At 57.4% G+C, this 67,987-nt stretch overlaps 3 protein-coding genes and 2 long non-coding RNA genes across 6 annotated transcripts; 2 read left to right on the forward strand and 3 right to left on the reverse strand.

The window, feature by feature from the left end:
- Positions 1–780: 780 nt before the first annotated feature.
- REXO1 (RNA exonuclease 1 homolog) lies at positions 781–19,957 on the reverse strand. Of its 2 annotated transcripts, XM_027970237.3 has the most exons (16): positions 19,715–19,957; positions 9,051–10,774; positions 8,183–8,287; positions 7,138–7,348; positions 5,303–5,466; positions 5,056–5,187; positions 4,855–4,978; positions 4,259–4,372; positions 4,012–4,149; positions 3,744–3,857; positions 3,105–3,178; positions 2,799–2,909; positions 2,274–2,389; positions 2,019–2,157; positions 1,756–1,876; positions 781–1,669 (listed from the first exon to the last, which is right to left on the reverse strand). In XM_027970237.3, the coding sequence occupies exons 1-16, from the start codon at positions 19,869–19,871 to the stop codon at positions 1,581–1,583; spliced, it is 3,633 nt and encodes a 1,210-aa protein (XP_027826038.1). In that variant the 5' UTR covers positions 19,872–19,957; the 3' UTR covers positions 781–1,580. The 2 variants fall into 2 exon arrangements, with proteins under 2 accessions (XP_027826038.1, XP_042106444.1); XM_042250510.2 differs by lacking the exons at positions 781–1,669; positions 1,756–1,876; positions 2,019–2,157; positions 2,274–2,389 and adding an exon at positions 2,407–2,534.
- LOC132659885 (uncharacterized) lies at positions 19,938–27,592 on the forward strand. Its single transcript, XR_009600856.1, has 2 exons — positions 19,938–20,559; positions 25,946–27,592. It is a non-coding gene; the product is annotated as an uncharacterized LOC132659885 (long non-coding RNA).
- On the reverse strand, positions 23,387–34,267 carry KLF16 (KLF transcription factor 16). The gene is made up of 2 exons (XM_027970238.2): positions 33,725–34,267; positions 23,387–25,677 (listed from the first exon to the last, which is right to left on the reverse strand). Exons 1-2 carry the CDS (start codon positions 34,176–34,178, stop codon positions 25,376–25,378), a joined length of 756 nt encoding a protein of 251 aa, XP_027826039.1. The 5' UTR covers positions 34,179–34,267; the 3' UTR covers positions 23,387–25,375.
- A 7,326-nt stretch (positions 34,268–41,593) lies between these two features.
- On the forward strand, positions 41,594–42,385 carry LOC105615257 (uncharacterized). The gene is made up of 2 exons (XR_001040474.3): positions 41,594–42,038; positions 42,217–42,385. It is a non-coding gene; the product is annotated as an uncharacterized LOC105615257 (long non-coding RNA).
- On the reverse strand, positions 42,366–50,639 carry ABHD17A (abhydrolase domain containing 17A, depalmitoylase). The gene is made up of 5 exons (XM_027970239.2): positions 50,511–50,639; positions 46,522–47,058; positions 45,342–45,536; positions 42,945–43,124; positions 42,366–42,842 (listed from the first exon to the last, which is right to left on the reverse strand). The coding sequence occupies exons 2-5, from the start codon at positions 46,851–46,853 to the stop codon at positions 42,617–42,619; spliced, it is 933 nt and encodes a 310-aa protein (XP_027826040.1). The 5' UTR covers positions 46,854–47,058; positions 50,511–50,639; the 3' UTR covers positions 42,366–42,616.
- Between the last annotated feature and the right edge of the window lie 17,348 nt (positions 50,640–67,987).

Consider the following 67,987-nt stretch of genomic DNA (forward strand, 5'->3'; position numbering starts at 1 on the left):
TGGGTGAATGAATGATGGAGTGGAGACAGCACACAGAAGCTGACCGCCCCATGAGAGCAGCAGCCTCCACCATTTCTTGGGGAGCCCTGCACATCGAGAAGAGTCCAGCTCTTCCAGCTTTATCCAGAGCTTACTGAGAAACACCCTGGGGAGGGGCTTGGACAAATTGCTCCAACAGCCTCCAGGAGACACCACCAACAAGCGCGGGCCTATGCAGAGGGCATTTGATATTCAGCACTCCCCCTCCCCACATAGTGACAAAAGGGAGAGCAGTTTCCCAAGCAGGCAGAATCTGGTTTGCAAAGGCTCTTCAGCCTCTGGGAACCAGCAGTTTTGGCAAGCTGAAAGCTTTTGTCCCACTCCCAACCTGACCCCCTCCCCTGCATCCGAAAGCCCAAGGCTTCCCTGGGGTACTCATGCTCTGGGGAGGGGGAGAGGGATGGAACCCACACAGCAATGTCCTTTGGAGACATGCTTACATCCTGTATTTAGAAAACCACTCCTTGTTCAAAAAAAGGGGGGGAAAGTCAATAGGTCACTAGAATATGGGTCATAATGGGTCCCAGAGGGTCAGGATGGTCAGTGGCTGGTGGCAGGGGCCTGATTCTTGGCTGCTGGCTGTAATCACCAACACTGGGAAGGGTCTGGAAGCATGGGGCCCTGGGTCCACGAGGGAGAGCAAGGTCCTGACACCTGCCCCCGACTAGGGGTGACAGTGACCTCCACTGTGCATGGAGGGCCACACCTGGCACCAAGACCACCACCAGATGTCACAAGCACTAAAATCCATACAAACATTTATTCTGCCCCTGCCTGGGGGTTGGGGACGGGGTCTTGGAAGGTGGGGCTGTGGGGCTTTACAGAGAGCCCCCAGGGGAGGGCGGGGCTCTGGCGGGAAGACAGTGTCCAGAGGCCAGTAGGCCCTAGGGTTTCCAGAAGGTGAGGCCTGGGGGGCTGATGGAGGGGCTGGATTGGTTCCCAGAAGCCCCAGGGTCCAGGTAGGCTGAGGAGGCCAGATCCCACTGTCCAGGCCCAGGCTAGGTGGAACTCCTAGGTTCTGGTGGCCTTTGGGGTGCCGGCTGCACTCCCAGCTCCACCCCCACCCCCCAGGAGGGAAGGCAGCACCGGGGTCTTGCTCCTCTGGGTGGGAAGACAACTGTCAAGTCATCAGGTTTAAATTCAAAATAATAAAAATAACAATACAAAATAAAAAGACAAACCCCTGTCACAAACAAACCCTTGACAAGCCTGCCACCCCCGCACCCTCCACCCACAAGAAGGGGCACCAGCAGGGCCTGTGGGGGTGGCAGGCCAGCCCCGCCCGTGGAGTCAGCAGCAGTCTCAGAGGACAGAGGTCAGGGGCAGAGGTGGGGATGGGCAGGGGCGGAGGGGCTCAGGGCTCCAGGGTCGGTCTCGGCGCTGGGCTCTCTGCCGCCAGCTCATCTGGTTCTCTTGGTTTTCTGTGTCTCGGCGACGTGGACAGGGTTAGCTCTCGAGATTTATTGCACTGTTTTGGAAGAGGCCTGGGGTAGAGGATGGGCCGGGGCTGTGGGAGAGGCGAGTGGGCGGGCAGGCGGCGGTCACCGCTTGGTCTTGGCGTCTTCTCGGATCTTCCAGATCACCAGGTGCATGCAGGCACTGGCATCCTCGCTGGAGCTGTGCCCGTCCACTGCAGGCAAACGGAGGTGTCAGGGCCAGGAGCCTGCAGCCCCCATAGCCCCCAAGGCCCCCATGTGCCCGTGCCCCAGCACTCACCATTGTCCTGGATGATCTGTCTGAGGTAGTCGGCCATGAGATTCCGCAGGGAGCGCTTGTAGGGGAGGCCCAGGCGATGCGGGAATAACACAGACGTGTCCACCACGGTGCTGTGAATGACCTGCAGGTGGGTGGACAGACGGTCAGAGAGGGTCCCAGAGGGCACGCCGGGGCCTGGCCTCAGATTCCACAGCTCCCTTCCTGGATTGAGAACAATGGACCCCAGCTGCCTTCCGGGAACCAGGACGGAGGGGACAGGGTACCTTCAAGGCCAGCAGGTCACTCTCCAGACTGTGACCGATGAGGACGGTGTCTGAGCTGAACATGCTAAGCAACACAGCCTGGACATCCCGGAGTGAGATGCTCGTGTCTGCAAGGTCAGCCTCGGTCACTCCTGAAAACCTGGGCGGGAGGAAGGAGGCGTTATGGAGCTGGGAGGCCCCAACCTGGGGCCAGACAGGGACTGGGCTGCAGGCAGAGGGTTGGGCCGTGGTGGGGAATGGGCAGAGGGCACGCACCTAGTGTTATAGTCGACAATCTCGTTGTCTGGCCTGACAAAGGTGTCGTACACAACCTGGAGATCCGTGTCCACCACTGTGACGCGCGTCAGCTCCAGGCCGTACGTGGTATAGGACTGCGGGGCCAGGGGACATGCCTCAGACGGAGGATCCTGACAGCACTTCCCGCTCCACAGCCCAGGGTCCCTGAGCCCCATAGGCGGCAACTCAGGCCCCACTTTTAGATACGGAACCCATGCCAGAGGCCTTCCAGGGGCTTCTCTGTGGGGTCAGAGGGAGATAAGAACATGGGTCCCCTCCCTGCGCCAAAGCTGAGCCAGGGGCTGTGTTGTGCACCAGGCCCTCAGGCTTAGGTGCTGGCCAGGCTGCAATATGAGCTCGGCAGGGAGATGGACTCACTGCCAGACACCCTCTTCTTCTGACGCCAGCACAGGCCCAAGGTTCTGCAAGAGGGACTGGGAAGCCCCTCCCGGGCAGCAAGCCCCCAGAGGGCTGAGGAAGTCCAGGGTAGCTGGGCTCACTCACCATCTCACAGTCGAGGGCGTAGACTCCTGGATGCGCATCTCCTGAAAGCTCTTTCTCAAAAGTCTTCACGAACCCTTCCAAGTTTTCCTTCCGGCCATCCTGCACATGTTGCTTGGGGTGGGAGGAAGGGAAGATCAGGTGGTAGGCTCGGAAGGGCAAGGCTGGGCTCAGGGGCTGGGCTGTGCTGGCAGTAGTCACGGACTGTCCTTTACCCATGGTCTCCACACCAGGCGGGAAAATCAAGGATGGGAAAGAGAGGCTTGGGGCCAGTGCTCCCCAGGACAAGGAATGACACAGGACACTTACCTTGGCGACCTGACAGCCGGTAGAGCCTATGGCAGCTGAGCAGCACGTGTACTGAGTCTCCCAGCCACCGGCCACTACAAACAGATGCAGTCAAGCAGGTCCAGCCAACACCCCGGCCCAGTCCACCACACCCAGTCTGCCTGGTGGGCAGGGGCTTCCCAAGCCTCTTCCCTAGAGGGGCACCAGGCCCAAGCAGGGCGTGAGGGGCTGAGACACCTGGCAGACCCCATATCCCACCCTCACCCAGCACCAGTTCTCCTCACTAGGCAGTGATGACGAGCTTGGTGTAGCCGCAGGGAGGCTTGCTCACCCAGAGAGGGTCTAGGGCAACCATCGGGCAGAACTTAAGGAGCCCTGTATGTGCCCGTGAGTGGGAAATGGCCACACTGGCGACAAAAGGAAGCAAGCAGCCACAAGACAGGATGAAGCCTTGGTTCCCTTGGGCCAAACTGCCCCTGTTCTTCAAAGGCAACAGGGGTGGAAAGGGTACCCGGTGGGTGGGGCTGGAGACCTTCCTTTTATGAATGCTGTCACAGAAAGGCCTTTGTATCATTTTTTCCATAAAAACCCACAGTGGAAAACAAGTTACAAACAATCAGAGCAGGTGACCAGCCCAGCCCAGCCCGGCAGGGGTCTCACCTCGGTTCCGACGGAGCCGCCCCCAGTGGTAGTAACACTCCTCCTCACGCACACAGCGGCCAGAGGAAGACACGAGGTACTCGGCGCCGCAGCGGCAGCAGATCCTGCAGGAGGCTACCGGGTGGGGGGGTGGGGTGGGGGGTGCATCAGGCCAGCCTGCCTGGCCCTGAACTCTGTGTCCACACCCGTTGGCTGTAACACTCCCTGTCCACAGACGGCCCCCTCCCCAGCACCCCAACCCCAGGGCGGTGGTGCAGGAGGTACTCACAGTCCTTGGGTTTCTTCTCCTCGGCTGTGAAGATGACGGCACCACCAGGCTTCTCGGGGTGCGGGAAGGGGTAGCCATTCTCCTTGAGCTGGCCCTCCGTGAGCAGGTACTCCTTGAGGCGGCTGTACAGGGCGGCCCCTGGGGACATGGGAGAGGCGGTCAGCCCGTGGCCACACTGGGGCCACACCAGGGCCCTGGGAAAGGGGGCTGAGAGCTGCCGGGGCAGCTCTGCAGGAGCCAGGCTCACCTTTCAGATCCTCCACACGGGGGCTGCTAGGGCGGCTGAGTGAAAAGCTGGTCCTGGCAGCCAACTTGCCCCCCAGCACCACTTCATGGGACACCACCCTCCGGCCGCTGGTTTCTGGAAGAGGGTAGTGAAAACAGTTCAGCATGAGTCCTTCCAAATGCCCCGCTCCCCAAAGAAGGGAACAGCTTGACCTCCTGTGACCCTAACTCTTTGGGGACCAGTAGGCTGCCTGGAAGCCCCTCCCCCTCCCTGGGGTCTTCGCTGCTCAGAAGGGAAGGGCAAGACCTCCATATGGGAGGAGGAGGGGGCTGGCCTGCGGCAGACGGAAGTACAGAAGGCGCTAATGCATCCTTTAAGAAGCTTAGGAAGCATTCTCCTGCCTCAAGCTTTTGAAGAGGCCCCCCCATTAGCAGCGGCCCCACAGCTCACTGAGGCGGACGGTTAACAGTGAGAAGAGGCTCTTTTGAGGGCGCAGGGCCAACATCACCCTCCCCAGGAGCCAGATAACCAGGGACGGCAGAGCCTCTGTCTGACAGCCTCCTGACGGGAGGGGGGCTGCTGAAGGCCGAGGCCTGGGTCTTCCGGACACGACTTACTGTTGAGACCAGCTCCAGCACCCGGGCCCAGGCCGCGCAGCTTCTTGAGGGTGTTCACAGCCACGTTCAGGTAGATGTTCTTGCTGGGGCTGCGGTCGTAGGCTACCTTCTCCTCGTTGAGCGCCTGTGGGAGGACATGGACTCAGCCCCACCCGGCCCCGCCTCCCAACATGCCCCCACTCTCCCACCCTCACCACGCACCTTCTCTATGGCTTCCTGGTTAGAAGAGCAAAATTTGAGGCACTCTTCAATAAACAGGTTGAGATACCGCTGGCGGATGACAGTGGGGACTTTGCCCCCAAACTCTTTTGGGATAATGGGCTTCTTTAAACTCTAGAGAAACAGAGACCAGCAGAGGGTGGCACGCTTGTTCCCACCTGACCCTGGCCTGACCCAGCTCAGGGTCGACTCAGTTAAAGGGAGCCAGCAGGCAGTACAGAGGGCTCACCTGTAAGGACGGGCTGTGCGCCACACGCTTGGGGGCCACGGTGGTGGTGGTTTTGGATGCCATGCCCGACAATGTGCGTGTCTTCAGGGGCTGGCTGCCTGGCTCGGGGCCGTTGGGGTGCTGGCTGCTGCTGGCCGAGAGGGTCCTCTTGGCGCCTGTGGGGGCTGTGGGGGGACAGGGGCCGTGAGAGCAGGAGGACAGCACGCCCATCACCGAGCTGCAAAGCACCAGGCGGCCGCGGCCGTGGAGCGCCAGCAGGACATGCATCTGGGAGCACAGAGGAAGGGGCCGGGGTCGGGCCCGAGGGCTGTGAAATGACATCAGGCTCTATCGGCTTTCAGGTAAGTCCATCGAGGGGGCGGGGGCGAAAATGGGGCTTCAGAGGCCGGCTCAGGCAAGGTCACCGCCAGGGTGGTGCGGCGAGTGGTGGGGGGTGCAGGGAGCCTCTGCCACATGTTCCGGCCCCCGACTCCAAGGCATGGAAGTGTGAGGGACAAAAGGCCCTGGCTCCCGGGCTGAGCACCAGAGCATGCGGGTCGCCCCCAGCCCGCTCATTGTGACCAGCCGGCTGCCTGCAGCTGCCCCAGTGTTCTGCCGCTCCCTTTGATGAGGTCACAAACCAGACAGAGGAGGGGGCCACCAGCAGGGCTGTCTCCAAGGGCCCCAGGCGGAGCAGCAGCTGGCAGTGAGGCTGGGGAAGGGGCATGGGGACAGAGTGAGACCACCAAGGCGCGGACAGAGCAGCGACCCAAGCCTGCCCACACCAGGCTCAGCCATGAGGGAGGGGAGCTCCCCACCAGCCTCGTCTCTAAGGATGCACACTTCTCAGTGACAGGAGCGCTTTCAGAGTCACGTAGAGTAGGAGGCATCAGCAGGTGAGTCCCCCTGAGGCTTGGGGGAACCGCCCTGCCACCAGAGTGCAGGCAGTGACACCGCCACAGAACTGTACTAAGTCATCGGAGATAACCAGACAGCCGAGAGCAAGGTTAGGCTTCTGAATGTGCACCTCAGGGCCACGGTTCAGTGCTCTCTCCCTTCCGGTCCCCTCGTGCCCTGCTGGAGATGGACTACATGACTGCTGGGAGCTCCACCTCAGGCACCCTGTGGGGAGGGCCAGGAACACTGAGGGCTTTTCCTATGGGAGGCTCTAGCACCAGGAAACCTAAGGAGCCTTCAGACACTTGGAACCGTCTCCTCAGGGCTGGCTCTTGGAGAGGTTTGGAAGCAGCAGCAAGGACACCCAGGGAGTTGGTCAGACAGCAGGGTCTCCCACCCAGGGAAGCCGAATTCTCTCCATCTGGATAAGCCTTCAAAGGCTGCACAGCCCTGCTCTTTCTGCATGCCTAAGCCCCATGCTTATCAGACCACTGGGGTGTAACAGCTTTAAAACAAGCCCAAGTCAGAGAGCAGTAGCCTCAGGGTGGGAGAGGAGGAAACCCAGCCCCAACCCCTCCCCCAGATCCACTGGTTTGACTGGAGGGTTGAGGGCCTCCAGAGCCACTCCCTCATTAACACCTTGTGAGGTGCCACACCTGGGTGGGAGCCTCCTAGACCAGGCCAGCAGGGGAGGCGTGAAGAGTCACTCTCAGTCTGAGGACACACAGTGAAGGGAGGAAGCCACCCTCGGACTCCCCAGGGTAGCCCCGCCAGGGACCTCCCACTAGCAACAGGGCTGCTTCACAGATAAGCAGAGACATCCAGCCAGCACCGCTCAAGGCCACAACCGCCTCCAACCCCCACCCCCCCCACCCCCCCACCTCCCTGCCCCGGCAGAGCAGGAGCCAGGCCGGGGCTCTCCCTGCTGGTGGCAGCATTTCCCAGCCTCTGGGACCCACCTGCAGCCAGGAGGGGGTTGGGGACATGGGCAATCCTCCGCTTCTCTCCTGGGGCCGAGATGTGGACAGAGCTGGGCTTCTCACCCAGCTGCTGGGCGGCCTGGAGCCAGCCGGCTGACTCCCTCTGCGCCTGCTGGGCCCGTCGGTAGCACACCTCCTGGGCGGTCGGGGGCCGGGCAGGGGGCGCAGGGCCTCTCCTCATGGGCTCCGCCTGGGTGAAGAATTTCAAGCCCAGGACGCTCTGGGTCAGAGGCCAGAGCAGGCCTTCCAGGGTATCAGAGGCAGCACTGCAGGATGGGGCAGGCCAGCCCAGGGACCTTCTCCTGGGCGGGCAGGTGCCCTGGAGAGAAGCAGCTGGCCTTCATCTGAGTCTGCTGACCACGTGGAGAGAACCAGCCGGGTTTCCTCCCAAGTGTGCTCATACCCAGGCAGGAACCACCTTGGCGCTTCAGCACTCAAATTCACCATGATGCTCCACTCTCCCCGGCCCCACCCAGCCCTGCCCTGCTGGCTTCTGCGTGCCCAGTCCCCTCAGCCCTTCTGTAGACACAGGCTGTGTGTTCCCACCCACCCGTTAGATTATATACTGCTCGATCCAATCTTCTCTAAACGGTATTTTCAGAATGCCCAGCAGGGTGCAGAGGGACTGGTGAGCGGATCACCTCCATTTCTCTCTTCTGCCCCAGTCTTCCAAGTGCTAGCTCACTGACCAGCCCCACGGTGACTGACAACTGATCCTGTCTGTACACGACAAGGGAAGAACCCTAGGCTCAGAGATGTGGCAGCACTTGCCCAGGAAAACAGACCACCTCCGAACTGGGGCTGGGCAGTGTGACCCTGCTGGAGGGCTGCCCTCATCTGGCTTACCACGCTCCGTGCTCTGCCCCCCAGCACTAAGCACACCTTGATAACCGGATGTGGGTCCCAAGAACTTCTCTGCAGGGCACGAGCAGAGCCAGAGGCCTCCAGCAGCAAGGGAGCGTGAGGAGGCCCTACCTCTGTAGATGGGTGCCCATTCCCTCAAGACCCAGAGGCAGACACTTACCTCCTTGCCTTGCTTGGAGAGGTGAGAAATCCTCCTCTTCTGCCCGGGAAACAGCGTGGTCAGGCCTGAATGCCCCTTGTCCTCAGTCTTCTCCTCCTTGGGGGGCTGAGACACAGATCTGTCCCTCAGTGAGCACCCCCCACATCAGCCACAGCTCCTCTCACTCGTCCTGGCCTGGGGTAAACCCAGGCCTGAGACAGGAGCAGGTGAGAAGACACTAACTGGCTGCCTAGCTGGAGAAGGGGTTTCAGGGTTCTCACCTCCCCCTAGAATGTGCACAGGCCCTGCCTCCAGGTGAGGACATAGACTTGGCACTTGCGCCCATCTCTCAAGGCCCCCAGAGGGTGAGTTCTGCAGACCACCCAGCCCACACTTCCACCCACCCACCACAGGGACCGGTGCAGGTTCACAATTGTGGGAATGAAGGAAGAAATGAGAAAGGCACAGGGCCAGGAACAGGGAGGGGCACTAAGGAGGGGGGAGCAGGGGGTGGGGCAAGGGTCCCACTAGGGATCCCCCCGCAGCTGCAGGTTGCCTGTGGGACTGGCTGTGCCAGCTTCGTTCAGAGCAAAGCTCCCTCTGGTGGTGAGATGGGGACACTGCAGCAGGAAACCAGAAAGGTGGAGGCTGGCTGAGTTTGGGGGTCTGAGGAGGAGGAGAGGGAAAAGGAGGGGAAGGGGGACAGCAAGGAATATGGAAGCGGTGAGGGAGGCAGGGGAGAAGCAGGATCAGGAGCGGGCAAGTGGTAGCCAGCCAGGGGTCTGAATTATGAATGAGTTGAGAGGCTGACGCTGAGAAAGCCGTCTCCATTGGGTGCCGGGACTCTGGTCACAGGAGTCAGGGAGGTGCCTGGCTTGCCTGCCCTCACCTGCCGGGCCAGGCGGCCCTTGTCCTCAGTCTTGACGGCCGTTGACTCGTTGAAGATGCGCAGGCACTCTTCCATGGGGTCGGAGTCAAAGTCAACTTCCTTCTCCAGGGCCGAGTAGTCCACGTCAGAGCCCGCCCCCGAGGAGGAGGAGGAGGACGAGGAGGAAGGGGGTGGGGAGGCCTTGAGGCGCTTGGGCGGCCCCCGCGCAGCCGACAGACCCAGGCTGGAGTCTGAGTCTGAGTCCGAGTCTGAGCTAGAGCTGAGGCTGGGGGGAGCGGGAGGCCGGGTGGCCAGCGCCTGGGGCCGCGGGTCCTCGTCCTCACTCTCATCCCCGAAGAGCTCGGCGTGGCTCAGGGTCCGCCTGGGCAGCTTGGGGGCGTCCCGGGGGGCGCCCTCGTCCAGCGAGCGGGCCTTCCTCTCTGCCAGCTTCCCTGACAGGGTCTTCCCAGCTATCCTATCTGACGGTTGGCGGGCTGCCCCCTGTGTGGGGCTCGGCAGCGGTCCTGGCCGTTCAGGTTGGCCTTTCCCTGAGCTGGCCACCGGAGTGGCTGAAGATGGCTTTTTCTTGGTCCCTTGGGGCCGCTCTGCCTTGTGCCAGGGGCTGCCGGCCTGCGGGCCCCTCCTGTCTGCAGCGGGCTTCTCAGCCGGCCTCCCTCGTGCACCATCCTTGCCCTTATCTGTCTTCCGGACACTGTCCTTGTGGCTGGCGGTGGGTGGCACCCCACTTTTCTTCTTAGGCCTCCCCTCCTTGGGGCTGCTGCGCTCTGGCGCAGCCCTGGCTGGTGAGCTGGGCTTAGCCAGGGGTGGCCTGCCTGGGCTCCGAGGAGGTGGCCCGAGATCCTCCACGTCACACTGCACCGCCATCTCCTTGGTCTCCCGAAGGCTGCCCTCCTCCAGTTCAGGGCCCTCCCTGGAGCCCGGTTTCCCCGGGGCCTTGCTCTCAGCGCCCCCTTGAGCTCTTGGGGGGCTGGTGGTAACGGGTTTGTCACCCGGAGCGACAACAGCATCATCATCCGAGTCCGAGAACCTGGCATCACAGCTGCCAAAGGGGTCACAGGGCTTCTTGGGTGCAGGTGTGTAGGGCTCGCTGCCACGGGAGCTCCGGGGCCGCTTGGGGGCCCTTTCGTCCTTGGTGCTGGCCCTGCTGAGCAGGCGGGCAGAGAAGTTGGACAGGGGGTCATACTCCAGGTCTGTAGACGGCTTTGAGTTGTCCACCACGTACTTACTGCTGGAGATGGGGCGGCTGTACCGCCGGGGCTGGCCCACGGCCTTGGGGACATACTCCAGGGCACCGCCACCCCCTCCACCATGGCCCTGAGCCCGGTCTGGCGAGGCCAGTGAGTACTTGCAGCCAGGCTCAGCAGTGGCAGCCAGTGGGGTGGGCTGATAACTGGCATCGGGGCTCAAAAGGCCATGGCCGCTGGGGTTGTAATCGAAGGACAGTGGGAAGGCGTCCCCGTCCAGGCTGGTGGCGGGGCAGGCAGCAGGGCCATGAGGTGCCAGGACGGGGGCCTCAGCCGAACCACACTCCCGGGCCGTCTCCAGCAGCTCCTGGTAGCGCCTCTGCTCCAGCTCCACCTCAGAGCGCACGGCCTCGATGGCCTGGTTGACCAACTCCAGCTCCAGGATGTCTGAGTGGGAATCAATGCCTCTGCCCAGGATGCCATTCTCCCTCTGTGCGGGGGGCTTGGGCAGCTCAGGGTTGTACGGGTCATAACCGAGCCCTGAAATGGAGAGGAGAAACAGTCATGAGAAGGCTGGTGCAGCAGCGGCCACCTGAGCTAGTGACTGGCCACTGCCTAACCCCAGGCCTTGACCCTTGGGGCCAGCAGGGAAGAGCAGAGAACCAGCCTTCCAGAACCTGCCAGGGCCAGGTCTATGGCTGACCGCACAGAAGCTCTGGCAGCAAATCAAGGATCCTGGAGGGTCCCTCTGTGCAGGTCCTGCCACCAACTGGGGTGTGGGGTGCAGAGCCTGGGATCTTCCTGACCTGGAACATGGATGGTGAGGTCTGGGGAGCTGGATAAGGGTGGGCTTCCCACATGGCTCAGCCCACGCTTAAGCCATACCACGCAGCTCCCTGAAGCCAGGGAGGCAGGACAACACTGGCAGAAGGCCAGCCAGCCAGGGCCAAAAGCACAGGGCACAGAGCCACCTGACATGGGGGCAGGGAGCAGAAGGTGGGCCCGACACAGCCCACCCAGAGCAGCGGGCAGCCATGCACAGCCCTGCCTGGTGCCTGTGCCTTTAAGGCTCTGTCCTCTCACAAGCCTTCTCGCCCACGAAAAGTCCACCGGTGGCGCATATACCAGTGAGGTCGTGGAAAGTCCTTAAGGGTCGACTGTGAGGTGGCAGCTGGGGTGTACGCAGGACAACATGGCAAAGTTCACAGGGGAAGCAAGGCATGCTGTCCCCAGGACGATGCCGAAGTGTAAGATGTTCAGACAACACATATTGGGGAAGCACAGTGGGGTGGACAGCAGGGTGGGCATGGAACACTCATGTCTGCATCAGAACAGGGGTGGTGGGGCAGCTGGTGGGCAGGCGGCTGCTGTTACTGACCCGTCTTCAGGGCACATTACACAGGAGCAGCCCAGCACCACCCAAGCTGGCAGGGACCTCATAGGAGACTCCCTTATGGACAAAGGTGCAAAGCTTCTCTGTAAGATGTGAGCAGGTAAAGCCCAATGCCCCCAGAAGTAAGCATTCAACTAGATTCAATTGTTGCAGAATTTAAAATGGTTCCTGGTTAGAGCATCTCCCAGACACGAGTCTGTGAAACTCTGAAGAAAAAGTGACTTGTTCTGATGCCCTGTGCTTGGCCATGCTCCAGGAGCCTCAGGATGGAACCAGCTGTGGCTTCACTCTGGGCCTCTGACCTCCAGAACCGCCAGAGAAAACCCTGTGCTCTTCTAAGGTCCCTGGTGAGGAGGGCTCTTACTGCAGAAGCCCCAGGAAACGCAAACACCCCGAGAGGGGACGCACAGAACTGGCGCTGCTGTAGGACAGGGTGGGTAGCTGGGCTGCTGGAGGACCAGGGGGCCAGGGGTGCAGGTTCCATCACAGACCTACTGTTCAGCTTTTACCCTGGAACCTATTTCTCAAGTGACAATTGAGAGGACATGTGTGTCTGTGCTTCACACCACCCGAAACACACCCTGCCTGCAGGTTACAGACAGGGTGGCAAAACCGAGTCGCACAGGCCACAGCGGGACTGGGTGCTGGTTGACTGGTCAGAACACAGAGCCACTTGCCCTCTGCCCCAAAAGAGGTTCAGGATGAAGCGACCATCCAGAGGTCCAGAAACCCCCAAGGGCAGGATCCAGGGCCCTCCCCACAGCTGACCCTAACCCACAGCGGGCCCACAGCCACTTGCAGCCCATGTGAACAGAAAAGCCAGTGCTCTCTCCTCCCCTCGAAGTCTTGGATGCCCAGCAGAGTGGAGCACCTAAAACACAAGCTGAGGGGCACTGACGGGGCATGCCAGCAAGGGGTGGGCTGGGTCCTGCAAGTCTTGGGGGAACTCCAGCCCCAACCCCCCTCACTCCCTGACCTCCCTCCTCCTGAGGCTGAGATGGCTCCCAGTAGCAGGGCTCATCTGGGGGAAATGCCCCTCGCCCAGGAGGGAGTGGGGTTCTAATGGATGGAGGTCCTCCCCACTCAGACCTGCTCTGGAACAGGCGGCAAGGTGCCCCAGCAACACAGAAACCCCCCGGAGTGCCTCATGGCCTTCTCACGCCAGAGTTCAGACCTCTGCACTTCATGGTGTGACAGGAATCCCATCACAAGCCCGCACTTGGGAAGCAAGGAGAGGAAGGAGGTGCCCAAAGGACCAGGCCACAAGTAAGGAAGAGGGCGGCAGGCTGCCAAGGCCCCAGGGGGGCCCCTCTGGGCACCCTGATGGGGAGAGGAGCTCCTGCTCTCTGATGAGGGCCTGCATTAACGTCAGGGGGCTTCCTGAGGGCAGTACCCCCTCCACTTCCTGCAGCTTCCATGGTCCAACGCTCAGACTCTGAAGGGAGTAAGCCCCTGGCCAGGCCCAGCCCCTGAGATCTGGGCATCCCAGAGCCCTGCCAAGGTGGGATGTTTCAGTACCAGGGAGGCTCCCTCTCCACACCCCACCAGGCTAAATGGAAAAAAAAAACAAAAGAAGGAGAGGGCAGAGGATCTAGGTCATGACCCTCCCCTCTAAGCCTCAGTGTCCCTGAGGTGAAACCAGGCTGCAGGTCTAGGCACATCAAGCACACAGCTGCTGGGGCTTGGCCGCAGCCTCTGCGGCTCAGAAGTGTGTGGGAACCAGAGTTTGACCCCCATGCTCCTGCTGAAACTTCTGGAGGCCTCTGGGGGGAGGCAGGTAGATGGAGAAGGCATTTGTGATGCTATCTAGCCCCCACCCCACCCTGCCTCAAGGGACCAGCCCTCAGGGGACCAGGAGGAACTGGAGAAGCTTCTCGAGAAAACCTTTGCCAAGCAACAGGTGACCCTCAAGAGGTGGAGAGGGGCCATGGCGCCGCAGAAGCACCTTCCCGTTAACAGGGAGTTAATCTGGCTGGAAGCCAACGGGCGCTCCTTTAGGGTTTGTACCAGGGAAAAATGCCTATGGTAAACAAGACTAATTGGCTGTTTTTCAGTAAGAGATCAACTCTCAAGCTGACTGGGAAAGCTCCTGCAAGGCCTGGCTGCTGGGGTTACACTCTCAGAAGTTCCTGCCCCAGACTCTGGGCAAAAAATGGGCTACCAAGCAGGGCCACCACTGAAGAGACACCTTAGGGAGGCCCCTGGCAGCTCCTGGGCTGTCTCCGTGCCTGGTCTTTGTGTGACAGCCCCCTCCTGGTTCTGGCACCCGGGGCCGCTCCCCCCGTGACCTGGTCCCAACACGCCCTGGTCACCAGCTCCAGATGGCCAGGCATCCAGCATGGCAAAGCCCAGGCCGGCTGTCCCACCTCCAGCCAGGAACAGATACTCACGGCCACGGTGCTCAGGGAACAGATCACCCAGAGAGCCCACTTTGGGTGGAAAGACAGTGTAGGGTGGCAGCTGCCCGAATACCTCTGCGCCCTGTCCTCTGCTCCCCCTCGCACCCTCAGTTGAGGAAATACTCTGCAGACACCTGGCCCGCAAGCTCCAGCTGCAAGTGCAGTTAATGAGCAGACAAGTGGGCAGGAAGGTCCCACTGGGAGGCACGGGCTCCAACACAATCAACTCTAACTCTGAGGCCTTCCCCTTTAATCCTCACACCCATCCTGCCTACTCTGGTCCCTCTCACAGAAGAGGCTGGGACTGGGGCAGTGCCACACCCCAAAACCCTGGCTCCCCTCCCCAGACGAGAAGACCCAGTACTACCTGATTCTCTGAGGTCTGAAGGACTCTCCACCACCCGACCTTCCCCCTACGCCTCTGGCCCCCATCAACAGACGACATACACATGGCAGTGCAGCCCCTACTTTGTGCCCTGGTTAGACAGCAGTGGGGACTCTTTCGCCCCAGGGGATGGTCACAACCCAAGGGGGCAGGCCAGGGGGCCAGGAAGAGACAGGCACCATCTCTGTCACATGAGAAATGAGTAGGACAAAAGAACCAGTCAAAGGAGAGCAATGAGGTCCACTCCTTCGGCAGGAAGCTGCCCAGGTGGCAGAAGCCTCGAAGGCAGAGAAAGGAGAACTATCAGCTTCTAGACACCAGGCAAACTCCTATTCATCCCTCAAAACCCAGCTCAGCAATCGCTTGCCTGGGAATACTTGCCCGACTTGTTGCAACCAATGGCTCGCTCTCCTGGATTCTGGCCCAGATATGTGCTGCTGGACACTCCTTCCCTCCCAGAGGCCCCCAGGTGATCTACAGATGAGTACTGAATTCAGACAGACCCGAAGAGCCCTGGAGGGTGCCAGAGCCAGCTTCGGATTTCACAGCTGACTCAGAGGCTGGGTGGACCATGCCTGCGTGTTTGTGCCGAGCTCACAGCTAAGATGGCCAAGCTCCACCCTCCTCTGCCCTCGCCATGAACGCTCAGGTCTGCCAGCCACCTGTCCTGCTCCCTACACTTTTCTGGGCTTCCAACCCTGCCTGGCACCTATGCAGACCACTCGGGGCGGGGTCAGCCTTCAAAGAAAGTCTCAGCCCTGGGTCCATCACCGTAAAATGACTGGTACAGTTTTTGTTGTGAGCTAGATCACACCGACAGAAGTCAACCTTCCACACAGGAATGGCTTCGACACCAACAAACCAAGTTCCTGCACAACCACTGTTCAAGTGCAATGTTCTAGTCAAGGGGATTCTGAGGGAGGAGCCGGGGCAGAGGAGGACAGCAGGGCAAGGATACTGCGCAGGACAGCTGGATGGGACAGGAGAGGCGCACTGCTCGTTGAGGGGCCTACCTCACGGCCCCACCCTGCAGAAGCGGTGGCCGAGGCCGAGGTGGTGACGCTGAGCAGTGGGAGGCTAGGCTCCTCGCACCACGGAGGATGCTGCCCCAACGCCTTCACCTGAGGCTCTACTCCACCTGTGGGGCTGCAAGCCTGCCGCGGGGCTGGTGCCTCCCCTCTGCTGTATGCTCTGGGGATGGGGTGCACTCAAGCATCCCGCATAGCCCGAGCTCTCTGCGCTGCTGTGCTGTCCTCACTGATCCAACCCTGGCACTTGGGTCCCGGAGGAGCTGCGCCGGGGGCGGGGGGGTTGGTGTGGCAATTCTCAGGGTGGTGCTCTCTCAGCCCATCCTCATATACAGAAATAGGCCAGGGCTGGGACACTATTCAGGCTCCTCCATCTCGTTTGGCAGCACTGACACTTGGAGCTGGACAAGACCACACATATGCAGGGAAAGGGAACTGTCACGGGCACTGTGAAGCACTGAGCGGCATCCCTGGACACCCCTTCCCCCTACCCCCCCGGTGCCAGGAGCCCCCTACTTCCTGACAACCACAGATGTGTCCCCCGGAAGGTCAGTATGAACCCCAGGAGAGACACTGCTTTGCTGACACTAAGCAGAGAACACTAAAAATGCCAAAAAAAAAACAGCTCTGGGGGCAGGTGTATCCTTATTCAAATGGCCCGAGCCTGGATCTGGGCAAGAAGGCTGGTCTAGAAAGCTCCCCAAGTGCTTCAAGAGGGGCCACCAGGTGTGGGAACCAGAGGCACGGGGCAGGCCTCACATCTCGCTGGGGTTTCTACAACCTCGACAAAAGGACCCAGCTCCCAAGAAGGGCAGGGTTGCAAGTACAGGAAGGACAGACCATGTCCCAGGCTGGGAGGAGGCACAGCAAGCCTGCTGACGCGGGAGTGGGGACATCGCCACACACAAGACACGTCTCCTTTGACTTTCCAGTGGTTTCCTGTGTGTTTAAAATGAACATTACTCTGAGTCCACAAAAAAACACTCTGAACAGAGATGACTTAGCTGGGATGGGACACTGCCTCTGAAGATAGGGGCTGCACCACCCACTGAACCTAGATTGCCCTCGCCCTGGCGTAAGGGATTCGTGCTGCTCTGAAAACCCACAGCACCTCTCCTCCACTCCCTCTTCACAGAGAAGTCAAGAACAATGGAACCACCCACTGGATGGCAGTGCAGGCTCCTCCCCTGGGAAGTGGCAAGCCTGGGTCCCCTGAGCCTGATGGCCCAGCTCCCTTGGCTGCACCTGTGCACACAGCTCCCCAGGAGAGGTGGGGAGGTGAGACTGGTGACCCGGATCTTTTCCAGGGTGCTCCTGCCCCCAGGGAACACTGGGTGAAGTCGGGGGACACTTGTGCTTATTAAGATTGGGGGACTCCTGGCACCAAAGAGGTGGGGCCAAGGAGGCTGCTCTACCCTGCACAGAGCGCAGGATATCCCCTCCCATAGCCCCCCACCAGTTTCTGGTATTCATGGTTCCACCCTCTCCCAACGAAGTCAGAGGCCCTTGACAGGTCTGACCCAAGACCACACCTGGCGGCAAGCTAGGGAAGCCCTGGAGGTAGTCGAGTACCTGGCCAGACCTTCAGATACACAGGTGACACGGCTCTCTGCTGGGCTTTCCCTCCCAGGAGGGGTAGGAAAGGGTTATGTATGGCTCACTCAGGAAGAGAAAGCACCAGACAGAAAAACACTCCCCTTCTGTCTCTGAGCACGGCCATCAGGGCAGTGGGGAGTCATGCCTTCGTGAATCCTGCTGGCCCCCAGCCCATGGGGAAGGCAGCGAAGGGCTACTGCCCCTTCAGAAGCACACACTTCTTGACTGCACCCCCTCCTTCCCACCTGACTCCTGGCCCTTAGCGTCCCTTAAGAAGCAAGGCTTGCTCTCAGGACACCAGACCACAAGGGTCCCCCAGGGGCCCAATGTGAGACCCAGGCGAGCTGCCACCACCACCAGCTGGGGCCACCCTGCCTTCCAGCACGAGTCAGGGCTTCCTCCGGCCGGTCTTTGGGAGATTTCAGTGCTTAGGCCCTGCAGCATGGTGAGGCCCTTCCTCAGGTCTCACTGCTGCCTCTAAGCCTCGGGTCACAGCAATGAGCCCACACGTGACGGGCACCCAGGTGCCCGGCAGCAGGAAGTGAGGGGGCAAGGGCCTGACCGCCCTGATCCGACCCCATGAGGCGCACTTACCGACCATGTGTACACAGGTGCGTGGCTTCCCCTCTCTGGGCCCGTCTCCTTGTCTGTAAAATCGGGACAATTGTCCCTCCCACCAGTTAAGAATCATGAATAAAGAGTATGCCTGAGGGTGCATGGCAGTAACTGGGCAACCCCAACGGCGCATGGGGGTGAGGACCCTGGAGCACAGGAGGGTGGATCTAAGGGTCGGAAAGAATGGGATGGGCCCTACATGGGCCTCAGGGGGCCGGCAGACCAAGGCCGGAGGTGCTGGAAACCCTACATCCCAGCTGCAGGCAGTCAGTACCATCTGCATCCCTGCCCAGCCCACCCTGGCCGAGCATCTGCTCTTGGGCCATGTCAGTCTGCTCACAGGGGGACCCAGACAAAATCTGGCCTGTGGCTGCAGCAAGTGTGCCTGTCAAAATCCAGAGCAAGGGGGAGCTGAAAGGTGCAGGGGCAGGGGGAGGCACACCTGAGCCCGCCAAAGAGGAGGAAACAGCATTAGAGAGGCCCCACAGCAAGACGGAGGCTGAGCCGCAGGAAGAGCCCCACCCGACCCCCAGAGGAGAGGAGGACTGCTTGTTCTCACCTGCAAAAGGAAAATGCAGACACACTGGGGTCAGGGGTAGGCAGCTGCACTTTTTCCTGTGGGAAAGTGAAGCAGACAGGACCACATCACCAATGGGTTCTAAAAAATGACACTTTGGGAAACTGGCCATTTGTGACGCAGGAAGACATCAAGAGACCAATGAACTTGGAAGAACACATGAGAGAGAAATCAGCGCTCTTGGACGGCTGGAAGTCAACCTATGGGCCTGCAGACGAGTCGCTGCCCAGGGTTTGAGGGAGCCGGCCTGCCCCTAGGCATCAGGGGCTCTTTACAGAACACCATGCAGACCGCACCTGCATGTCAAAAGATGGAGTCAGAAAGTGCACCCGGGCAGGGTGACCCCCAAGGAGCGTCCCACTCAGGCCTGAAGCTCAGGCACCTGTGGGCACAGCCATCTTCCTTCCTTGAGGGAAGGTTCCCAAGAGCCAGACCGGTGTCCCACCCAGGTGCGCAGCCTGACCTTGAATGATGGCATCTGGGCAGTTGATGCAAGGCCAAAGGGCCAAGCAAAATTTATGGTGGAAATCTGAGACAATTCTACCTTTTTTTCCCCTTTCAGGGGGCGGGGGAAACAGGCCTATGACTTCATACTAGCAAGGGTGCTTCTCAAAAACCTCTGAGATGAAGATCTGTGTCTTAAGCAGAAAGAGAGAGGAAACTGAACAAGGAAATCTGGGTCCGATGGACAGAGGGAGCCAATCCCCTAGAACAGGGGCCACAACCGGAGCCTGAATCCCCCTGAAAAGAACGACACATATCCTCCCCGTGGACCGTTTCTTGTGATGCCCCTCTTTTTGCCCCCGTTCTTCATGTCTCTGCTCAAGGCCCACACCTCCTAAGAGAAACAGTGCCTGCCTCCTGGCAGCTCTCACCTGAACTCTGTGACATTGACAATCACCACGTAGAGAGACGCGCAGCCTCTGAACGTCCTCTCGGAAGTCTGCCCCTCATCCCAACACACACACACGCAATCAATCAGGTTTGACTCCCTCCCTGACCCTAGCATGACACACAGGGCTCGACACCCAGTCTGAGAGCTCCTAAACAAGATTCTCTCCACTCCGCTGTTGTCAACAGGGGCGGCCACGAGCAGAGGTGCGGCGGGGGAACGAGCGCGGAAGTAAACAACGGCTGCAACCAACACCCCGGGCTGGGGAGGGGGCGGGAACGGTTCCCCCGGCAGGAGTCCCGAGCCTGTTGACCAGTGCTGGCCACGCTCTTTTCCCGACCCCCACGCGCTTCACGCTCGCGACACCTCTAGAACAGGTCCTCTCACTGTTTAGGTTTTACGCTTGCGAAAACGCAAGCTCAGAGGACCTGAGACCGGCACTGCGCTCTGGGGTGGGTGGCCCCGGCTTGGAGGGACGTCGCTCGCTAGTGTACAGGGAGAGAGCTGAGCGGGGAACGGGAAACCGGGGAAGCCCGGGTGCTGGGGTCCAACCCTCGACGGGGAACCGAACTCGGAGCGGGCAGGCAGACATTACCTGCTGCGGGGGACACCGCTCCACCTTCGCCGGGCGCGCCCGGGCCCCGGGCCCCGCGGTGCCGGAAGTGGCAGTAAGGCCGCCGGCAGGGTCCCCCGGGCGCCCCAGCCCAATAGGGGCAGTCGATGGCCCGGAAGAAGCCTGTGGAGCGTAGCATGGTCCGTCCCGCGGCGGCGCCCCGGCCCGGAGCCGCCGGGCCCCCGGGCCCCCTCACTGACGCCGCGGTCGCCGCCGCCCGCGCCTCACGGACCCCGCCGCCGCCGCCATCTTGCTCCGAGGTCCCTGGAGGCCCCCGGGATGCTGCCGCAAGGGACCCCGGGAGCGGCTGCCCGAAGTGCGCCTGATCAGAAACGCCTGCTCCCGCGGGATCGAGACGGATCGCAGGCCCCTGGTCTAAGACACATGGCCCCCAAGGGAGGGATAGAGGACATAGGCTGCCCTGTCTGAAGCCTCAGAGTGCCTCGCCGGCGTCTCCGCCGGGTCCTGTAGCGGCAGCAGCGCCATCTTGAGCCCCAGGCCTCTGCGGCGCCAGGGCTGTCCAAGGCGCGCCTGATCCAAAAAAAAAACAAAACAACCCTCACTGCCAGTGTTCTTGTCTGGAGAATCCCAGGGACGGGGGAGCCTGGTAGGCTGCCGTCTATGGGGTCGCACAGGGTCGGACACGACTGAAGCGACTTAGCAGCAGCAGCCCCGCTACGGCTTATTTGCATTCAATTTGTGTTTTATTAGCTTGTCTTCCTAAGGCGCCCTCTGGTGGTCTATTGGAGTTCTGCAGATGCATCTCAACGGCACCTGAGTTACCCAGTTCAGGCTGTGAAACTCAACTCCGCCCGGGTTGACTTGCGGTAAGTGCTTCATTTCCCTCACCTGGACACTTGTGGCAGTTAAATCTCCAGGTACACCAGAGGAGACGTGTTCCGATTCATTCATCGGTCTACCTAATATTTGAGCACCTACTGTATATCAAGGCCATGCACCAAAGTATATTATCCAGTTACCAGATGATGGAAATTTCAGTGGTTTCTGGTTTTCGTCTATGGTGAATCGTGCTACTGTGAACATGCTTATATATGTATGTGAGCACCAGTTTTGTTTCAGTACTAGTTTTTCAAATGGTGTAAATGTGTTTGTTGCCCATTTAAAGAACTGTGAGAGGACTTCCCTGGCGGTCTAGTGGTTAAGACTGCGCTTTCAATGCAGAGGCATGGGTTTGATCCCTGGTTAGGGAACTAAGATCCCAAATGGCTGCACGATGCGGCCAGAAAAAAAAAAAAAAATCGGGGGAAATGTTGCAAGAAACTACAATTTCCAGGCTGTCCACCATCTGGCAATTACCAAGGATCCCCCTGAGCAGGGGATAGTCTTCTTAGGTCACCTCCCACTTCTCCCAGCCAACTTTTCTCCCTACCACAGCCACCTGGCCCTGCAGACACAGAGGCTTGAGACCCCCTAACCCCCTGGGATCTCTCGATGCCTCTCCTCCACTGCCAACAGTGGGGTGGGCTCCTGAACAAAGCAAATATCCTCACCCTGGTGTAGGTAGTGTCTACATGCTGACAGACAACAGGAAATCAGTAAGTGAGATATCACAGTACAAGGTAAAAACTGCTATGGGGTAGGGGGAGTAGGACGGAGTAGGAAGTTCAGTTTCTCAGTTGTGTCCGGCTCTTTGTGACCCCATGGACTGCAGCACACCGGGCTTCCCTGTCCATCACCAACTCTCGAAGCTTGCTCAAACTCATGTCCGTCGGGTTGATGATGCCATTCAACCATCTCATCCTGTCATCCCCTTCTCCTGCCTTCAATCTTTCCCAGCATCAGGGTCTTTTCCAATGAGTCAGTTCTTCGAATCAGGTGGCCAACATATTGGAGTTTCAGCTTCAGCATCAGTCCTTCCAGGGAATATTCAGGACTGATTTCCTTTACGACTGAACAGAGTAGGGGGCTGGGAAAAGGGAGTGGTCCATGTAGTCCTATGGGAAAGGTGGGATTTGAGCAGTTCTGAAGAAAGAAACGGGGACGCTGAGCAGACATCTGATGGAAAGGCATTCCAGGCAGAGGGCACTGTACGGGCAAAGGCCCAGGGGCAGGACTGCATCAAGCTTATCGGAGCAACCGTGGCGAGGAGAAGGCCAGTGTTGCAGCAGAATGAGCGAGGGAAGAGGGGAGAGCAGGGAGGGGACCAGGCAGGTCATACAGGCCTTGTGAGCCTTGGGGAAGACTTGGACTTTTACCCAAGGGAGGTGGGAGCCCTGAGGGCTGTGGGCAGAGAAAGGAAACCTGACTCAGGTGCTCACGGGCGCCCCCTGGTGGCCGTTGTGGGCAGCTGTGGGTGCACCAAGCAGGGGAAAGCTGGACTGGTTCAGGTGAGCCATGATGGGGGACCAGGTGGAGGCAAAACAAAGGGGAGAAGTGGGTGGACTCTGGATACGTTTTGAAGGTAGAGCTCCAGGGAGATTTCCGGAGGTACTAGATATGGATGGTGAGCCAAAGCGGGGAGTCAAGGACGACCCCAAAGATTTTGCATGCTTGGAAAGACGAATATACAGTGGGGGAAGGGGTAAGAACATACTGGGCCCAAAGTTGAGGGTGAGGCTGGCATGAACCAGGGGTTGGTTGTCTTTGCACAGGGGGACCTGATCCTGGGGAGGGGGGCTAGGGGTGCCCGAGATCACTTGCCAATGGAGCGTCTAGGAGGCAGAAATCCTCCTGGTGATTCCGGGACACGGAGAGTGCATGAAAGAGAGATTTAAGGGGGCTGAGCTTGCGGACCTAGCATTTCAGGAACCCTGCTGCAAAGGAGGAGAGAAGCCTGCCAGAGCTGGAGTGGGACAGGGGTCCGGGGAGGGACATCTGCGGGCTTTCGGGCCATATTCCAGTAAGAAAGAGAGCAAGGAGGGAGGGGGTTCCAGAGGGTAAAACGAGGGCCATGTGTCTAGACTGGAGCGACCTTGGCGGCCCCAAGGGCAGGACCCTGGGGAGGGGAATTAACAGAGCCGGTGTTGCAATGCCGTGGGTGACCACCAGATGGCGGGGCTGCCGCCTTCTCGAGGGCGGGAAGTAGCAAAAAAAGCCTTGGGGAGTGTCTGCGCTGCGTGTCACCGCAGCCCCACTGCCCTTCCGGGCTCTAGAGATGGCTGGAATCTGGGGTGCACTTTTCCTAAGAAGGGGATAAGAACTCTCACCAATTTCCCAACGCTCCTTCCCCTCCGTTCCATTTGGTAGCCGGCATACAGCAGGCATACAATGCAGGAGCGGCCAGACGCCTGGGCGGTGGTGCGGGATACCCTCGGAAGGAGCCTGTAGGGCAGTGTGGAGAAGTGCGGGCTCCCCGCGCCCGCGGCGCCAGAAAGGGGCGGGCAGCAGACGCCCCAGGATGCCGTGTCACCGAGCCTCAGTTGCCGGGTAACGGAGCGGGAAGGCGAGCTGGGGGCTCAGATGCCCGAGGTGTGGGTGCCTCCGGTCTGCAGCGCGAGCTGAAGAGGGCAGCCCCCTCCTCTGGCTTTAGGGCTAAGGGGCGTTGCCAAGACTGCCAGCAGGTCCGCGGATTCACCAGCCCACTGGCTCAGTTCCCCAAGAGGAGGCTGAGGATCCCCACTGGCAAGGGGGACAGAGTCCCAGGAGGCCCACCACCTTGGACCGAAGAAGGGAAAAACCACACAGGCTCCGGAATCGGGTTTAAAAAAGACTTGTTTAATTAAATACCAGGATGAGGCCAGGCAGGACAGGGGGGAGGGAGTCACCCGAAAGCAAAGTCCCTTGGGGCCCTCCCCCTCCACCCACCTCTAGAGGCCACAGTTAAATGGCTGGAACCAGGTCCGGGTGACCACCGGTCCCTTCAGGCCCCCGGACACTGGGGAGGGGCGGAGGGGCGAGTTCTCAGCTCCCTGGGTCCTCAGACCACAGTCCACTTCCTGTGGACAAGCACCGGCCAGCGCTGGGACAATATGGGGAGGGGGCATCCAGACGGACACAAAGGGAAACAAAGTTAGGCCCGCCCCACCCCTCCCCCCTTCCCTCCCTACCCCGGGCTAAGGCATCTCACCCTGGCGCAGCCCTCCTCCCCCGGGACCCTAGGCGCTGCCCCTGGATCCTGCCAGGGCCGGTTCGGGTCCACACTAGTGCCATCCAAACGCCCCAGCCCCCTACTGGGAGACAGGAAGTTTCTGGAACAGGTTGGGAGGGTGCCACAGATCTGCACCCAAAGGCTATGGAATAGACCTTTTCACGGTAAAGGACAGGGAGCCTGGGTCCCTTCCCATTCCAAGGCCAGGGTCGTCAGTCTCCGTCCAAAATGAAATCCAACCTCAGCCACAGTGGGAGAACCCCAGGAGGGGATGTGGCATTTATCCCTCCCCTATCCTAAGTTCAGACTATGAAGATCCTCCCCCCACACCCACAACCCCTGAGGACAACAGACCACCCACAGGGGCCCAGATCAAGGAAAGGATTGGAGACTGAAAAAATATTCTACCCGGTCCAAAAAAAATCGAGCTATACTTCCCGCCCCCGCGGGTGGAACCTCAACCGCGGGTCCAGGGGCCACCCTGCCATCACCACCAGGGCGGCAGGATGGAGCCAGGGCCCAGGGCCTCTTTGCCCCCATCCAGGTGCTAGGAAGGGGTCCATTTGGCCCAAAGGCTGTTCTGGTCCAAACAGGAGGGACTGATTGTCACATGATGCTGCTCAAGGCCAGTGTCGGGGACTCTTCCCCTTGCAGGAGGGAGGCCGGCAATGGCGCCAGCTTCTCCCAGTCTCTCACTCACACACTCGCACACCCACCCAGCGAGGGGCAGTGCAGCCCCCACTCCAGCAGACAGAGGACAATAAATAAGCCTGCATTTACTCATATCGCATGATATCCACCCCCCACAAGTGAGTCTAACTGCTCTTTGGAAGAACCCCCATTTTTCTTCCTCCCTACCCCAAGTCTCAGAAGCAAATCAGGACCCCTTGTAGAGACCCTACCACTTCCCCACCCCCACCCCGCCCGGGAGGCTAGGGAACTGAGGGGCCCCTCCCTCGGGCAGTGGGCCAGAGCCTGTGGACACCTGAGATTGAGTACCCGAATGGGGCGGCCAGGCCGCACCGTTTCCCTGAACGTCTCCAATGGCTTTCGATGGGGTGAAGGGCTCCCGGGGCAGGGTATGGGGGGACAAGACGCAGCCCACGCGGTAACCCCTAGTTCACCTATGGCTCTGCACTTCATCCCAACCTTGAGAGAGGGGCCTGGGGCCAGGTCTGAACGCTGGTTAGGGGGTGCCTTTCCTGGGGCACCTCCCCCCAAGGCCCACATGCCACCCAAAGCAGGGAGGTGGCAAGCGAGAAGGGATGCCTTCTGGCCCCCCACCTAGGGTCCCTGTTCAACAGCTGGGAACAGAGTTAACATCATGGCTATATACAGACACGGGGCCATGCTCCTCCCGGAGAGCAACCTCCAAGACCCAGATGACCCCGGTCCAGTCTCAGGCCCCCTCCTGGTTTTCTCGAGGGGGCAGGGGCAACTCGGGGGGGCCTTCGGGGGGGCCCTCAAGGGGACACTGAAAAGGGCCGGTCTGGCAGTCAATCCGAGCCCCACCAGGGCCCGGGACAGCAGGCGGGTTGCTGGTGCTCCATGCCCAGGCCCAGCGGGGGTGCACTCAGGGCGGCTGGAACAGAGCTCTACAGGCCGACTGGGGCCGGGCTGGGCACTGGGCTGGGCGCGGGGCTGCCTGCCAGGCTGCAGGGCAGCGAGTCGCTGGGGGAGGTGCTGCGGGTGCCCTGGCGCCGGAGAAGTTCCGGGCGGAAGCCGGGGTGGCGGCGCGCGTGCTTGGTCAGGTGGTCGCTGCGGGTGAAGCGCTTGGAGCAGAGCGGGCAGGGGAAGCGCTTCTCGCCGGTGTGCGTCCGGTGGTGGCGGGCCAGCTCGTCAGAGCGTGCGAACTTCTTGTCGCATCCCGGCCAGTCGCAAGCGAAGGGGCGCTCACCTGTGTGGAGGACAGACAGTGGTCAGTGTTGCGGGCGGGGGGGGTGGGGGGGGTGGGGGGGAAGAGGGCCGTTCCATCAGATCTCAAAGGGTGCTGGTCATTTGTCTCACCTCCTCTCCCCCGCAAAACTCGTTCGAGAGGCTGAATTCTGGGTGTGAATTTAAAACGTGTAAATGTATAAAGAAAATGACCCCAACTCATTTCCCGAACACTGTGAATATCCCCTCGTCTATTTCCTACGACTAATGGTAATTACTAGCTTTCACAGGTGGCGCCAGTGAAAGAATCCGCCTGCCAATGCAGAAGACAGTTCGATCCCTGGGTCGGGAAGATCCCCCTGGAGGACATGGCAACCCACTCCAGTATTCTTCCTGAAGAATCCCATGGTCAGAGGAGCCTGGTGGGCTACAGTCCATGGGGTCGCAAAGAGTTGACACGACTGAAGCGAATGAGCACAATGGTAATTAAAGACTGGGAGCAGCTGCCACGAGTTGAAAGGAAAACCTACAGAGACCCGCTTCTCCCAGGCCTGTCCGCCTACCCCTACCCCTAAGACGGCGTCACCTTGGTGACGTGTCTCCCAATGTACTTGCCACACACGTGCCCGCTCCGGTCTTAAGGCAACAGTTCCTGCTGTCTCCGCCCCCGCGAAACTCCCTTCCACCTTTCCTGTGGGGCATTCCGAGGGCTCCCAGATGCTGGCGATCCCAGCTAAGCCCCTTCCTCTGGGAAATGACCACCAGGGGCGCAGGTCCTGGGCATCATCTGGGCGGTTTCCCATGCCTGACGCCACCACTGACCCTTGCGGCCCTCTACGAGCAGAGGAACATGTGAAGGGACACCCCCAACCCCGGGCCGCGCTAGCAGGTGGTAAGGGTCAGAAGGCGCGGCGGGGATTGCCCCTGGGTTCTGGCGCGGGAAGGGGCGGAGCCCGAGGCAGCCCAGGACTTGTCCCGCCCCCGCAGAGCAGAAGACTAGGGGAGGGGCGGGCCGCCACCGGCAACTTCCTCCGCAGACCCCTCCCACCGCCTGGCCGGCCTCGCCCATCCTGCCCCGGCGGCCGCCGCCATCCCCGCCCGCCGGTCCCCACCCGCCCATCCCATGGGGGTCTCCGCCCTACGACAGTGCCGCCCGATCCCCTCTCCTCAACCGTGTATCGTCAGCGTGTCCCCAGCCGACTCGGGGGGACCTCCGCCACGCCCGTCCTAGGGGCGGTGAGCTCCCCAGAGTTTGCACCCTCCGGGACCCAGGGCGGGGTACCTGGGATCCTGGAACCCCCGAGACGTTGTGTGCCCAATGCGCAGGGGTTTTGCGGGGTGTGTTGGAGGAAACAGATGCAGACATGTGGGCAGGGTCTCCCCTCGCGGCATAGAATGGAACCCAGAAGAGGAAGGGGGGACGCCAGCTGGGGGACGAGACAGGGGAAGCCACAGTGGGGTTAGAGTAGGTAACACACTGGAAGGCCCAACCGGGCCATGGGGACTTTGGTGACCCAGGCTGACCCTGCCTCAGAGAACACGCCCACCGCTGGGAGGAGGTAGCGAGGGAGACAGACTTGAAGAGTGTCCTCTGCCAGGGGTCAGAGAAGCGCCCTGATGGGGGAATAGAGAGATGACCAGGAGCCAGCGGCAGGGGCCATGGGACAGAGCCGCAGCCATGGGGGAGTGGGGGAGGGCTGGAATCTCAGGGTGACCCAGTGACATCTCCGCCCTGGAAGCAAGGCCTGCCTTGAGAGAAAGGCTAGGAGGGAGGAATCGCAGAAGGGCACCAGTAGACTTCAGAGAGGCGCCTATCACCCGCGGCCCTGGAGGCCCAGTAAATCCTCCCCTCTCCATCCTTCCTCCTGGCCAGACTCGGGACACCCCCAGCATGGCACGAAAGGGTTCCAGTAGAAACCCCTCCCCCAGAAGATTTCTTGGGGGATACCCGTCGGTTATGCTTGCAGCAGGGGGAGGGCAGGCCCCAGGAGGCTGCGAACCCAGAAGTGCTGGTGCCACCTCCCTGGGGGAGGGGAGTTACGGGCCACAACCGTGCTGGAGGGAGAGCAACTGTCCCCAAGACCACAGGTGGCCCCAAATCCCCGAGGCCGTCCCCCACCACCATTCGGCTCCCCTGGAACAATCCAGAAGGCAAAGTCTGCAGCAGCTGGGGGAGGGTTCGGGGCGGGGACCTCTTCAACGGAATCACGGGGCTCAAAACAGCGCGGGAAAGGACCCCGCACCCTACTTGGAACCCACAGGTCCCGAGGGCCGAAGTCTGGGGGAGGGGCAGTCTGGCGATGGGGGCGGGGCTGCTGGCTTCCAGGCAGACAGTGGCGGGAGGCGGGGAGGGACGCCCCTCCGTGGGGCATGCGGCCCTGTCGCCATCTTGCAAGGCGCAGGCTGGGAGGAGCGGAGGGGTTGGGGGGGGCAGGTGGTGCCGGTGGCGGGGGAGGGCCCTCCCGCCCCGGTTGGCTCACTTCCCCATTTAGGGCAACGGGTCTGGTCCGACCTCCCACCCTCCCCTCCCTCCCTCCCTCCGCCCCGCAGCTCTCCTTCACCACCACCCGCAGGTTGCAAGAGCCCGTAGGGGCTGAACGCACGCAGCCGCCGGGAACACAGCTGCCGCACGTAGCTCGGCGGCGGCAAGGACAGCCGCAGGCCCAGCCGGCCCTGCTCACGTGGTCACACTCCCGCCGGGGCCTGGGGTCGCCCTGCCGGCTGGACGGCTGCCAGCCCCGCCCCACGCCGCGTTGCCGGGGAGTGCGGCGCACGTGCACACGTGGGTGGCCGTCCCGGAGCGCAGGCTTCCCGCCCCCACAACGTTAGGCGAATGCCTGCAGGATGCCATGTCCTGCCACCCTCTCAGTCCACTGGCTGGGGAGGAAAGGGAGGTGGAGGGTGGGCGTGTTGTAATATTCCGAGGCTCAGAGCCTGGCTGCACCTGGCCTGACGCCTGTCTCCAGAGTCTACCTGGGCGCTGGAGAAGGATGCAGTGGGCGGGGCTGCGGTGGACTTGACCCTCTGACTTGGGCTGGGCTTTGGGGTGAACTCAGGACAGCCAGAAAATGAAGGCCAGGAGGTCCGGGCGACCGTGCGCCAGGCCTGGCTCAGCCTGCTCCGCCTTTGAAGAGGGCGTGGGGTGGGTCTGGGAAGCCAGTGCCCCACCTCCCCCGGCTGTAGGCCAAGGGTCCGACAGCTAACCTTTTCCGTGACCTCCGGAGGTCATCTCTAATCTAAGAAGGGGAAGGTGCAGCCCATAGCCAACCCTTACACAAATGCCCACCTGCCAGGTGGACTGCACCGGGGGCGGGGCTCAGATAAGGCAACATCCCAGGACAACTGGAGAAGGCTGGGGCTGCAGGGTGGGGGGCCAGAAGCCGGGAAGCTTTCCAAAGGAGATGGGGCTGAACAGGCCACAAAGAACCCAGAGGGCAGCACAGAGATGCAGCCAAAATAATGGAAAATTGATGGTGAAGTCTGGAGAGCCCGGCCCAGGGCCCCTGTGTGCTGGCCATCCTGAAGGCTTTACAAGGACCAGCAGGCGTGAGGATCCACTCTGTGATCTTAAGTACCCCCAGATGTTAGCCCCCTTCCTCCAAACCGAAGACTTCTCATCTCCCTCCTTCCCAGTCCCCACTCCTACAGGTTTTCCATTTCAATTGCTCTGCCTGTTGCACCAAAAGCTTATTAGGCAGAGATCTCCCAGGTTCTCACCTTCCCAGGTGGTACCTGGCAACAGATCCCATCAGAGCCCCCTTCGAAGAAAACCAAACCTCCTTGTCTCCAGGCCCTAGCTCTGGCTTGGACTGGTGCGGCCGTTGCTGGTGCCAGAGCCGCCAGCTCAGTGCTCTGCTCTTGGGCTCAGGGTCCAGGCTGAAGTCTTTACCGGAGCCTGGATGCTCCTCACACCCCTGATTCCTGCTACCTGGAACCTCTGCCCCTTCCTCCATCCCATGTCTGCTCTACCCTTCAGAGCACACTCTCCTGGCGTACCCCATCCACTGTCTCCATTCTCAGCTTTCCTATGCTGGAACTCAGTCTCTGCTGGATGTGATCTCTGCCCCCAGGCAACCCTAAAGCTGAGGGCGCAAGCCTGGCCCCCTGAGGGTGCGTGATACACATGTGCAGAGTCTACAGGGCCCGAGTAGACAGAATGATGCTGGAGTGGGTGGCTCCAGCGGCAGCTAACCAGCTGCCAAGCCTGCTGGAGCATCATCTGGTTTACCCCCCAACCCCCAGGTAGGAGCCACCCCACCCCCCCAAGCCCTGTTTAGTTAAAAGGCGGACTGCTGCCTCACACCCTGCCTCCCTCCCTGGGAACCCAGGCCTAGCCCTGGCTTTACCACATCCCCCACCCAGACTGGCATCTTCAGCATGGGGGCTGGTGGCCCTCTCAGTGCCTAGGGCTGAGGGGTCACGGCCTCCTCAGGCCCCCAGAGCATGTGTGTTCCAGAGCCCTGCTGTTCTGGAAACAGGACTGGGCGAGGGTGGCTCCCTCCCTCTCCAGGAGGCCGGCTCCTCAGGCTGGTATCATGTGCCCACTCCCGGGCCATCTGGGCCACCTTTATCAGGGAGCCTGGGTGGGGGGTGGTTATCGCCCCCACAATGTTGGGGCACCCTCTCAACCCCCCAAAAACGCTGGGGCATCCTTCCCCAGCCCCCAGCTGGGGGTACAGGCACTGCGAGGCCAGTCCCAGCTGCTCACTGCGCTACTGCAACAGGAGGGGGCTAGATGGGGAGGCTGTCCTGGGCACTCGCACCCCTCACACCACCTCGGCACTGCCACACTCTGGCCCCCCAGATAAGCCAGTACTCTCCTGAGCCCCACCTGGCCCTAGAGGCACTCATGGCTCTGCAAGGGGTAGAGGTGGGATCTGCCTCCATACATAGCCCCCATGCCTGCTGCTGCCTCAGTTTCCCCATCTGCCTCCCCTCCTGGGGGCCTGTTCAGCAAAAAATACCCCCACCTGCACCACCCCCCTGGGTCAGCACACAGGGGTTCCCCTAGTCACCTCTTGTCCCCAGTGTCACGGGGCTTTTCTCTGCCTCCCACACCACAGCCCCCCTCCTCAACCCTTCTCCTGGACCCTAATCCCGTCCTCATAAACGGATTTTCCTCTGCAAAGCCGGCCTGCTTCCCCGCCCACCCCCACCCTGCCCTGGGGATTAACCAGACTGCTCACCTGCTCGGCCCCCTCCCCACCTTCCAGCAGAGCCTCTAGCCTCCAGCCTCCCAGTCCCTCCCCCAGGGCCCCTGCCCCCACCCCCTGCAGCCACGGTGCTGCCCTACTCCTGAGACACGCCCTTCCAGGCTGCAGTCAACCCACAGCATCCTGCTTCCTCCAGGAAGGCTTCTCCTCCATCACCACTGCTGTCACCGCTCCCCCCCCACAATGTTCCAGGGGTCCTGGGGGACAGGGATCGGGTCATCCCCACAGTGCCCCTCTCACACACAATCAAGGCTCAGCTACTCTTTCTCAGGCGTAACCAGACAGGGGTCTCAACAGGAGAGATCCCGCAAGCCCCGGGGGACACTGTGTGCTGTCTGAGGACATCTGTTATTGTCACAACTGAAGGTGCCCCAGGTGGGGGCCAGAGAGGCTGCTCAACACCCTACAGTGGCCAGGATGCCGAACAGAGAATGACCTGGTCTAGGAGTGAACAGTGCCAAAGACTAACAGGCTCCCACACTCCAGATCTGAGCTCCTTGTGGGGAGGGGCCTGAGCCCCCCAGGAGGTGCTGGGCATTGGGGGCTCTGGGGCTGGAAAACTGGGAGATGAGGGAGGTGGGGAGAGCAAGGAGTAGACTGCCAGCTCGCCTCCGCCCCCGCCCCACCTCCCTCCCTCTCCATCTCGGTATCCACGGCAACCGCGTCAACATCTCCTGCAGCTTCCAAGTCTTTCCCTGCCCCACGCGGAAGCAGGGGAGCTCATTGTAGGCCAGGGACTGCAGGCCAGACCCAGGGGACTGGAGGCCAGCCATCCCCGCTCCCAGCTGCTCCCCTGCAGCTGTGTGGCTCTGAGGAAGACCCCATCACCCCTCCACATCTCCCCACCCCAACCCTCTGTGCCAAATGGAGCAGAGACGATGACAGCTCCTGCTGGGCCTGCTTGTTCATCTGTAAAATGGGGCCAGGCCAGGAAGGGAGTTCTCTCTACAGAGAGAAAAGCTGCTGTCAGGCAGTGATGGGTGGGACAGGACCCCCTCCCAAAGACCCTTGGGGCACACTGGCTCCTGCAGTAGACAGCCAGCATCTAATTAAGGCTGCTCATCAGATCCGTCCCCAGGCTTGCCCCTGGCAGTGGGCAACACCACTCTATCGTACAGACCTAAGACATGACTTCGCCACCCCTGAGGGCTGGAAAAGCCCAAAAGCCTTGATACAGAGGCTTTTGATAAGGTAGAGTCTGGTGGTCCTGAGTGCCAGAAAGATGCCGCATTAGCCATCATTAAGCACGAAGGTACCCCAAAGCATCCAAAACTGGAACCAAAGAAGCCTGGGTACAGGACGATTCTCAGTACCCAGGTGCCCCCCAGTGCCCAGCATAGTTATTATCAAGGGAGCAAGGAATGGAGAAATGGCTCCCTGCCCTCCCCCACCCATCAGTGGAACATCCAGAGTTGGTCTCCGTTTCTCTTTAAAGCCAAGAATGGCAACAGGGACATACACACAGGCACTGGACAAGGAGTCCTTTCTCCTCCACGGGCGTAGGGGGCAGTCAACACTGCCTAGGGACTCACGGAGGTCCTTAAAACCCCAGCAAACCCTGGGGAAGTGTCCCTGGGGAGCTACAGTGGGAGGTGGCCTGCCCCCGCCCCCCTCCTTCACCAGACCTAGAGAGCAGGGCAGAGTGCGGGGAAAAAAACCAAGGCACCATGGGGTCTGAGCCGCTTTCAGGGGTCACACCATCCGTGTCTGCCACAATTCCAGGGGCAGTCCCACCTCGGCCCTCCACGTGTCCCTACAACGGGAGCATGTCCACCGAGCCATGTTCATGTGCCCTGGCGTGACCCACGTAAGGACCCACAGGAGAAGGCGGTCAGAGGGCCCTTTATACAGACAAAAAACCCATCGAGAAGAGGAGGTCTTGTGCTAGAAAGCGGCAGAACCACCGAGTCCAAGCCCACGCCCACCCAGCTTCCCTACCCTTCCCAACCGAAGGATCACCTCCAATGCTCAAACTCAGGCCGGTGACCATCATCCCCTGGCCCCCAGCCCAAGAAAAAATTGGGGTTGAAGATGAAACTTCATAGGGAGAACTGGGAGGAACCGCAAGAGGAAAAAGAGGGGGGTGCCCGAGTGAAAGGGTGGCCAGAGCCCCCTGCCGCTGGGCTGGGCTGTGAGACCTGACAGTATCGCCGAGCCCTCCCCCGCCACCAAGCCTTCTCGGCTCCCGGAGCAGGTGGGAGGGATCCAGTACGCTGGGAAACAGGGAGATAACGTGACGCCCTCAGGGATCCCCCTCCTCCAGAGGCTCAAGCCCTAACCCGCACTCCCAGCCCCCCTTCCACCTTATTAAAACACAGCAAAGGACAGAGAAAACGTGCCAGGCATCCCCCAACCTCGCCGAGCACCAAGCGCTCGGCCGCTCTCCGGGGTGAATCCTCGCGGCCACCTCGGAGGCAGCGCCACTGTGCCTGCTGCCTTTCTACAGATAAGGAAACCAAGGCAGGGGAGGGGACGAGAACCTCAGAACTGAGCTCTTCGACCACGTTGCCCACCGCCCCGATCTGAAACCAACGGAAAACAAAAGAGAAACCAGGCCAAGGGCGAAGGGGACTACCCGGGAGCCCCGATCCCGCCCGCGGACCCCGCAGCAACCGGCACCCGGCAAGCTCCTGCGGCTGCCTCCGCGCCCGCCATCCGCTCGCCACCCGACCGCGTGGCCGCCACGCCCCCCGCGCGCGCCCCACCCACCGAGGCCCCGCCCTCCCGGCCGGCGCGGCGGCTGCCCGGGCGCGCCCCCCTCCCCGCCCCCGACGCGCCACGCAGTTTCGGGGTCCCGGCGGGGGAGGGGGCGCGGGATACCGCCCCCGCGCGGGTCCGGCTCGCGATCGGGCTCACCTGTGTGCGTCCGCAGGTGCGACTTGAGGTGGGAGGACTTGTAGTACGCCTTAGCGCAGCCCGGGAAGGGACAGCGGTGGCTCTTGGCGGCGGCGGGCGCGGCGCCGGGGGTGCGGCCAGAGGACGGGGACGAGGCGGCCGAAGAAGAGGAGGCGGGCGAGGCGCCCCCCGGAGCGACACTGGGCCCACCGCGCAGGTCGGCCAGGATGCTGGCGGCCAGCAGGTGGGGTGCGGCGGCGGCGGCGCCGGGGCCTGGGCCTAGGACAGGGGCCGGAGGCGGCGGCCCAGTGGGTCCGGGCGGGGCGGCCTCGCGGCGCGGCGCGCGCACATCCAGGCCGGTGGCTGGGCCCGCGCCCTCGGGGCCCGGCCGCCCGCGGTGCACCACGGCACCCGAGGAGATGGCCATGAGCACGTCGGCGGCGAAGTAATCCACGCACGCCACGGCTGCCGACATGCCAAGTAGGGGCGGGCGGCACGGCCGAGCGGGCGGAGCGGAGGCGGCAGGAGCGGCGCCCGTCCGGCCGGTGGCGGCTGCTCGAGTGCGGGAGGAGGAGGAGGAGGCCGGCGCGCGCCGCCGCCGCCGCCGCCCGCGCTCTGCCCGCCCCGCCCCGCCTGACGCGCCCTGACGCACCGGAGCCCGCGGGGGCGGCCGCGGCCCGCCCCGCCCGGAGGACGCCCCCTCGGGGCGCGCTGCCACGCCCCCCGCCCGGCGCGCCCTCTACCACCCTGCCCTCTGCGCGAGGCCTCCGGGGGCGGAGCCCGGGCCGAAGGAACCGCCCCCTGTCGCGCCCACTCTGGCCCCACAGTACGCTCTACCCCCTCCCCGAGCGCGCCTTCCCCACGCCGGGCAGCAGGCTGAGGAGCCAGCCCCCTCTGGCGCGCTTTTCCCTCAGTAGCTCCCTGCGGTCCGCCCCCAGAGAACCCCCTCCTCACGCCAGGAAACTCCGCCCCGTCCCTGGTAGGGTCCCGCCTCCGGAGCGAGTCCCGCCCCATCCCGGCACGCCCCTCCTTCCTTGGGTGGGCCCGCCCCCTAGGGCGAGCCCTTCCCTGCTCGGCGCGCGCCCCGCCTCCTCGCGGGCTCGCCCACCGCGCGCTAAGGCGCGCGGCCGGCGGGGGCCCGCCCCTTCCCCGGACGCTTCCACCCGGTCCAGGGCGCGCCCCAGGTCGGGATGGGGGAGGGGTCCGCTCCCCACGTGGCCCGGTGGGGGTGCGGAAGCTGCCAGCCCCGCCCCCCGGCCACGTGCGCGACCCTTCCCCCTCTCTTCTTCCCCAGCTTGTGGCCCTGCTGGACCGCGCGCCCTTGCGTTTCCTCGCCCTTTCTTATGGGGACCCCATCGCCTTTCTCGTAGACCCGCAGCTAGACAGGGGAGGGAGGAACTCCTCTCCTGGCTGTGTCGAGCGAGCTTGCGCTCGTTTCTCTTTTTGCGCCCCATTTGGGAGTTAGGAGGACCGGGGTCACAAAGGGCGGGCAGGGTTCGGGGTGCTTTGGGGAGAAGGAGTGGCCCAGCCTTGTCAGAATAGGGGGGTCGGGAACTTCGCACCCTGGCGCTGGCTTTGGGGCGCGAACAAGGAAAGTGGGGCCTCGCTCCCGAGGACGTCCAGGCCAAATTGTTTAACTTCGTCGGTAACGCGGGAAAGCAGACTCCCGGCGTCCGCCTAACCTGCAGGTCTGAAGCAGCGGGCGGCGGAAGTGGGGCGATGGGGGTGGTCCCCTCCATTGCTGCCACGCCCCCGCCCCTTCCTAGGCTGGCCAAGGGACGATGCAGTGGCCGAAGCGACCTCCAGGGGGCCTTCCGCCACGGGTTCCAGTCTTCTCAGTGACCCACCCAGGTCTGGGTTTGGACAGCAGCCGACAACTCGGGCTCGACCCCCATCCCAGGGCAGTATTCTCACACCCTCTCCATCTGCAGTACCCCCTCTCCCTCGCACCGTGGCTTATATAGCCTGGCTCAGACCCTTGTCCCCAGGCCTGTCACTGTCCCTTGGGTCCATCTGGTTTGAGCCTGACCATCCTTGATGGCACCTCCCTCTCTGGGAGGGAAAGAGAGGCCTGCTGGAGCTTTGACTTCAGGCTGCAGAGACACTCAGCCCCTTCCTCTAGCAGAGAAGCCCACTCAGGACAACCACTGTACAGGTGAGCACCTGCTGGGCACTGGCCGTCACCATTCCTGCTGGCCTGCGCCTCCCATGTCTTTGAAATTCAAACAGGGTGGACCACCTGGGTAGGCATTCACCCTCCCCCATCTCCACAGCCCTCCAGGGCCTCAGCACCCCAGCCCACAGGTGGTCCCCAGGCCCTGAGCCCAGCCTCTCCCAGGTCCAGGTAAGTCAGGAAGTGCTCTGCAGGCTGCCCCATGGGCCCTGGCTCACCCCAGCACAGGGGGAAGAAGCAGGACAAGAAGGAGGCAGGGACCCTTTGTCAGTTCCTTTCAGTGGTGTTTACTGGGCCCAGAGCAACATCACCCACTATGGCCTTCCCCTCCAGAGGCCCAGAGTCTAGGGCAAGGCAACTGGGACACAAACCTGATGTGTGGAGGGGCTGGGGGAATATCCCAGAGCTGGCTCCACTGGGGCCTGCTGTTCAACGGGGCATCCAGAGGAAGGTGGGGCAGTAACTGAGGGGGACCTTCTCCCCGTGGGCAAGGCGGGGGTGGACCATGTCAGAGCAGTGGTCAGCACTGCCATCCTGGCAGACCTGTGGCCCTGGACAAGTCTCAACTGTGCACCCACTCCCAGGGAGAATCGGGGTCTTGGAGCTGTGGTTTTCATCTACCAGCCACTCTGTGGGCAGGAGACCCCAGCGGGGCCCACTCTCAACTTGCAGTGTTTCTATTCACACCCTGGGCCCAGGGGAATGGGAGTGACCCGTGGAGCCTGATGCCCCTCCTGACCGTGTGCTCACTTCCACCTTAAGTTCTGTCACTCTGTCCTCACTACTACCCATCAAGAGTTGTCAGCCCCATTTCATAGATGATGAAGTCAAGGCTGGGAGAGGATCCAGAAGTGGCCTGGAGCGGCTGCCCGCGCACAGCTAAGAGGCAGCAGAGCGTCTGTCTTGTCTGGGCAGACAGAGTGCTCATTCCCTCTTTCTCCAGACCTCAGTTTATTCTGATCTATAAATGGGGTCCATCTCCAGCCTTCCCTTCTGGGACCAAGGGGTTCACACAGGGGTCTCTCACCAGACCAGGGGGCTCACAGAACCATGCTGACAGGTGGCAGACAGAGGAAGTTACAGAAGCGGAGGAGAAGGCAACATACAGGGGGTCCCTGACAGGTCTGGGTCAGAATCAAGGCTGTTGTACAGATGTGTATGTGTGTGTGTCTGCATGTATAGACATGCTGGAAGGGCCATAGTTTCTTTTTTTAAAACAGTGAGGTCTTTACTTTTTTTTTTTAATTAGGGTACAGTTGCTTTACAATGTTGTGTTAGTTTCCGCTGTATAAGGAAGTGAATCAGCCATATGTATACACATATCCCCTCCCTCTTGGGTCTTCCTCCCACCCAAGCCTTTTTAATAGTACTTTCTCTATAGTTCAACTTTTTTATAATCCATGTGTATCTATTACTTCGATTTTGTTTTTGTTTTGATTTTTGGCTATACCCCACAGCATGTGGGATCTTAATTCATCAACCAGGGATCAAACCCATGCCTAACACTGGACCAGCAAGAGAGTCCCCCAAGAAATATTCTTAAGGAAACAAGTATGTCTGTGTATGGCTGCACTGTTGTAATGGGAGAAAAGGAGAATGGACAGATGAACTTTTGAGTGTTGGTCACTGCATCATGGAGCATGTGGCCATGGGGGCCCAGGACACGGACAGGGGGACAGCGTCAGCCATGAGCTCCAGCTCACTGGAGGTCACGTGCCCCCTCACGCTGTGAACTCTTGGTGTTTCCACCTGTCTCAGCAGCCTGTTGGTGCAGTGGCCTCTGCCAGCCTGTCCACAGCGGTCACCTCTGCAGGGGCCAGGAGACACAAGAGAAGCAAGGGGACATGGCAGGGAGTAGGGGTGGGGGGTCCATCTTCTCAGAGCGGCACGCTGGGCAGGCAGATGCACCCATTTCTGCCACCTGCCTGGCACCAGGTGTGTGTGGGTGTGAACTTCAGCCTCCCTGTGTGGGTTCTTCTTGTGGCTCTCAAAGGACCAAAGCCCCCATCCCTCCTGGAGATGAGGTTGCTGTACTTTGATGAGTGTTTTTAGGATTCATGCCCATTTTGCCTTGCCTGTAACCCATCCGTGTTTATTTCTAACGTGTCAGATTATTCACTGCAGTCCAGGGGGTCGTCACACAAAGGAGGAGGTGCAGTGGGCCCCTGGCCAGGCCTAGGCAGGCGTTGGGCATGTGGCTGTCTTCCCCCATGGGAGGCTGCAGGGAGAGACCCAGGGCCCCCATATACCTTCTCTAGGAGGCGGGAGGGAATAGGATCTGGCCTGCAGGATCAGGGCTCCTTCTCATCCCCCACTCTTTGCAGGCCCAGGACCCTCCCTGAAAAGCATCCACTCCCAGAGTGCCTTTCAGATGTGCAGTTGCAATGGGGGTCACCTGTGGGTCTGGCCTCCCCGTGACCTTCTGCTGGAGGTGACAAGCCCTCTTCTATAACATGGCAGGTCAGGTGGCACTCTGCTAGGCTTTGGAGAACACCCAGCCCAGCTCCTCCCAACTGTGACCATAACAGCAGCCAGGTCTGTCCACCTCGCCAGCAAGTGCTGTGGACACAGACGTAGCTCGAGACCGTCTGAGCAGCAGAGTCTAGGCCTGAGCCCTGGGGCTGCTTCTCTGGGCAGCTTGGCCTGAGCCATCTCCCCCAAGGTGGGGACAGCAGCCCAGTATTGTTGACATGAAGATCCCCTTGTCACACGGCAGGAGCTTCAAAACTTAAGGGGGACCCCAACGTTAGTCTGGCACCCCCACCTCACGGAATTCCACGGTTTACAGGCTGGCCCTGCACCCTGACCATGAATCAAACAGACAAGTGCCTGCCTGGGGGAACACTCAGGCCTGAGATGGGGGTGCAGGGGGCCTTGAGAGGTGGCAGCCTCCCTGAGGCCTCTGCTTATCAACCATAGCTACCAGGGGCCAAGGACACTTAACTCCCTCCAACTCTTCTGAAACTTCTGAGGCCCTCAGTTCACATGGAGAACCAGGGTCACCAGAGGAAGGGAGGGGAAGATGGATGGTTGGCCCTTGGGGGCTGGGACTCCAAGGCCCATTGGAAGTCCAGTAGGGGCTCCTCAGGGAGAGGGGCCTGTGCACAACCCAGATCCCACCCTCGAGAACCCCACAGCCCCCAGGCAGGCTGTATCCCCTGGGGTCTCTGGGTGTCAGGGCGTACCCAGGAGCTAACAGAGAGCCAGAAACCTGCTTCTGGGACTCAGAGGCCAGGTGTCAGGTGAGGTGTGGCAGGCCAGGTGTTGAGGGGAGGACCTGAGGTTCTGGGGAGCTGTGGCGCCTGCTAAGCAGGGGGAGAACGCTGCCACTTGTGAATACATGTGTCCTGGGAAATCCACAAAATGGAGAACTGAAAGTTGGCCCCTGTCCCAGGCGGCCTGGCCCATGGGCTGTACCAACTGAAAGGAAGAGGGGAGCATCCCGGAAAGTACCACTGGCATCCCTCCCATCGAAGCCCCTTTATCATTCCCCAGAGGCCACAAACTGAGCCCCTGAGAGGCACCCACTGCAGAAGGGCAGAGCCCAGAGGCCAGGCCAGCCTGAGGAGCCCTTGGCCTTAGCTTATCCCTTCTGTTCACTGGGCAGGTATGTAGGGGAGGGGGGTGGTGGTAAAAGCAGGGGTGTGGGGCTCCTGACAAAAACTGCTGCCTCAAGCAAGGTCAGCACTGGGGTGTAGGGGAGTCCCTAAAGTCTTAAGTTTTCAGAACCCTTTCTAACAGAACTAGCATTACACAAAAGGCGTGCAAGCCATCAACTACTTCTTAAGACAGTTTTCTCTTGACTTTCCTGAGGGGAGACGGGGCCTCTGGACAGCCAGTAGAGAAGTCAGCAGGCTTCAGGCTAGCTGGGATGATAGGGTCTAGAAACAGACCCCCAGGCACGGAGAGTTTTCCTGTGGTCAAGGCTAAAAGGTGGGCTTTAGTCGGCAAAGAATGGCTTTTTGGGGAAATGGAATTGGGGACAAACGATTTGGGGAAAAGCAGTTTGGATTTCTATCTGCTTCCTAGAATTCAGTTGTAGAATTAGATAAAAAATTTAAACACATATTTAAAAAACAAATTATTTACAGAAGAAAACGTCAAAATGTTTTATAATCTTGGAGTAGGGAAGATATCTCTGAGCATAATTTGAAATGCAGAAGCCATAATTGATAAATTAATGACTGATAATGATTGCCTGGCAAAAATAAAATTAATAAACACAAAAAAATCTACATACAATCCAAGTCAAACCCAATAACAAGTTGGAAAAAATACTTTTTTTTTCTTCACAGTGAGATAATTTTCTTAAATTTGTTCCTAGAAAACAGTAACGCCAAGAACCCAATAGAAAAATGGACAAAGAATGTGGAATACAAATGGCTTTTAAATAGCTACTGTTTAAAATAGTTTCCAGTTTCAAAATGACCATATTAGTGATAGGAATGATCAACATAAAAAATATAAGTCTGACAGAAGCACTGAGATGTTTGATTATATTTCTAGGAAAACACAAATGAAGCTACAATGAAATACTATTTTAAGAGATCATATGCCCATTTACAGATCTATGGAAAGCCCTTCTGCAGTAAGGAATTCAGTTTCCAGGAATACCCGTACTTAGGAAGAGAAGTGTATGAGGATACTGGACCTAGCAATGCCTGTTACAGACTTGGGGAAAAAAAAATTTCAACCAAAAAGTAACAGGAATAACAAATTACAGTGCTAATAAAATATAGTGCAGCCATTAGAAGGACTGAATCCAATCTGTGTAGGGGTAACTGAACATTCTCCAAGCCACGATGATAACAGGATTACACTACTGTATAAACTCTTTGGCTACACATGCACTTTCTCTGTTGACACCTAAGAAACTGCTTGTCTGTGCCGGCGTGGACGGCAACACTGGAAGCCAGGGGTGGGAAGAGCAGTGAGTTATCACCCAACACTCTCATACTCTAGTTTTTACTCTGTGCCTGAAAACATTTCTGTTCAATCCTAAGCCATCGCTTTGGACTTGCTGCACCGCGGAGCCCCAGCCCTCGGGGAACTTGCTTTCTGATGGGGTGAAAAGCAGGCAGGCTCTGACAGGGGTAGCAGCGGCGGTCAGTGGCAGCACAAGGCAGGAGGATCAGGGTAGGGGCTTGCGGAAGGAATACTGCAGCTGACGGCCGAAGAATCGGACGTGCTAGGAGGGATTGGTAAAGACCGGGCTACTTCGGTCACCAGGACCAGCCAGTACAAAGGAGGCTCTCTGCTCCCGGGAGTACACAGCCACGCTCAGTTTTGCTCCCAGACATCCTGGATTATCAAACGGGAACCTAGATTCCCAGCAGGAGGGCTTGGGGACTCGGGAGGGACAAGCCTGGGCACCGTCCTCGGTCGGGGACCGCAGGACCAGGGCTCCCGCCGGGCCGATCTCGCGTGCCCGGGGCCACTCTCGGCTCTCCCAGCACCCCAGGCCCGAAGCCCTGTTGAGACCCACAGAAAGCGCTGACACACACCGGCCGACGTCGGCCAGCCCGCTGGGCGCAGCCCCACGGCCGGGACGGCGGCAAGGGCAGGGCCGGCTGCTGGGCCGCCGCCACTTACCGGCCAGGCCGTGGCCTCCGCGCCCTCCACCGCAGCCAAGCGCGCGCCACCCCACTTCCGCTTCCGCTCGGCCGCCCCCTTCGGCGTCACCCACCCCCCCAGGCCGAGACACCGCCCCCTTCTTTAAAGGGGCCAAGGACCCCGAGGGGACGAGGCGGAAGCAGCGGTGGCTCCCGGCCTCGCCATTGCCTGGTGTCGGGCACAAGGAGCTGCGGCCCGACTTCGGCGTGGACGACAGGTCGCCCGTCTCTGAAGCCTTCCGAGTTCTAGAGCGCCGCCCTTAGAGGTCGCAGGGGGCACTCCGGGGGGCGGTGGTGAGCCGGACGTTCTGCCAGGGTCCCGGAAGACCTAGGCCGTCCCTGTCTTTAAGGGCATCCCCCGCGGAGTATTGAGCTCAGACCAAGGTCCGGAGGTGTGCTGCAGGAGTGTTCCTCGTGACCCCATTCCTGGGGAGGCCGCACGGAACCTCGGACCTACCACTGCCCTCCACTGGACGCAAGCGTGCAAGACTCTTCTTGGTCCTCTGCGCAGGGGGAAGCTAACCCTAACCCTGCGATGTCTACCACACGGGTACGGAAGGGTACCTGTCTCGCTGAGGGTCCAAAGACGTCCGAGCCTAAACCCGCGGCGGCCACTTCCACCCCCAGGGTTGTCTTGCGGATAGGGAGCCAACCACCCTCCCCAGGCGTGCCCTCAGAGCACGCAGGGTCCTAGATTCGAATGCTGTCGCCCCTCCATCACCACCTAGGTAACCGACAGCTTCAAGGACCGGAACTCTGACCTGGCATCTGCAGTTGTGAACTCCCCTGGAGGGTTGGGGACAAAGCCTGGTCCCCCCGTCTTGGGCTCGCTGAGCCCCATGGAGAGCACGCACAAGCCAAGAAAGGAAAAGGAACCTTAAAATTTTAAATCTTTAATTTGTTTTCACGTTTTTCCTTCGTTTTGCTTCCAAAAGGAAAGGTGCGCATAGCTCCGTCACCCGTACATTGTCCACGGCTCAGGGGCCGGGGCAGGTCCCGACCCCTGCCGGCCGGCTGCCTCTAGGGCGTGGGGCGCCCGGGGGTTCACATGCAGCCCCCGGGGCCGGGGCAGGGTCCGGGCGCCGCCTTATTGCTGAGGTCCCGGCGCGGCTCGGGCCGGCCACTAGGCTAGGCGCGCTGGCTGGGGAGCTCCTGGGAGATGAAGCGGCGCAGGCGCTCCAGATACTGGCTGTAGAGCTCGATGTCGTTGTGCCCGGCGCCCTCCACCCACAGAGGCTCCACGGCCTTGGGGCAGCGCTCGTAGAGGGCCAGCCCGTGAGAGAAGTCGATCACCTCGTCCTCCGTGCCGTGGATGATGAGCACCGGCGACGTGATCTTGGACACCTTCTCGATGCTGTGGGGCGGGGCATATTAGGCCTCCGCGCCCCGCCCCTCCAAGGTCCCGCCCCGCCCCAGTCCCCGCCCCAGTCCCCGCCCCGCCCCGCCCCGCGCTCACTTGGGGAACGCGTCAAAGCAGTAGGTCTTCTTGGTGTCGGGGAAGGCGACACGCATGCCCGAGGTGAGCGGCGAGTGCAGCACCACAGCGGCGCACTCGTAGCGCGAGGCCAGGTCCACCGTGGGCACCGTGCCGATGCTCTGCCCGTACAGAACTATGCTGTCCGGGCTGATGCCGTACCTGGCAGCGGTAGGGGCAGGATCAGCAGCGAAGCAACTCACACACCCCTCCCACTGCCTGCCCTCCATTCTCTGCGCAGGCTCCAGGAAATATGATAGGGACCTGGAACCCTCCCCTACCTGCCAGCACCGAGGGGGCTGGCTCAGCAGGGGAGGCAGGATCCCCAGGTGTGAGGAGAACTGATTGCCCACAGCCCAGACCCTCAGTTTCGATAGTATCTACTTGGTCACACCTGGGCAGTACACCTGTGAAGGCCCTACCAGCGCTGTGGTTCCCGGAGGGAGGTCCCTGGCGCTTCTTCTGCTTCTCTGGTCACCCGACCTTCCCGACCCATACACACACTAGACCAGGGCCACATACAGAACCTGCTTGGGGCCTTCCTGCTGATGCAGTTCGGAATTTGACAACCCTTCCTGGTCCCATTGCAAGGGGGTGTGTCTTCCAGTCACCCTCACCCACTCCCTTTGCCTTGGGGAATGAAGACAGTCCTGCCCAGTTATCTCAGCCAGTATGCAGCCCCTCAGGTGCTTAGTAAAATGTGGGTGAGCAGGACAGTGGCCCTGAGGGGAATGAGTGGTCACTACCTCCTTCCTTGGGCATCTTTCCTACACAGCGGTCAGGTCCTATGCCCCTTTCCCCCCTACTCCACACAGACCTCCCGGAGCACCACCTCAGCGCAGTTCTTTCCTGACCACTCAAGGACCCACTCACCACCCTCCCAGTATAGGAGGTCTCCATGGCCTTCCCTCCACACATCCCCAGCTGTGATCTCAAAGGGGGTGCCCCTCTTCCAAGTGGCCAGGGCACTTGGGCCCCTGGGCCCCCAGGGGTCATCAGCACCTGTCCCTGCCCTCTGCCCCAACTCCAGGCCTTGGGGATGCCACCCAACCTTGTGCCAACGCCTCTTGGCCACTCCACCCCAGTCTGCTCCCTGGTTTGCCAGGAGCACTGCTGTGCTGAGCACCAGCCCGGTCCTATCACCCAGATCCGTGCAGGACTCCCAGCTGCACCTGGCTGTCTCTACCTAGACAAACGCAGCAGGTGCTGGATTCCATAGCTTTTCCAGCCCCCTTCCCCACCCTGCACCACTGCTTGGGCCCATGCCTCCAGCCCTCCTAATTGTTGGGGCTAAGGGACAAGGTTGCTGGAGGTCAATGCTGGCAGCAGGTCAGATGGATGGATGACAGAGCTCAGAACCCTCACCCTGCGGCAGGGCATGATTCTGCTAGCAACCCCCAGCCAGCGGGGACAGGCTGAGGCAGCTGTGTGTGGAACACTTGCACTAGGCCACCCAGCATGAGTCCCCAGTACCACAGAGGTACCAGGGGACCCTGCTCCCAGGGCCTGCATCAAAGACTCCTGGTGCATCACTACAGCAACCAGGGCCCCGCCTCCCCAGGGCAAGCTGGCTATGCGCCCTGCAGGAGCTGGTCGCACCAGCTGGCTAGGCATGGCTGAGGTCAGGCTGCCCTGGGCAGGCAGAGGGCACCGCCTCTGGGAGGCTGGGGGTCAGGTGCTCCCTCCAGGGCAGTGTGGGGCACCAGGCCACAGGTTGTGTGTGCTGGCTCTGAGACTGAGCCACCTGGCTTCAGTGAGCAACCATGGGGTGAAAGGAGGCTGCCAGGACCTGGATGACAAGGGCAGTGGGCTCCAGGGGTAGAGGCGTAGACAAGACCACAGAGACCCTGTCTGAGTCAAGCCAGCAACTGTGCTGGGTACTGTGCCTGGGGAGGCCCAGCCTCTGCTAGCTGACCTCCCACAGGGGCTGTTTTGGGAACTAAGCTGTCTGACAACACCTCCAGGCCCACAGACCCTCCCCAGAATGAAGCCAAGCTTCACAACAAGAGGTCTGGCCCCTCCCCACCCTTCAAATGCTCCCTTAGGCATGGGGATCTCCGAGTCCTTTCACACCACCCTCACACACCACGTACCAGGCCCAGGAGAGGCCTGAGTCCTCTGCCTGACTCCTCCCTCCAGGCAGAGCCTCAGTTCCCATGGAGAGAACCTCAGGCCCTGTCCCTGCCCCTCCCAGACCGTGGCTCCCAGGAGATCACTCCAAGGAGGGCGGAAGGGCCCCATCCAGCCTCCCTGCACACCAAGGAGACAGAACTCGGGTCAGGCTTCACCCTGCAGCCCCCCACCTGGGCTTCTTCCCACAGGGTCCAGTCACCTGGGAGGAGACGCGCACCCCTGCCCCCCCTTGCAGCCTGGGCTCACCTGGTGCGCAGGGCCTGCCAGGCAGCGTCAATGTCAGCGTACAGATTCTTCTCGGAGGGTTTGCCGGAGCTCACGCCGTAACCAGAGTAGTCGTAAGAGAAGATGTTGCAGTTGATGCGTGTGCCTAAGCCGATGTAGAAGCTGCTCATCTGGCCCAGGTCCACTGCGTTGCCGTGTGAGAAGAGAACTGTGTACCTGGTGAGGCGAGGAAGCACAAGTTAGAGGGTGATGGAAGGAGGGGGCTGGCGCCCTTATAAAAGGAACAGAGGATTGGTTCTACTCAGTGGGACTTAGGCCAGAATAGACAGTGAAGCCTCAGGCTCCCATCATCCAGGGGACCACCCAGTGTGAGCCCAAGAAGCCACAGTGACCTTCACATCGATGGCCCTGGGTGGCAGCTGCCTCCCCCCGGAATCATTCTTGATGGAGAGACTCTGAGAGCTTAAAGATGGTGGCTCATCTCCCTGATGCTCTGAACCTTCCTGGAGGATGAGACTGCGGGGCTCCGACCAAAGGGAGGAGGGCCACATCCTGTTCACTGCGGGGCGGCTCTTCCCTCTCCACGGGAAAGGACCAGGGCCCTAATCTCTGCCCAGGGTCCCACGCGGCCCTTCCAGGCAGTCTGACCAGTCTGGATCCTGGTTGACAGGCTCCTAGAATCTTCTTCCTCCAGCACCACTGGACTCCAGCTCAGCCCAGCCAAGAGGTAAAAGCCTGCCCTTTGGACCTGGCCTCCTCTGCTGGCAGAAGCAGTTGGAAGGCCCCACCTCTGTGCCACCCTGGGGCTCAGGGAGTCAGACCTGGCCCCAGTTGCCAGCCTGGTCTCAGGGCGACCACCCGAAAGCGGGTGCCGAGGCCTCACTGGGCACTCAGGGCCCAGGAAACTGACCCAGGGCATGTGAATACTGAGACCCAAAGGCAGGAGGCTCCCAGAGAGGGCCCCCAAAAGGCTGCACGTGGAAGGACCCCAAGCAGTTTCTCGGTGGCCGTGGGCAGATCTCATCTGCTGCTCCTTGGCAAGAAGAATCTCCGGGACACCCGCCCACCCAAATGGGCTTTCGCTGGCTCTGGCCCTCTGGTGGTCTCCATGCGCCACAATGAGAGGCTGAGAACAGAGCATGTCTGGGGCCCCCATCCCAGCTGGCCCCTCCACCATAGGGGTCGTGTCTGAGCGGCTCACCTGGCACCAGGCACACAGCGCACGTACATGCAGGAGATGCGGTTGCCCCGGCTGCTCTTGGTCAAGAAGACCTCGATGGTGTCCAGCTCGCGCTGGCTGTACTGGAAGTCGGCGCGCTCCATCAGATGGAGTTTCCAGCGCCCAGGGGTGCCAGCCAAGGCCCGCAGGTTCCCTGAGGGGGCAGCCCCGGCCCCACCAGGCCCGGGCTCAGGCTCAGGCACCAGCGAGTAGGTGGGCTCCGGAGGCAGGAAGGCGAGCTTAGCGGCAATGCGGCCGGGGCAGGGCGGGCAACAGAAGAGGCAGCAAAGCTCGGTCACTGACAGGCCGTTCATGGCGGGGGCCGGGTGCCGGGGCGGGCCTCACCCGGCAGGGGAGGGCTGGGGGTGCTCGGAGACACAGGCAGGGGACAGGGCGACCCCCGGCCACTGTCCCAGACAAAAGCCCCGTTAGGAGGCCGTGGCACAGCCCCATCGCGGTCCAAGCTGAGCCCTCAGGAGCCTCGCAGCCTCGCGTGTCCGTGTGGCACAGAGGGAAAGCCTGTAGGGGGACAGCATGATGTGGGGTTCTCCTGGGGCTCCCACAGATCCCAAGCCCTGGGCTTTCCCCTCCGCCCAATCTCCACAGCTCCACCCACCGCCCCATGGCCTGGCCTGCCCTCCCTGGGGCACCAAGGCCTCCCAAGTGACCCTGGTGGGACGCAACCAGCCCCCTGCCTGCTACCACACTTCCTCAGCCTGCAGGTGACTCTTGCCATTTAACCCCATTCATCAGTCCAGCCTCCGCCTGCAGGCTGTGCTGGGTGATCAGCACCCTGGCTACCCAACTCTCCCCAATACTGCCCCTGCCCCAGGTCCAGGGAGACCAGTACCCCCAGACCTCTGTCCACATAGCTGGCCCAGACTCTCCACCCCCTCCCATCTGGCACCCCCAGGTGACACAGCTCAGCCGAGGAAGGAGCGACTACTGACCACAGGGACCCGCGAGCATGCCCCCAGGGCCTGCGATGTCCGGAGACAGGAGTCCAGGCAGAGGAAATACAACAAACAAAGGCTCTGGGAACAAAAGCAGGATACATCTCCAGGCTGGGAAGGCCCAAGGAGCCGGGACAATGGCTCTCTCCTGTGCTTGGGGCCAGGCCCCAGTGGGGGTTGGGGTCCACAGGAGCCTGGGGCACCTTCCCCTGCTCCGCCAATTTAGGGGTCTGTGGCCTCGGGGAAGTCACTTAGCCTCTCTGGGCCTCAGTTTACACTTCCATCAGTACAGACACCACACAGGTCACAAAGAGAGTAAATGAGATGAGGGGAAAGAGATGGGACAGGCAGGGCTCAGGACAGGCACAGAATGTCCTGAACGCGATCTCGGGCAGACTACAGCTGAGCTGCTAAAGCAGCTACACTCAGTATGCACGGAGCTGCCAACAGAGAGGCTGGAAGAAAATACAGAGGTCTGAGAAAAACCTACTCACTTACTACGTTGTCCTTACAGCCTGGAACGAGGGAGGGACACATGTTCACAGCTCACTGTTGGCAGCAGAGCACCTGAGCCTATTCTGTTTCCCGGCCACAGCATTTGAAAATCACTGGGCCCGGGCCACATGGATGCAGAGCAGGTTGGTGCAGTCCAAGGCCCAGAAACACACCTGCCCCCTGCAGACCTGTGATCTGAGACTAGGGGCCGCAGAAAGCTACATCTCACAGTCACTTGGATCAGGGGCACATGGAGGGGTGTGGGAGAGGGAGGCAGGGACACAGACGGCCTCCAGGAGCCCCCCAGACTCCCAGGTGGGATACTTGTGTTACGTGCAAGTATGTTCAGAAGGGAGAGTCTATCACATTGGTTCTCAGACAAAGGCAAATTTATCCTCTGGGGACATGGGCCAACCACTGGAGAGACATCTATGGTTGTCATGACTTGGGGGGGTTACTATTGGCACTGAGTGGGTGGAACCCAGGGATGCTGCTCAACACCCCACTGTGCCCAGGACACACCCCCCCCAGAGTGTCAATCAAACTGAGGCTGCTCCAACATATTCTCAGAGAGGTCCAGGCCCCAGCAGGTTGACATTCCATTGGTGCTTGATGGCATGGCAGGTCTAGAGTTTGGGCAGCAAGGCGAGGCTGGTTTTGAGAGGGAGGCCTGGCTGAGAGCCAGTGGGCAGGTAGGAGGCCCCTGGAGACCTGAGGATGAACAGGCACCCCAAGATGGACAAGGGCCCGCTGACCAAGCCAGAAACAAGGATGCCATCCTTGGCACCTCCCTGCACCCTCAAGACCGGCCCATCACAGGGCTTGCTGACTGCCTCTCTCCCTCCCACCACCACCTGGGGCACACACAGTCTTCTTCTTCGCTGGTTCCCCCCTACCGTTGACCACCGCCACCCTGTTCCATGCCGTTCTGCCCTCTCCAGCCAAAAGATCTTTTCACAACACAAATCTACCAGCCACTGGGCTGTTCCAGGGGTCCCACTATTTTTATGATGGAGATCAAATCCCTCACCACTGTCTGCTGTGGCCGACCTCTCCAACCTCCCTTGCTCATCACTAACCCACTTTCCCCAGATGAACCATACTGTCCTCTCCTGCCTCAGAGTTGCAGCCCCATCAGTTCCCCTAATTGCACAGCCTGGGCTCCTTGTCCCATCCACCCTTCACATCTCCCAGCGCCCTTCCAAACAGATTAGCCCCTTCCCCAGAGGCTCTAGGCTCCAGATCTGACTCCACAGCTTGTATGTATAAATTCAGCTTTCACCGCCCCTCCTCCACCTTCAACCAAAGAGAAACTCCATGAGGGCAGGACCACCACCAGTTCTCACTCAATCAACAATGGCTGAATGAACAGACAAAGGACCCGGGGGAAAGGGGGTCTCTACAGTCTGCCATGCCTGACAGAGAGCGGGTACAGTCTCTTCTCAGCCCTCCCAGACCTGGGACCTCCCACAGTCTTACACGGATATCAATGAGGGTGCCAGATATCAATGAGAGTGCCGGCTCTCAAACTGCAGAGCACACCTAGATGCCTCAACTCACTGGGCAGGCACTCCCAGCACTCAGAGCCCAGTGATTCTGTCCACAAGCACATATCCGGCACCCCGCTGCCAGGCCCAGTGTGGGCTGCTGGTATCATGAGGATCAACAAGGAGCCAGGCAGTTACAATTCTCCAAGACGACCTAAATATGGACAACTGTGACCGCACCTCTCCCAGTCAGTCTGAAAGGCGCCTGCAAAGTGCCTGGTGACAGCGACCAGGACAGCGGGGAGAGGATAGTCAAACCCCAGAGGTGATAGAGGGTTCCAGGAACTAGGGGTCCTGGACTAGACAGACACTGGGAGCAACAGTGAGCAGAGGGGTCCTGGAGAGAGCTGGGTCAGGCCTCGCCCATGAATCCTGCTGTAGAATTTGAGGGAAATTCACCCTGGGGGAAACGGGGAGCTTAAGGAGTGGGGGTCTGCGGTGGAGCCCATGGGTTAGGGCCTGTGGATGGTGCCCTGATAGCAGCCTGCAGATGGGACTGGAACAGAGGCTGGGAAGCCTGCCCAGGTGTCCAAGCCGGACGCAGGACGCCCGCGAAAGGGCAAAGGTGTCTTGGAAACGTTTAGGAAGCAAGGCTCGGCTCCGGCTGCTGTGGCGGGAGAGGGTGTCAGGCTGGGGCATCTGTTCGGGGCCGGGGGTCAGAGTCCGCTGCTCGGACAGCGCACTCCACGAAGGCGGGGCCGCGTCTCCGGGAGGGTGAGCGCATATCCCACGTCGGAGGACTGAATGGACTGCGGACGGAGCTCTGCCAGAGTCGGAGGCGCTGTTCCTTGGTCCCGGGCCCTGATCAGTGGTCCTCCACCCGGGACCGCGGCCGCCCCGGGAGTGCGGGGTCTCAGGGACGTCCGGCCGGATTGCCCCAGCCTCGCGGCCCGGCCCGGCTCTCCAAACGGCCGCGGGAGGCAGAGACAGCGGGAGGCACTCAGAGCCGCCACGCCAGCCCCTGCTTCACACTCACCGCCGCGGCCTGCGCCCCCCGGCCCCGGGGCCGCGCTCCATGGCTCCCCGCCGCCCGCCCGTCAATCCCTCGGCGCCCCGGACCGGTCTCCTGCGCCGCCACCGCCGCCGCTCCCCCGCGGGAGGAAGTGAGCCTCACTCCCGCGGCCGCCCCGGAAGTGACGTGCAGGTGTGCGTGGGGAGCCGGAGGAGCCGGGGGCCAGGACCGGGAGCGGGCGCGGCTAGCGTCCGGGGGCGGGGTTAACTTTCGTGGTGGGCGGGGAATTTGTGGTGGGCGGGGCGATTGGGTGGGCAGGGGCCGAGCTTCAGGTTCCAATCAAGGTTTCTGGGAGTGGAGACTCAACCGTTCGCTTAATCTTTCTCTCATTCCAGGGCTAGGACTCTAGTGAGGAACTCTTCTGGCATCAAAATTTACAGGGTGCCAAAAAACTCAGTAGGGCTTCCCAGGTGGAGCTAGTGGTGAAGAACCTGCCTGCCAATGCAGGAGATGTAAGAGACTAGAGTTCGATCCCTGGGGTCTGAAAGATCCCCTGGAGGAATGCATGGCAACCCACTCCAGTATTCTTACCTGGAGGACCCATGGACGGAGGAGTCTGGCGTGCTGCAGTCCATAGGGTCGCACAGAGTCGGAAGCGATTTAGCACAGAACAAAAACCTCAGTGGTCAACATAAGAACTATTTTAATGCACCACTGAAAAAACAAAGTTTTGGGACCAAGTGAGTTCACTTTCACTTTTCACCTTCATGCATTGGAGAAAGCAATGGCACCCCACTCCAGTACTCTTGCCTGGAGAATCCCAGGAACGGGGAAGCCTGGTGGGCTGCTATCTATGGGATCGCACAGAGTCGGACACGACTGAAGTGACTTAGCAGCAGCAGCAGCAGCAGCAGCAGGCCCCTGGCTGGGATGATTCAGCCTTAATTTCAAATCTTTATGTGTTGTTCATCATGGGTCCTTTTGCATCACTTTAGGCTCCCCTCCCCACGCCCCCCAACCCCCAACCAACCACCCCCACCCCCACCACCGGTTCCCTGGTGGCTCAGTGGTAAAGAATCCGCCTGCAATGTAGGTTTGATTCCTGAGTCTGGAAGATTCCCATAAAGGAGGAAATAGCAACCCGATGCAGTATTCTGGCCTAGAGAATCCCATGGACGGAAGAGCCTGGCGCTACAGTCCATGCGGTGGCAGAGTCCTACGCGACTGAGCACACAAGCACGTTAGGCGTTTTCATTGAGTATTAAAATATTAGGGTTTCCGATTCTCTCCCACTCAGCTCACCCTGCGGGCAGGGAGGCGGCGGCTGGTGACACAGCTGAAGGCAAAGCAGATGGACAAGAATGAGGCTTGGAAACAAAGTGGCAGTGTGGCTAAAGGTGACCCGGGCGGTCAGGGCAGGCCTTTCTGAGGAGTGATTGGGAGGAAGACAGTAAAACTGCAGAGGCTGACAGTGCCTAGCCAAAGTGGGACAGTGAGTTAGTGGGACAGCCTCGGCCTTGGGCAGGCCAGCCTATCGCAGCTCAACATCCGCCCCACCCGCTGCAGGCAGCCCCAGCTCCCCCAAAGAATCTAACTTTCAGCTTCATATGCAGAGATAAGCCTCCCTGGCCAGGCCTTCCCCAAGGCCCCATTCCCTGGGGTCAGCTGCCGGGAGAGGACTCAGGCTCAGGATTGGACACTCTCCAGAGGTGGTTTCCAGCTGGTTCCCTCTGACCCCCTGCTCAGGCCCTAGCTGACTCTCCCTCAGTTGTTTGCTCCAGGGGGCTGTCCCTGGGTGCCTGGAGACGCCCCTGCCTCTGCAGTCCCCTCAAGGCTCCCGGCATCAGCTGTCCTCCTGAGCTCCAAATGTCACACCTAAGCCAGGCTCCTTCCATTTCCTTGTGCCAGAACAGGAAGAGGCCTGTCCACAGCCTTCCTCCACACTCCCCCACCCTCTGGCCCCATCTTCCCCTCCTCCCCTGGGCTAGAAAGGGCCAGAGCTGCTGCAACACCTGAAAGCCCAGCTTCTCCAGGACTGAAATGCCCCAAAGGGAACATCTGTGTGTGTGAGGGGGTGGCCAGGAGGAGGGGATAGGCTTAGTCCCCACCCAAATGGGGCCTGCCCCACCCCTGCGGAGTTCCCCCACCCACCAGAAGGCACCCAGAAAAGATGAAGGCACTGCTGTGAATTCCCCAAGGTCTCTGAGGTAGGGACAAATTTGGAAGGTCAGTCCCAATACCTTCCCTTCCCAAAGCACCTGCTTGGTGTTGCCCAGCACCTACTGGCCCATTTTCCCCACCTCTTTGCCCTTGCTCTCTCTGCCCCAGCCAAGCTACCCTTGAGAAGTTTGTCCCTAGTTGTTCAGTCACTCCACTCTGTCCAACTTTTTGCGACCCCATGGACTGCAGCACTCCAGTCTTCCCTGTCCTTCACCATCTCCCGGAGCTTGCTCAAACTCGTGTCCATCAAGTCAGTGATGCCATACAACCATCCCGTCCTCTGTCATCCCCTTCTCCTCCTGCCTTCAATCTTTCCCAGCATCAGGGTCTTTTCCAATAAGTCACTTCTTTGCATCAGGTGACCAAAGTATTGGAGCTTCAGCTTCAGCATCAGGCCTTCCAGTGAATATCTAGGATTGATTTCCTTTAGGATTGACTGGTTTGATCTTCTTTCAGTCCAAGGGACACTGAAGAGTCTTCTCCAACACCGCAGTTTGAAAGCGTCAGTTCTTCGGTGCTCAGCCTTCTTTATGGCCAGCTCTCACATCCATACACAACTACTGGAAAAACCATAGCTTTCACTACACAGACCTTTTTTGGCAAAATAATGTCTCTGCTTTTTAATATGCTGTCTAGGTTTGTCATAGCTTTTCTTCCAAGAAACAAGCGTCTTTTAATTTCATGGCTGCAGTCACTGTCCACAGTGATTTTGGGGCCCAAGAAAATAAAATCTGTCACTATTTCCATGATTTCCCCCATCTATTTGCCATGAAATGATGGGACCGGATGCCATGATCTCAGTTTTTTGAAAGTTGGTTTTAAGTCAGTCTTTTCTTAAAACTGGATGAAGCACAAGCTGGAATCAAGATTGCCAGGAGAAATATCGATAACCTCAGATATGCAGATAACACCACCCTTATGGCAGAAAGTGAAGAGGAACTAAAGAGCCTCTTAATGAAGGTAAAAGAGGAGAGTCCTCCCCCAAGGCCCCATTCCCCGGGGTCAGCTACTGGGATAACTCAGGATCAGGACTGGACACTGTCCAAAGGTGGGTTCCAGCTGGTTCTCTCTGATCCCCTGCCTGGGACCTAGCTGCCCCCTCACTCAGCTGTGTGCTCTAGGGTGCTGTCCCTTGATTCCAGCTGTGCTTCATCCAGCCCAGCATCTTGAATGATGTACTCTGCATATAAGTTAAATAAGCAGGATGACAATATACAGCCTTGATGTAGTCCTTTCCTAATTTGGAACAAGTCCATTGTTCCCTGTCCAATTCTAACTGTTGCTTCGTGACTGGCATGCAAGTTTCTCAGGAGGCAGGTAAGGTGATCTGCTAGTCCCATCTCTTTAAGAATTTTCCACAGTTTTTTTGATCCACACAGTCAAAAGCTATAGCATAGTCAATGAAGCAGAAGTAGATTTTTTCTGGAATTATTTTGCTTTTTCTATGATCCAAATTTGTCCCTACCACAGGGCTTTTGGACAAGCAATGTCTCCTGCCTAGAATGCCTCCAGATAGACACACGACTGGCTCCTTCTCCTCCTCAGGCACCTGCACAAATATCACCTCCTTAGGAAGCCCTCGCTGACCTCCCTGGGCCAAAGTCCCTACCACACCCTATTTATTTTTCTAATATAAAACTTGCCATCATTTTACTGAGTTGTTTGTTTGTTTGTCATCTATCCTCCCCATATTCCATGAGCTCCAAGCTCTCCCCAGGGCAGGGAGCCGGACTCTTGTCCACTATGTCCCCAGTTGTCCCCCATGCTTTCTGAGGAGTCAATAGATACATGGGAGGAGGATAACTCCCAGCCAAGAGGAAGGCTTTCAGGAGGATGGAGGGAGGCTCTAGAAACTTTTGGTTGCCACTGGCACAGACCTCAGCCTGTTGGGAAAATAATGTGACCACAGGAATTAATGATCTTGTCTTTTTTTTCCCAAAACTTTAAAATATTATTTTGTATTGGAGTGTAGTCAGTTAACAATGTCATGTTAGTTTCAGGTGAACAGCGAAGAGACTCAGCCATAGACAGTTATATACCCATTCTCCCCCAGGTGGTACCAGTGGTAAAGAACCCATCTGTCAATGCAGGAGACCTAAGAGATGTGGGTTCAATACCTGGGTCAGGAAGATCCACTGGAGAAGGGCATGACAAACCATTCCAGTATTCTTGCCTGGAGAATCCCAGGCAAGGAGCCTGGTAGGCTATAATAGTCCATAATGTCGCAAAGAGCCAGACACAACTGAGCACGTATGCACCCCCCTCCACCAGGCAACCATGAGTGCCTTTTCTAAGTCTGGGAGTCTCTTTCTGTTTTGTGAGTTCATTTGCACCATTGCTTTTGAGATCCAGCGTATAAGGGATGTCATACAATGTTTCTCCTTCTGTCTTACTTCACTCATACGACACTCTCTAAGTCCATCTTTGTTGCTGCAAATGACATTATTTCATTCTTTTTAATGGCTGAGTAATATTCCATTGTATATATGTACCACATCTTTATCCATTCCTCCGTTGATGGACATTTTGGTTGCTCCTATGTCCTGGCTATTTTAAACAGTGTTGCAGTGAACATAGGGGTACATGTATCCTTTCAGATCATGTTTTTGTCCAGATATAGGCCTAGGAATGGGATTTCAGGGTCATGTGATAGCTCTATTTTTAGCTTTTTAAGGAACATCCGCACTGTTCTCCATAGTGGCTCTATCAGATTACATTCCCACCAACAGTGTAGGGGGGCTCCTTTCTCTCCACATCCTCTCCAGTATTTGTGTTTGTGTGTGTGTTTTTTTTTTATGCTAGCCATTCTTTTTTTTGGGGGGGGTGGTGCTTATTTATAAACTCCCTACAGACTCTGCATGAATTTCCTAGTGATTCAGAACAAGAGGCTCCAAGGTTGTCCCTGAGATCCTGAAATGAAAACCGTGGGACTGGGAGGAAGGGAGGGGAGCCACACCCGCTATGCTGGCCATTCTAACCAGTGTAAAATGATATCCCATTGGAGTTTTGATTTGCTATCTCTAATAATTAGCAATGTTGAACATCTTTTCATGTGCCTGTTGGCCATCTGTATATTCTCTTTGGAGAAATGTGTATTCAGGTCCTCTGCCCATTTTTTGAGTGGGTTGTTTGTTTTGATGCTGTTAAGTGTCATAAGCTGTTGGTAAATTTTGGAGACTAATTCCTTATTGGTCACATCATTTGCAAATATTTTCTCCTAATCTGTGGGTTGCCTTTTCATTTTGTTTATTGTTTCCTTGGCTGTGCAAAAGCTTTTGAGTTTACGTAGGTCCCATTTGTTTATTTTTGGTTTTATTTCCATTGTTCTGAGAGATGGATCAAAAAAGATGTTGCTGTGGTTTATGTCAGAAAGTGTTCTGCCTGTTTTCCTCTAGGAGTTTTGAAATGTCTGGTCTCACATGTAGGTCTTCAATCTATTTTGAGCTTATTTTTGTGTATGGAATTAAAGAGTAACCTTATTTCATTATCTTAGATGTGGCTGTCCAGTGTTGTCTTTTTTTATCTCTTAAATATTTATTTATTTATTTGGTTACTCCGGCTCTTAGTTGCAGCATGTGGGATCTCTTAGTTGTGGCATGTTGGATCAAGTTCCTGGACCAGGGATTGAACCCAGGACCCCTGCATTGGGAGTGTAGAATCTTAACCATTGGACCACCAGGGAAGTCTCAGGAATCAATGGTCTTAAAAGCAATCCTGTTTGAGTAAAAGATCAAGAGGTTACATGTTTTCCATCTTGGGGACAAAGGAGACACTGCACATGTACAGAAAAGCTCCTTGGGTGTCAAAGAGGAAGGGCTGCCACCCCATAATAGGGGATCTCAAGCCTCCCCGTAGGCCTCTAGGCTGGAATCCATCTTGGAAAAAAATTGTGCCATGTTGGGGAGGGTCCTAGGGTGGGTGAAGTGTGGAAAAATAAACCAGGTAATTGGTCAAAGGTAAACAAAGACCCTGAAGAACTACCGTATGTAAATGATTTAATTGTCTCTTCACTGCACTCTGCCTTACTAGGGAAGATGCTCATACCCTTTTCCGGGTGTAGGGGGATCTCTACCTTGCTTCAGTCTTTTTTTTTTTAATCTTTGGAAACTCTTTAAAAATATTTATTCATTTATTTGGCTGTGCCAGAATCTTAGTTGCAGCATGTGGGATCTAGTTCCCTAACCAGGGATTGCACCCAGGCCCCTTGCATTGGGAGCCCAGAGGCTTAGCCACTGAACTACAGGGAAGTCCTTCACCTAAACAAATTGTTTCTCTGTGTGCTCTCCAGCTTATTGTGTTGTGTCTCTAATAATAAGCTTTGTAGTATTTCTACAGATTTTGGCCTCCTTGAGAAATGCATTTTTCAATGGGATAAACAGCCAGGAGGAACTCTGATTTAAGCCTGAGGCCCCTGGTGGACTAGTAGTGGCCAGGATTTCTGATTTTCATCCAGGCTACCCAGATTCAGTTCCTGGGCAGGGAACTAAGACCTTGCTTCAAGCCAGTGCTGACTGATGTCTGTCTCTGCGATCGATCCATGCTCCAGTCAGGTGCTATTCAATAGGAGCTTCCCAGGTGGCGATAGTGGTAAAGAATCTGCCTGCCAATGCAGGAGACATAAGAACCACAGGTTCAATCCCTGGGTTGGAAAGATCCACTGAAGAAGGAAATGGCAACCCACTCCAGTATTCTTGCCTGGAGAATCCCATGGACAGAAGAGCCTGGAGGTCTATAGTCTTTAGGGTCGCAAGGAGTCAGACATGACTGAAGCAACGGCACACACACTATCCAATATGCAGGCCATCAGCTCTGAGCTGCTATTTAAACTTAAATAAATGGATGAAAAGTAAATACAATTTAAATTGGACTTCTTCAGTTGCAGTGGGCTCCTTTCAAGTGCTCAAGAGCCATGTGGCGCTGGGGGCTCCCATTGTGGAAGGCACAGGTGGAGAACAAGTCTGTCACTTGGAAAGTTCTAGAAGTTTCAGTCTAGCCGCTGAACTCCAAGACAAAAAGCATCTGCACTGGTGTCTTTTTGGTCTCTTGTGTATCTCTGGTGCCCAGTTTGGGGCTCAGCATTCAGTTGGTGCTCAGTAAATGCTTAGAGAGGGGAGGTGGGAGGGAGGAAAGGAGTTCTTTTAAGAAGCAAAGTTAATCATCCGATGAACACTGCAAGTTCTGTCCATAGATATTCATCCTTGCATTATTTACAATAGTGAAAACAGAAAAATATCCTCAGAGAGAAGAGAGGAAATTAAATAAAAAGATTACGTTTGGGGACTTCCCCGGTCATCCAGTGGTTAAGACTCTATGCTTCCAATGCAGGGGACACAGGTTCAAATCCAGGTCTGGGAACTAAGATCCTACATGCTATCTTTTGGTTCGGCCAAAAGATTTTCTTAAAAAAATGATTACGGTCGACGCATGATGAAAAAAAGTTTTCTTGCGTGGAGAATCCCCATGGACCAAGGAGCCTGGACGGCTACAGTCCATGAGGTGACAAAGAGTCAGACACGACGGAACAACTAAGCACACTGAGGTATGCCAACCATTGCAAAGTCGCTGGTCTTTTTTTTTTTTTTTCTTTTAACAGCTTTACTTTGGCTTATATTTTTATGGGAAATAATATTTATATGGTTCAGAATTCAAAGGGTCAATACGGTTGTGCAGAAAACATCTCTGCCCCCATCTCGTTCCCCAGGAAACATGACCCCATCTCTCAAGGCGGCCACTATTCTAAGCTGCAACTGATTCAGGGTTGAGAAACCCTGGCATCTGCGTCCACCTATGAGCAGGTGTAAAGAGACTGTCCCGTTTATTATTTTATTTTTTTATGTTTTGGCTGCTTCCCTCAGCATGCAGGATCTTAGTTCCTCAACCAGAAATCAAACCCACCTCTCCCCTGCAGTGCAAGCGTAGAGTCCTAACCACTGGACCCCCCCAAGGAAGTCCCTATTTTTTTTTAAGTCATTATTCCCTATTATTATTAGTGATACACACAGCAGCTTTTAGCAATACTGCCCAGATGGTCACTTCTTCCCCCTGGGCCCATCTTGCAATCCTATCATTCAACCCCAGGGCTGGCCCCCCTGCTGTGTATTCAGTCCCCTCCTGCTGGACAAGTAGGTTGTTTCCGATGTGTTGTTATTCAGTTGCTAAGTCATGTCCGAAACCCCATGGACTGCAGCATGCCAGTCTCCCCTGTCTTTCACTGTCTCCCAGAGTTTGCTCAAACTCATGTCCATTGAGCCGATAATGCCATCCAACCATCTCGCCCCCTTTTCCTCCTGCCTTCAATCTTTCCCAGCATCAGGGTCTTTTCCAATGAGTTGGCACCTCACATCAGGTGGCCAAAGTATTGCAGCTTCAGCTTCAGCATCAGTCCTTCCAATGAATTTTCAAAGTTGGAAGGATATCAACCCTTTAGGATTGTCCTCTATGGGCAGGACTAAAACAGTACCTGGGGCATTTTCCACTTGTAGGTGGGGATTACAGGGAGGTTTCCTGGAAGCAGAGGATTCTAAGGAGAAGATTCACGCTGCTTCCTCCAAGAAACAACGCAACCCCAGGTGCCACTTGGAGAAAAACACGCCACCCTGGGAACGGGGAGGATGCTGGCAGAGGAGGTTACGGGAGATTTTTTTTGTTTCTCTTCCTCATGCTTTGATGTGTCTTCTGAGTTTGCATTGGTTTTGCTCGGCCAAGGGAGTGTTTCACTGTTAGGATTGGTGAAAAGCTAAAATAAAAACTATATGCCTAATGCAGTGAACACGGATTCAATCCCTGGTTGGGAAACTAAGATCCTACATGACATGCAGTGAGGCCAAAAAATAATTCATGCTTGTGTTTCTCAAGTTCAGACCTGAAAGAATTGAAAGCCAGGACTCAGATACTGTAGAAGAGTGTTCACAGCAGCATGATTTTTAACAGACAAAGATAGGAGCTGCATGAGTGGCTTGATGGATGAAAAAATGTGGTCCATCCACACAGTGGAATATGGTAGGAGACTCTGACATTTACACCTTGGCTGAACCTTGAGGACGTGATGCTCAGTGAGAGAAGCCAGACACGGAAGGACACACACTGTCTGATTCCGCTCACAGGAGGTCCCTAGAGGAGTCAGATCCACAGAGGCAGGAAGTGGATGGTGGGGCCAGAGGCTGGGGGAGGGGAGGGGGAGTCAGTGTTTCATGTGGGCAGAGCTTCAGTTTGGGAAGATAAGAAAGTTCTGGAGATGGTTGCAGGACAATATGAATGTACTTAGCGCCATTGAGCTATGCACTTAAAATATGGTTAAGATGGCAAATTTATGAATGTGTATTTTACCACAATTAAATACAACATGATGAAACCAAGAGGTAGGGAGAGGGCTGCAGATGGTTAGGGCAGTGCCAGCATCCTGGCCTGAGACTCCTGCAGTCATCTGGTGTCCCCAGCTCAGGAGGGATTTGCTTGTGTCTTGAAATTCTTAGGATTTGACCAAGGGCATTGGCACTTATAGTCTGTGCTGGAATCTCTATGTTGTGTGGCCCCATCGTGGTTTGGGGAAGGGACCCCACATGGTCAGGGTCTAGGAGTTGGTGGAGAAACACCCTCATGGACACGTTTTTTGGTGCACCACCCCAAGTGGGAGAGAATGAGACCCAGTCAGGAAGTGGGCTTCTAAGAGTCAAGGAAGGAAGTGGGGGGGGGGGGTGCATCTGAAAATAGCGCTGCTTACCCAGCTGATTGTGGTTGGGGAGTGGGGTGGGGAGCATGCATGGGACTTTTCTGAGGAAGACCCCTCCCAGGAACCCAGCCCCACTCTCTCTTTGGACACAGCCAGACCCAGCACCCCTTGCTTGGCTATCCCGTCTCAATAGTTGGGTTTCAGAGCAAAACGGTGCAGGAGAACCAGCCTGGGAGCTGGGATGAGGGTTCTCCAGAGAAACAGAGCCAATAAGATAGATGAGGATATAAATGTAGATACACTGCTGCCCAGAAAGAGATGTATAATCAGGATGATGGATACTGAGAATTCCCTCCATTTGGACCTGCGAACTGGACACCCAGGGGAGCTGATGCTGTAAGACCAAGGACAGGAAGTGATGGGTGGTCCTGCCAGCCATCCAGCAGAGGGGACAGATTCCACTTTCCTTAGCTTTGCATTCAGGTCAACAACATGTGGGTTGATGCCCACTTAAGGCCATCTGCTTTAGGGAGCCCATCAATTCAAAGGACTGCCTCATCCGGGAACCCCTGCATGGACACACCCAGAAATTATGTTTTTTTTTTTCAAAGATATACTGGGAATTCTCTGGAGGTCCAGTGGTTAGGACTCCAAGATTCCACTGCAGAGGACACAGGTTTGATCCCTGGTTGGGGAACTAACCAGCACGCTACATGGCCAAAAAAAAAAAAAAGGAAAGAAAGAAATAGTCCTTAAAAATAGCACACAAATATATACAAGCTCCCTGTGACCCACTGCCAGCCTCATCCTCGGCCCTCCTCTCCCCAGGAGCTCCCTCTTGCCCTGTCCTAGTTTCTCCCCTCCCAGAGGTCACCAGTGGTTGACTTTCATCACCACTGATGAGTTTGGTACAATTTTGTACTCTCCCTAAGTGAAGTCCTACAGTTTGTTCTCTCCCAGCCAGATTCATCCATTCCATGCTGTGTCCCTGGGATGCAGAACAGGTTGCATGCAGCAGGCAGATACCTTTTTCCTTGCTGCATAATATTCCATTGTGTAAACATATCACTGTTTGTTTTTTTTAACATGTTAAAAACCATTCAGTTTTACTAATTTACGTGTATTAAGTTCACAAATTATCTAAAGAAGTCTTTCTCAATGCACTGTATGAACCTAAGTCAAAATACAGGTTACAAGAATTCACATGCATTCTTGTTCTTCTGATACAATGACCTGAGAATTGTGATTGTTTGAAATATACTTGATTTGCAATGTTGTATTAATTACTGCTGTACAGCAAAGTGATTCAGTTATGCCTACATATACATTTTTCCCTTTTTCTTTTTTTGGTCACTGTGTGGCATGCGGAATCTTAGTTTTCCCAACAGGGATCAGATCTGTGCCCCCTGCACTGGAAGCATACAGTCTTAACCACTGGACCTCCTTGAACATCCCTACACTCTTTTTAATATACGTATATATATATTCTTTTCATTGTAGTTTATCATAGGATATTGAATATAGTTCTATGTGCTATACAGTAGGACCTTGTTTATTACATTACCACTTCTTTTTTTTTTTTGCTGACCAGGTCTTAATTGTGGCTCTCAGAGTCTTCGCTGTGGCATGCAGAATCTTTTTTAGTTGGAGCATCCAGGATCGTAGTTCCTTAACCAGGGATTGAACCTAGGTCCCTGAATTTTGTGTGAAGAGCCTTAAGCGCTGGACCACCAGGGAAGTCCCACATACCACCATTTCTTGTCCAAAAATGGACACTTGGGTTGTTTCCACTTTGGAGCTATTATGAGCATAGTTCCTATGAGTCTTTTCCTGTATATAAGCAGTCGTATTCTTTAAGATAATTAAATTAATTAGTTAGCTAATTTTTGGCTGTGCTGGGTCTTCGTTGCTCTGTTTGGGCTTTCTCTAGCTGCAGTGAGCGGGAGCTACTCTAGTTGCGGTGTGCGGGCGTCTCACTGTAGTGGCTTCTCTGGTTGTGGAGCCCAGGTTCCAGGGCAAGTGGGCTTCAGCAGTCATAGCATGTGGTCTCAGTAGTTGTGATGGACGGGCTTAGTTGCTCCACGGCACGTGGAATCTTCCCAGACCAGGGATTGCGGATTCTTTACCAACTGAGCCACTGAGGAAGGCCCATGAGTATAGATCTGATCCACACTGCCAAATGGTTGTCCAAAGTAGCTAAGCTGTCTGGCTCCCTGACTTATCTCCTCCCCCTGCCCCGATTTTCCCCAAACTCAAACCCCAGGGAATCTTCCAGGTTTCAATGTGCAGAGCCAAGTGCTCAGTCACTAAGTCATGTCTGACTCTTTGTGGCCCCATGGACTGTAGTCTGCCAGTCTCCTCTGTTCATGGGATTTCCCAAGCAAGGATACTAGAGTGGAATGCCATTTGTTTCCTTTTCCAGGGGATCTCCTGACTCAGGTGGAGCTAGTGGTAAAGAACCCGCCTGCCGATGGAGGAGATGTGGATTCCATCTCTGTGTCGAGAAGATCCCTTGGAGAAGGGCATGGCAACCGCTGCCAGTATTCTTGCCTGGAGAATCCCATGGCTAGAGGAGCCTGGTGGGCTTCAGTCCGGGGTGTTGCAGAGTCAGACACTGATGGAGCAGCTCTACTCCACCCAGGCTCTGTCTCCAGGGTTTGACTGGGCACCAGTGTACAGAGGCTGAGCCTTTGGTAAGAGCAGCACCTACCTTCTGTTTTCTGTAGAGCACTTCCTGTGAGTCTTGGAAATGACCGGACTTATTTACGTTATTTAGCTGCCCTGAGTGTTCATTGTGGTACTTGGCCTCTCTGATGTGGCATGCCAGATACTGAGTTGCAGCACGTGGGATCTAGTTCTCTGACCAGGGATCAAATCCAGGTTCCCCTTAATGCTGGGCCAGCAGGTAAGTCCCAACCTCATCTTTATTTTATCTGACTTGGTTATTACTTGTCTCCTTCCACTGCTCATGAGTGCTCCTGGAGCAGGGACCTAGTCTGTGGTCCACTCCATGCTCTATGTCCAGGGTCCAGGAAAGAATGATGACTAATGAAGAGGGGCGAGTTTCCTTTCTGGGAGATAAAAATCTCTGAAATAGATTGTGATGCCTGTTGCACAAGCTTGTGAAAACCACTGATCTGTACAATTTAAATGAATGAAGTATTGGCCCTGAGATTATATCTCAATACACACGTTACAAAACTTAATCATTGTAGCTAAGTAATTTTTCAGTTTTTTAACTGTAAGTCCAGAGGAGCCAGGCCCTTCCCTGTCCGACCAGTCATGACCCCAGCAGGTGGAGGCCCAAGAACCACAGCACATCCCCTGGGCTCACTTGCCTGGATCCTTCTCTGCAGAGGTGGACTTGAGTCACGTCACAAAAACTCCATTGTAGAGGTAAATACAATTTTATTTCAATATATTTAAAAATAAAAATAAGGGACTCCCATGGTGGTCCAGTGGTTAAGACTCTGAGCTTCCAATGCAAGGGCCAAGGGTTCAGTTTTTGGTTGGGGAACTAAGATCCTGCATGTCTTGTGGCATGGCCAAAAAAAAAAGTACCATGGTTAGCAATGTAGTTAAGCAACAAGAATCATTACAAAAGTCAAAATTAATGCAGAAAACAAACTTATGGTTACCAAGTGGAAAACGGTGTGGGGAAGGATAAATTAGGGGTTTGGGATTAACAAATTGTTTTTGTTGTTGTTCAGTCACTCAGTTTCGTCCCACTCTCTGCAATTCCACGGACTGCAGCACACCAGGTTTCCCTCTCCTTCACTATCTCCCAGAGTTTGCTCAAATTTATTTCCACTGAGTCAGTGATGCCATCTAACCAACTCATCCTCTGTCACCCCCTTCTCCTCCTGCCCTCAATCTTATCTAGCATCAGGGTCTTTTCCAATGAGTCACTTCTTTGCATAAGGTGGCCAAAGTATCGGAGCTTCAGTTTTAGCATTAGTCCGTCCAGTGAATAATCAGGGTTGATTTCCTTTAGGATTGACTGCTTTGATCTCCTTGCTGTCCAAAGGACTCTCAAGTGTCTTCTCCGGTACCACAGTTCCAAAGAATCAATTCTTTGGCACTCAGCCTTCTTTTTGGTCCAAGTCTCACATCTATCATGACTACCGGATAAGCCATGGCTTTGACTATACAGACCTTTGTCAGCAAAGTGATGTCTGCTTTTTAATACGCGGTCTAGGTTTGTCAATGCTTTCCTTCCAAGAAGCAAGTGTCTTCTACTTTCATGGCTCCAGTCAGTGTCTGCAGTGACTTTGGGATGCTGCCTACATCTAAATACACATGAAACTGGGAGGAAGAGGAGGAGAAGCAGACACTGGGGGCCACCCTGATTAATGCTGTCTGACCATTTGGCATTTACCTTGGTGTGTAGTGTTAGCATGGGCTCAGTTGAATCAGATTCCATTTTTCCTCCCAAATAGTAGGGGCTTTTTAACCTGGGCACTGCTGCTACTGGGGCCAAACAGTCCTGAGTTGGGGCCCTCCTGGGCACTGCAGGGTAGTAAGCAGCATCCCTGGTCCCCAGCTGCACCAGGCCAGGTGCACTCTCCAATTGTGACAAATGCTGGGGAGCAAAGGCTGCTGAGGATTGCTGTTCAGGGCCTGGAGGGTTGCCCCCATGGGGGCTCACTGAAACACTGAAACACAGAAGGCCTGGCCTTGCCCCAAGTTTCTGATTCTGCAGGTCCGAGGATGAGCCCAAGAATCTTTATTTCTTCCTTTTTTTTTTTTTTTTTTTGGCTCAGAAACGGCAGGCCTTAGTTCCGATACCTGGGATTGTACTGGGGCCCCTTGAGTTGGAAGCTCGGAGTCTTAACCACTGGACAACCAGGGAAGCCCCAAGTGCCTGCATTTCTGGTGGTGATGGGGACCGCGCCCTGAGATCCAGGTCTGCCATGCAGCCCCTGCCTTGGTGACAGCAACCTTGAGTCAGATGCTGCTGCTTTCTGGCTGGGAGGCACCAGGGGCGGTGGGCGTGGAGGGTTTTGGAGAAATGATCCAGTATCTGCATTCCCAGACCCTGAAGATGAAGCCCAGGATTCGGGTCATGCTGCCTTTGGCCGGTAGGTGGCGAAAGTGCCCGCTTGATCCTGGCCGGTCGGCGTACAGGTGCAGGCTACGGGCGTGGGGAGATGCCTGAGGGAAGGACTTGCTTACATAACAAGAAAAACGTCCCCTGTTCACATGCATGTGCTCTCTGGGCAATGGGGATACCGCAGTAGACAAAATTTCCAGCCATCTTGGAGCAGACATTCTGGGTAAACAAGATGATCACCAGCTAGGGACTTTCTTGATTGTCCAGTGGCTAAGACTCCATGCTTCCAATGCAGGGGGTCTATGTTCCATCCCTGACTGGGAAACTAAGATCCCATATGTCGTAACTAAAGATGATGGGTGCTGCAACTAAGACCTGGTGCAGCCAAATAAATGAAAGAAAAAAAAAAAAAGAGAGAAAGAAATGGCCAGCTAATATAAATGCTTGAAAGACAATAAAATAAAGAATGGGCCAGGAAAGGACAGGAAGACCTGGAGATGGGTTTCCTTTTTGACACTCCACTCCCAGGTGGCCAGGGATTTGGGGAGGATCAGTTGGAATGTGTGCCTGGTGGGGTGCGTTCCCAGTCCCCCTGACAAAAGAAGAGGTCATTCTATGGCTGCAACTCAGGAACAAAGGTTTGTGGTCTTCCTAGCTGTGCCAGGGCCTGTTTTTGGCTAAGCTAGGCAGACCTCAGGATGTTAGTGGGTGGGGGGGGTGGGGAGGTGGGTCGGGCGGTGCACACAGAAACCTAAGGATAAATATAAAATAATCAGGACACAGATGCAGTGAAAGAGAGCTGAGTGGTTAGGAGATTGCATCAGCTTGCTCATCTTTAAAACAGCTAGCGGCGCTGTCTTCCAGAGTTGTTGAAAAGACTAAATGAGATGATGTAAAGTGTTTAGAATGGTGTCTTGTAACAAACAAGCACTTAGTAAATATTAATCACTGTTAATTATCATCATTAATTTCAGCATCTGGGACCTGGCAATTTAGAGAACAAGGTAGGTTATCATTGTGTGTAAACTAAGGGTTAAAGGGCTGTGAGAAAAGAGGTTGCATTTCAGAATTTTGCAATACTTGAGTTTGCAAAGGAAACTAATGTTTTCCGGGCTTGGGAAATTGCCAGATGACAGATGGCTGGCATCAAAGCTATGGTTTTTCTGGTAGTCATGTACGGCTGTGAGAGTTGGACCATAAAGGAGACATGGTGAAGAACTGATGCTTTTGAGTTGTGGTGCCGGAGAAGCCTCTTGAAAGTCCCTTGGACCGCAAGGAGATCAAACCAATCAATCCTAAGGGAAATCAACCCTAAATATTCATTGGAAGGACTGTTGCTGAAGCTGAAGTTGCAATACTTTGGCCACCTGATGTGAAGAGCCAACTCATTGGAAAAGACCCTGATGCTGGGAAAGATTGAGGGCAGGAAGAGAAGGGGGCGACAGAGGATGAGATGGTTGGAGGGCATCACTGATCCAATGGACATGAGTTTGAGCAAACTCTGGGAGATAGTGAAGGAGAGGGAAACCTGGTGTGCTGCAGTTCATGGGGGTCACAAAGAGCTGGACATGACTTAGCTAAACAACAACAGATGGCTGGTGGCTGATCTTGTGTGTATGTGATAGTCACGGAGCCCTCTTAGAACCTGGGTAATGAGGTAAGGATTCACTTGCTGAGTGTCCTGTAACCCCTGGGAAGCAGGGGCTGGCAACTTTCCCTCCAGGCTCTCGCAGTTTTAATCTGCCCTCCCTGGGGAGCTGAAGGCAGCCCCCTCAACCCATCTCCAGGAAGATCCCCACAGAGGTGGGAAGCACCTGGGTCCCATACAGATGCCCATAGCAACCTCAGAAAGTCAACAGAATGAAGAGCCAGATACACACAAGCCACACAACTTGGCAAAAGAAATGTTGACTTTGGCCCCAGCCCCACAGAGACAGGGTGGCTTGGAGGGAAGCCTCTCTTCCCCCAGACACATTTGTCGACTGCCTGCCCTGCAGAGGAGAAAGGCTAATGACTGGCAGCTGACCCAGGCTTCTGACTAACTCCAGGGTGCAATCCGCTGCTGTTAAGCTTACAGTTTGGGAACCGATTCCATGATTTTACTACCTTTCAGTGCTGGACACTAATCTGCTATTGTGTTTTGAGGGTCACTTACTTGTCGGATGTGCTGGATGAAGGACCATGTCAGAACCAAAGGAACACTAGGAGCTGAAACTCTTGATTTTCAAAAGCCTGAAACAAACTCAAAAACAACAAAAGAAAGAAAGAAAGGAAATGTATGGATACCAAGGGGGAAGTGGGGAGTGGGATGAATTGGGAGGTTGAGATTGACATATATACATTATCGATACTATGTATAAAATGCATAACTAATGACATATACACATTATTGATACTATGTATAAAATACATAACTAACGAGAACCTATTGTACAGCACAAGCAACTTGATGCTCTCAGTTCAGTTCAGTTCAGTCGCTCAGTCGTGTCCGACTCTTTGCGACCCCACGAATCGCAGCACGCCAGGCCTCCCTGTCCATCACCATCTCCCAGAGTTCAC

This window comes from Ovis aries, chromosome 5 (genome assembly GCF_016772045.2).
Source record: "Ovis aries strain OAR_USU_Benz2616 breed Rambouillet chromosome 5, ARS-UI_Ramb_v3.0, whole genome shotgun sequence".
In the NCBI taxonomy this organism is placed as follows: domain Eukaryota; kingdom Metazoa; phylum Chordata; class Mammalia; order Artiodactyla; family Bovidae; genus Ovis; species Ovis aries.

Excerpts from the sequence above, each read along its gene's own strand:
- ABHD17A (XM_027970239.2), bottom strand. The coding sequence starts at position 46,853 with ATGAACGGCCTGTCAGTGACCGAGCTTTGCTGCCTCTTCTGTTGCCCG. Across the intron at positions 45,537-46,521 it reads CGCTGTGTGCCTGGTGCCAG|GTACACAGTTCTCTTCTCAC; the intron begins GTGAGCCGCTCA and ends TCGCCTCACCAG. Across the intron at positions 43,125-45,341 it reads TGGCAGGCCCTGCGCACCAG|GTACGGCATCAGCCCGGACA; the intron begins GTGAGCCCAGGC and ends TACCGCTGCCAG.
- REXO1 (XM_027970237.3), bottom strand. The coding sequence starts at position 19,871 with ATGCTACGCTCCACAGGCTTCTTCCGGGCCATCGACTGCCCCTATTGG. Across the intron at positions 4,979-5,055 it reads ACCAGGAAGCCATAGAGAAG|GCGCTCAACGAGGAGAAGGT; the intron begins GTGCGTGGTGAG and ends GTCCTCCCACAG. Across the intron at positions 3,179-3,743 it reads GCGGCTCCGTCGGAACCGAG|TGGCCGGTGGCTGGGAGACT; the intron begins GTGAGACCCCTG and ends ATCTGTTTGTAG.
- KLF16 (XM_027970238.2), bottom strand. The coding sequence starts at position 34,178 with ATGTCGGCAGCCGTGGCGTGCGTGGATTACTTCGCCGCCGACGTGCTC. Across the intron at positions 25,678-33,724 it reads GCACCTGCGGACGCACACAG|GTGAGCGCCCCTTCGCTTGC; the intron begins GTGAGCCCGATC and ends TCCTCCACACAG.